The 69949-nt window shown below is 37.2% G+C and overlaps 8 protein-coding genes across 18 annotated transcripts in view; 4 read left to right on the forward strand and 4 right to left on the reverse strand.

Moving 5' to 3' along the window:
- Positions 1 to 4985: 4985 nt before the first annotated feature.
- On the forward strand, positions 4986 to 19448 carry LOC116203679 (mediator of RNA polymerase II transcription subunit 23-like). 4 transcript variants are annotated; one of them, XM_031535539.1, is made up of 21 exons: positions 4986 to 5326; positions 5419 to 5462; positions 6012 to 6111; positions 6207 to 7169; positions 8115 to 8349; positions 9892 to 10109; positions 10296 to 10503; positions 11364 to 11644; positions 11923 to 12006; positions 12646 to 12740; positions 12894 to 13056; positions 13149 to 13394; positions 13831 to 14001; positions 14159 to 14272; positions 15574 to 15699; positions 16036 to 16184; positions 16841 to 17090; positions 17173 to 17896; positions 18196 to 18377; positions 18747 to 18850; positions 18934 to 19448. In XM_031535539.1, the coding sequence occupies exons 1-21, from the start codon at positions 5228 to 5230 to the stop codon at positions 19136 to 19138; spliced, it is 4761 nt and encodes a 1586-aa protein (XP_031391399.1). In that variant the 5' UTR covers positions 4986 to 5227; the 3' UTR covers positions 19139 to 19448. The 4 variants fall into 4 exon arrangements, with proteins under 4 accessions (XP_031391399.1, XP_031391400.1, XP_031391402.1 ...); XM_031535540.1 differs by having other exon boundaries at positions 4987 to 5326; positions 16841 to 17081; XM_031535542.1 differs by lacking the exons at positions 4986 to 5326; positions 5419 to 5462 and adding exons at positions 5588 to 5686; positions 5795 to 5931.
- Positions 19449 to 20188: 740 nt separating this feature from the next.
- On the reverse strand, positions 20189 to 21439 carry LOC116203680. The gene has a single exon (XM_031535543.1). The coding sequence runs from the start codon at positions 21230 to 21232 to the stop codon at positions 20558 to 20560; it is 675 nt and encodes a 224-aa protein (XP_031391403.1). The 5' UTR covers positions 21233 to 21439; the 3' UTR covers positions 20189 to 20557.
- An 18979-nt stretch (positions 21440 to 40418) lies between these two features.
- On the forward strand, positions 40419 to 41888 carry LOC116205106 (probable xyloglucan endotransglucosylase/hydrolase protein 5). The gene is made up of 4 exons (XM_031537589.1): positions 40419 to 40703; positions 40805 to 40905; positions 41014 to 41207; positions 41314 to 41888. The coding sequence occupies exons 1-4, from the start codon at positions 40442 to 40444 to the stop codon at positions 41711 to 41713; spliced, it is 957 nt and encodes a 318-aa protein (XP_031393449.1). The 5' UTR covers positions 40419 to 40441; the 3' UTR covers positions 41714 to 41888.
- Positions 41889 to 44549: 2661 nt separating this feature from the next.
- Positions 44550 to 46665, reverse strand: LOC116205105 (WD repeat-containing protein LWD1). Its single transcript, XM_031537588.1, has 2 exons — positions 45735 to 46665; positions 44550 to 45403 (listed from the first exon to the last, which is right to left on the reverse strand). The coding sequence occupies exons 1-2, from the start codon at positions 46448 to 46450 to the stop codon at positions 45070 to 45072; spliced, it is 1050 nt and encodes a 349-aa protein (XP_031393448.1). The 5' UTR covers positions 46451 to 46665; the 3' UTR covers positions 44550 to 45069.
- A 5133-nt stretch (positions 46666 to 51798) lies between these two features.
- LOC116206149 (pentatricopeptide repeat-containing protein At3g26630, chloroplastic-like) lies at positions 51799 to 54995 on the forward strand. 4 transcript variants are annotated; one of them, XR_004156641.1, is made up of 4 exons: positions 51825 to 53772; positions 54337 to 54416; positions 54560 to 54742; positions 54820 to 54995. XR_004156641.1 is itself a non-coding variant. In XM_031538933.1 (3 exons), exons 2-3 carry the CDS (start codon positions 52257 to 52259, stop codon positions 53638 to 53640), a joined length of 1284 nt encoding a protein of 427 aa, XP_031394793.1. In that variant the 5' UTR covers positions 51799 to 51910; positions 52184 to 52256; the 3' UTR covers positions 53641 to 54074. The 4 variants fall into 4 exon arrangements, 2 of the variants coding, with proteins under 2 accessions (XP_031394793.1, XP_031394792.1); XM_031538933.1 differs by lacking the exons at positions 54337 to 54416; positions 54560 to 54742; positions 54820 to 54995 and having other exon boundaries at positions 51799 to 51910; positions 52184 to 52280; positions 52381 to 54074; XR_004156640.1 differs by having other exon boundaries at positions 54560 to 54995.
- A 1102-nt stretch (positions 54996 to 56097) lies between these two features.
- Positions 56098 to 62026, forward strand: LOC116205478 (acetyl-coenzyme A synthetase, chloroplastic/glyoxysomal-like). Its single transcript, XM_031538101.1, has 18 exons — positions 56098 to 56484; positions 56754 to 56897; positions 57029 to 57184; positions 57264 to 57386; positions 57502 to 57670; positions 58304 to 58386; positions 58555 to 58656; positions 58747 to 58835; positions 58956 to 59046; positions 59401 to 59514; positions 59775 to 59851; positions 59926 to 60004; positions 60175 to 60243; positions 60349 to 60524; positions 60619 to 60675; positions 61058 to 61148; positions 61249 to 61347; positions 61572 to 62026. The coding sequence occupies exons 1-18, from the start codon at positions 56236 to 56238 to the stop codon at positions 61755 to 61757; spliced, it is 2154 nt and encodes a 717-aa protein (XP_031393961.1). The 5' UTR covers positions 56098 to 56235; the 3' UTR covers positions 61758 to 62026.
- A 1931-nt stretch (positions 62027 to 63957) lies between these two features.
- LOC116203168 (heparan-alpha-glucosaminide N-acetyltransferase-like) lies at positions 63958 to 68451 on the reverse strand. Of its 2 annotated transcripts, none has more exons than XM_031534833.1 (13): positions 68225 to 68451; positions 67358 to 67495; positions 67141 to 67222; positions 66980 to 67056; positions 66634 to 66743; positions 66421 to 66541; positions 66195 to 66311; positions 65728 to 65819; positions 65475 to 65541; positions 65288 to 65366; positions 65103 to 65194; positions 64574 to 64717; positions 63958 to 64335 (listed from the first exon to the last, which is right to left on the reverse strand). In XM_031534833.1, exons 1-13 carry the CDS (start codon positions 68273 to 68275, stop codon positions 64309 to 64311), a joined length of 1197 nt encoding a protein of 398 aa, XP_031390693.1. In that variant the 5' UTR covers positions 68276 to 68451; the 3' UTR covers positions 63958 to 64308. The 2 variants fall into 2 exon arrangements, with proteins under 2 accessions (XP_031390693.1, XP_031390692.1); XM_031534832.1 differs by lacking the exon at positions 68225 to 68451 and adding an exon at positions 67683 to 68183.
- Positions 68452 to 69420: 969 nt separating this feature from the next.
- Positions 69421 to 69949, reverse strand: part of LOC116204035 (importin-13) — a 12592-nt gene continuing 12063 nt past the window's right edge. For all 4 annotated transcript variants that reach the window (XM_031536071.1, XM_031536070.1, XM_031536072.1 and 1 more), the window contains one exon: positions 69421 to 69949. This exon is cut by the window's right edge and continues 151 nt beyond it. In XM_031536071.1, the coding sequence (XP_031391931.1) occupies positions 69870 to 69949 (80 nt within the window). In that variant the 3' untranslated portion in view covers positions 69421 to 69869.

The raw sequence follows: 69949 nt of genomic DNA on the forward strand, positions 1-69949 counted from the left end.
ATAACTGTCTTTATAACCAGCCTGTTACGGTGGCGTTTGACAGTATCAAAGTATATGACATTACATGTAGGAATTCATGGTGACCTCAAGTCAAAGGACTATTACACTATAGTCACTTTGAGATATGCTAATGACAGTCACGTAACAACCCATGTAGCAATCTCATGGCGGATCAGTCCGGTACACATTACTCTTAATGTATACCTGTGGTGTGACTTGATATCTCCATATCCATGACCTGTGAGACTTGGTCATCAATCAACACCCATACTAGTCTAACCGTATTATCGTTGTCCTAATCAACGATAATACTTTGACTATGGACATTTAGGAATAATGTTCAGTAATTATAGGATCTCACAATCAAGTCACACTTGATGCCCTATTGAACATACTATTCCAAGGACATTATTGTGTAAAATCATATTTAGCGCAATCTACACAATAACATAAATGCCTCGTTTTATAATGAAATAGATATCATATTACAAAACTGATTATAGATTGCCTCTAGGGCATACATCAATTCCCAACAATTGGCACATATCAAAATGACATCATCCATTCATATAATATGGCTCAAATGTTCCAAAATGTGTCTAAATTGTTAAGCTTAACATCCCATTTACAAGTACCCATCGTCATTCATCTTCATCCTGCTACTATCAATAAAGCCAAAATACATTCCCTAGTTGTACCCATCACCATTTATCTTCATCATACTTCTATCGATAGAGCCAAAGTATCACAAAAGTACCCATCATCATTCATGTTCAGCCTACGGCTATCAATAAAGGCAAAATACAAAAAAGAGTCCATTGATTCACAAAAAAAAAAAAGAGTTCAAGTGAATGAAATTGGATTCATTTAGACTATTTTTTGTCATTCTTTTGGTCCACATCAGACAAAAACTATCACAAACAAAACATTCAATTAGCATGTGGAGGCCCTGGAACTCTTGGAGCTCTTGGAGTTTGAATCATGAAAGAAGAGAACCTCTAAGCTGTTGTAAAGCTAGTACCTTGGATTGTTTCTATGTTGTTAGGGGTTGTGGTATGGAGCCTCATTGCAGCTCTCACTAGAGGAGGCCTGAATGCAGCTCTCACTAGGGGCCTCATAACATGTCTTATTGGTTAAGATGCTTGTGAATGCTGTGATGGATTTGCTGGGACATTTATGTCTAAGATGTTCATTTCTTTTACATTTGGGGCATGAACTGGCACTTCTGATGGCTGAGGTGGGGCATGAATTGGCACTTGTGCTTGCTCGGGTAGGGCATGAACTGGCACATCTGGTCTCCCCTCACCTGCCTTAGCACTTATCTCATTAACTGGAGCAAGAGCAACCCCAGAAGAAGAAGCTAGTAAAGCCTTGCAAGTGCTCCTCTTGTGCCCAACTTGTTTACACTTCGAACATCTTGGGAGGCCCAACTGCCTCTTCGACTTGTGAGGATCAGGTGATTCCCGTGGTGCCTTTTTTCTCTTATTCTTTTGCCTGCTCGGTGCTCTTTTCACAATTGGAGGAAGGATGTGATAAAATTTAGTCCTCTCCCAAACGTCCTGACCAACTATAGGGTTGATGTAGAGATAAATTAACTGATTAACATCCTTCCTCAGCCAATGTTGGACAAGGTCTTATGGCTGTTGTTTGAGTACCTCATGTAAGCAATGGCATATTGGAAGCGTATGCCAGTTAGGTCCCATGCCCTATAAGAACAAATCCTCTTCACCAAATCAATAGCCCATTTGGAATGATGAGGGCATGTTATCTCAAACTTCGACATGAATGGATCTCTTGAAAAGTGAGGAATTTAATAGATTGCCTTCTGCTTCAAACCCTCAAGTTTAGTTTGAACCTTTGGGCATAGGGGGCCTCTATATTTTGCCAACTTCCTCTAGGTCTTAATCATCTTACTGGTAATGTACATCCTCACTCCTTCAAGCAGTGTGATGATTGGCTTCCCTCTATATTTCAGAATATCCCCATTAAATTACTTAGACATATTTTGAGGTGAGGGCTTGATTGTTGCAAGAAGTGTTGGTTTCATTAGTTGTTAATATAAGGACTAAGGAGACGTTGACACTAGTGATTCAACCTCGCTGCAGTGAACAAATCAATGTCTCTATCCTTCTTCACTAACACAAAACCACCCTCATACCTCAAAGTAGGGTCCTTAACAAACTTTCCACCGTGATGCACAATCACATCCACCCAAGAAACTCCTCCATTCTGCATCACCCATCAAAGATAGCAAGCATAGTAGAATCAGAAAAACAAAACCCTAAAATGTGAACTTCATCATCTCGTGCCACAAGATAAAGACTCGGACATAAATTAACATCACAAGGACATAAAACATTGTGATCACCGGGAAAAAGAACTTTGCTTGTTCATCACGGTAAACCCATAAAAACCAGAGCTTTGTAACTGATAAGGAGAAACGACAAATTAGTACCTTGGCTTCAGGATGACTGGATGATCTCGCACCATGATGAAAAAGAACACTCCCTTGTTGGTTCGCGATGCAACGATGGGCCTTCGCTCTTGCTCTCCACCCTCAAGCTCTGCACTTTTGAGAGAGTTTTCCCGCCTCCTTCTTTGAAGATGAGGCGGCTTTTATAAAGTGTAGCAGAGAAACAGATAAGGAAAAGAGAGAAAATAACAGGAAAAAAATAAGGAATTTGAGAACAAAGGGAGAAAAGGACTATTTTGATATTACCTTCATTTTCCATTATCTCCAATAACGCCCGACGGAAATAGGTCAATTTGAACTAAGTTATTGCATCTTGAACTAACGTTATTGCAAAAGACGTAATTTTGTGATAACATTAATTCAACAAGTGATAAATATGTCAATTTGAACTAAGTTATCATATCTTTTACTTTTGTTGTCGCAGAACATGTAGTTTTGTAATAACACTTGTTCAACAAGTGGTAAATAACCATATTTGAACTAAGTTACCACATCTTGAACTGGCGTTATTGCGGAAGATGCAGTTCTGTAGCAACACTAGTTCAACAAGTGATAAATGGACCAAATTAAACTAAGTTATCACATCTAGAACAAGTGTTATTGCAGAAGATGTAATTTTGTGATAATACTAATTCAACAATTGATAAATAGGCCAATTTTAACTAAATTATCACATTTTCGCGAAGTTTGTGATAATATTAGTTCAAGAAGTGAGAAATAGGCAAATTTGAACTAAGTTATCACATCTTCAACTTGCGTTATCACCAAATATGTAATTTTGTGATAACATTAGTTCAACAATTGATAATTAGATCAATTTGAGCTAAGTTACCGCATTTTGAACTAGCATTATCGCGAAAGATATAGTTTTGTAATAACACTAGTTCAACTAGTGATAAATATGCCAATTTGAACTAAGTTATAATATCTTTAACTTTCGTTATCACATAACATGTAGTTCTATAATAACACTTGTTTAACAAGTGAAAAATAGCTCTATTTGAATTAAGTTGTCATATCTTGAATTGATGTTATTGCGAAAGATACAGTTTTGTAATAACCTAGTTCAGCAAGTGATGAATAAGCCAATTTTAACTAAGTTATAACATCTTGAACATGTTTTATTGCGGAATATGTAGTTTTATGATCACTAATTCAACAATTGATAAATAAGTCAATTTGAACTAAGTTATCACATTTTACACTACAACTTTCCCAAAAAGTGAAGTTTGTGATAATATTAGTTCAACAAGTGATAAATAGATAAATTTTTGAACTAAGTTATCAAATTTTCAACTTGCATTATCGCGAAAACATGTGATTTTATAGTAACACCAGTTCAACAAGTGATAAATAGGTCAATTTGAGCTAAGTTATTTATAACATCTTAAACTAGTGTTATCGCGGAAAATGTAGTTTTGTGATAACTTTAGTTCAACAAGTGATAAATATGCCAATTTATACTAAGTTATCACATCTTTAACTTTCGTTATCAGAGAACATGTAGTTCTATATTAAAACTTGTTCAATAAGTGATATCACATCTTTAACTTTCGTTATTGCAGAACAAGTAGTTCTGTTATAACATTTGTTCAACAGGTGATAAATAGCTCTATTTGAACTAAGCTATCACAATTTAAACCGGCGTTATTGTGGAAGATGTAGTTTTGTAATATCACTAGTTCAACAAGTGATAAATAGGCCAATTTTAATTAAGTTATTACATCTTGAACTGTTATTATCGCTTAATTTTGTGATAACACTAGTTCAATAAGTGATAAATAGTCATATTTGAACTACAGTTGTCCTAAAAAGATAAATTTGTGATAACACTGCTTTAACCAGTGATAAATAGACAAATTTGAACTAAATTATCACTTTTTGGATTGCAGTTATCTGAAAAACCGAAGTTTGTGATAACACTAGTTCAATAAGTGATACATAGGCATTCACCGAAAAAAAAGTGATAGGCCAATTTAAGTTATCACATCTTCAACTTGCATTATCGCGGAACGCGTAGTTTTGTTATAATACTAGTTCAACAAGTAATAAATAGACAAATTTGAACTAAGTTATTATATTTTGAACTGACGTTATCGCGGAAGATATAAATTTTGATAATAATAGTTCAACAAGTGATAAATACACCAATTTGAACTTATTATCACATGTTCAACTTGTATTATTGCAGAAGATGTAGTTTTGTTATAACATTAGCTCGACAAGTGATCAATAGGCCAATATGTATTAAACTATCACTTTTCTTAAAGAGGTTATCGCAAAAATATCATTTTGTAATCTTTCTTTCAATTTTGTTGAACTTTATTTGTAATATTAAAAAAAAATAGATATAATTACTATTCATTGTCATTTTTTTATTCGCTTTTGTATTTTATTTTATCATTTTGTTTTTAAAATAAATCTACAATTATTAACTCTAATTAATTGGTTTTTAAACAAAAACTACAAATATATATATATATATATATACACACACACACACATTCTAGTTGACCGGTTCCAACCGGTAATAGCTAGATGTCAAAACGTCCCCAGCGAACTATTCAAGCTTGGAAAAACATCAGCAGCGGTAGCGCGAGCCTCCGGTTGCCGCCACCGTCCACTTGCCGCTGGCCGACGGTCGTCTCCGATCCCCAGTCGGCTCCCCCTCTCTCTATTAATCCCCGGGTGCCCCTGTGGTAATGCCCGTTAGGTGTAATTTACCCGCCAGTGCACCAAACAGGGCGTAGGAGAATGGATCAGCCGCAACAGCGACCAAATTCGGCCTCTCGAGCCTACCAGTTCCACCCCGGCCGTGCTGCCATTATGGACCTGTTCAATCTCTACTTAGGAGTACTTCACTCTCTTCTCAGTTTACACCTTGTTGCTCTCCCTATTATTTATATTCTGGCGATACTGATGCCCCAATTCCGTTCAATTTGCAGAGAAGTAGCCGACAAAAGACTGGTGATTCCGTCAGAGAGCCTCCGTAAGTGTATTTCGACCAATAGCCAATTCATGGGTTTTTGTTGAAGTTAGCTGATTACAAGGTTTTTTGTGAGTGTCTGACGTTCGAGCTTGCTCTTGTGTCATTTGAACTCGTTAATTCTGGTTGCCAAGTGGAGCAGAAGGTTTGAACTAGCATTCATCTGCCCCAGTTTCCGCAAATTTCAGTATGCGGACAGAATTTCTGGGAACTTCGAAGTTTGCGCGGTATCGAGGAATACTTGCTTGACATTCTGGCCGCTAATGGGGCTGATCATTCATTAGAAATAATGCCGATGTTATTAACTGCGTCTTGCTTTATCTTTGTTGTAAAAGGGTTTTTTGCTGGGCTGGTTCGCATTAGTTGAGGCGCTCCAAGTCCAATTGTAAATTATATTGTGGTTATTGAGAGGATGTCAGAGAGAAGAAAGATTAGATAAAAGATGCTCTATGAGACCTATATTTATTTTTCGGTAGGTGTTAGAGAGAGATGGTCATCTTGTTATGGCTGAAGAAGAAAACTATATGATTTTGGCATTGAAATGACCTGCAGGAACAAGACTCAGAAGCGTGTGGTTGCCTTAAACAGAGAACTTCCTCCTCGAAATGAGCAGTTCATCCTGGACTTCCAGCAACTTCTGGCCCAGTTTGGGGTATGTTTTAGAATTTCCATTTAGGGGCAGATTTTTTTCCGTTTATGCTAGTGGAACTGAACATTTCCTGTTGATCACATGCCATGAATTTTCAGGATCAAGAGTTGCGTGCTGTGACAGAATCAGTTTTCATATCTCTGGTTGTGCAGTGCAGTGGTCATGCACCACGGGCAGATTTTCTTCTCTTTGCACTGCAGAGCTTGTGTGGCATTGGTCACATTAACTGGGATACTCTTGTGCCTTCCCTTCTTTCATCGGTTTCGTCAGCTGAAATGCCAATGGGTCAAGCTAGTCAATCGATGCCCACTGTGTCATCCTCAGGTTTGCCACAGTCAGGGACAATCCCGTCTTCCAATGCTATTCCGAATGCGTCTAGTTTTCAACCTTCAAATCCTGCATCGCCTTTAACATCAGCTCATGGCATAGGGTCTCCTACACAATCAATGATTGAACCGTCATCTGGTGCTGCGATGTCACCTGTCAAATTACCTGATCAATTTATGACAAGAGTCAATTCATCTATCAGAGACAGTGCCATAAGCAGCCTGCGCCAGCTATGCTGCAAGATTATCTTGACCGGTCTTAACTTTAACTTGAAACCCACAACTCATGCTGAGATTTTCTCTCATATGCTGAATTGGCTGGTCAATTGGGATCAGAGGCAACAGGGTAGTGATGAGTCTGAGGGTACAAAGTTCTGGAGACCTGACAAAGCTCTAACTGAATGGCTGCACAATTGTTTAGATGTCATTTGGCTTTTGGTCGAGCAGGATAAATGCCGAATGCCTTTTTATGAGTTACTCCGTAGCGGGTTACAGTTCATAGAGAACATTCCGGATGATGAAGCCTTATTTACTCTCATCTTAGAGATACACAGGAGAAGGGACATGATGGCTATGCACATGCAGATGTTAGATCAGCACCTCCATTGCCCTACGTTTGGAACGCAGAGAATACTATCCCTTACGGCTCCTAATATTTCGGGTGAAGCGGTTGGTAACCTAAGGTATTCGCCAATTACATATCCAAGTGTACTTGGAGAGCCATTGCATGGAGAGGTGATTATTTTTCCTGGTACTCTATGTTAACAAAGTGAATTTTACCGTGACAATGTAAAAGTGCCTTTTGGTATGGTTTTTCCCACTTTAAGCAGTTATGCGGTTTTGATTATTAGAAGGCACTATATGAGTGGTTGGAGAAATACCTGCTGTCGTTTATTTGTTCTATTGGGTTAATAATTTAAGCAAATTGAATGGAGTGAATATCTTTTTTTCATTCATATTTAAATTGAATGGAGTACTAGGTAGAGGGAATGGGTCATGATCAACTCATGGAAAAATTCCTGGTAAAGTATGGTTTTCAGCACCAGCCATAAATTTGGTCTGTGTCAGGTGGAATGCAGTATAGTCGCTGATAAACTATGCAAAGGGAGATGAAGATTATGCAAAAAGCTTTGCATAATTTTTTTTAACTATTATTGTAGCACTCTTGGAGATTTGTCTCTTTTTTTTTTTTTTTTTTTTAAATTTTAATGGTCAATTCGAGATCTCAAGTTTGTACCTTGGTTTTGACCTCTTAACTATTTGCTTTTTATTCTTTTCACCCTAAATCTTGCCCTTCATTTCAATTCAATCTGTGTACTCGCTTTTGTCCCCATTTCACTTTTCTAAATATCAGTAGCATCTGGTCTCCTTTGTCACTAGCAATATCTGTAACATTCGTGTGTTGTAGTTGCTCGGTTTATTAACTTGTTTGGAAATTGTAGGCCTCTCAAATGCCACTCTAGGATCTTAGACTTTGTTCATCTTTTGTTTCTAAACATATTTGTTTAGTTTTTTACCTGCATAATTCCGAGTTGGGCCAATAATTGCCCTTTTGTTGTTGTAATCCTCTCATATATGTCAACTTTTCTTTACAATGAGAAAGATCAGATGGGTTTTAGTGGTTATACCTTTTATTCTTGCTGAGAATTGCTATTTATTTATCTATTTCTAATTTTATAGGAGCTTGCATGTTCGATTCAGAGGGGAAGTTTAGATTGGGAAAGAGCTTTGCGGTGTATAAGGCATGCTATTCGGACTACTCCATCACCTGACTGGTGGAAGCGTGTGCTTCTTGTTGCTCCTTGCTATAGACCTGCTGGGCAGCCACCAACTGCTGGTGCAGTCTTCACTTCTGAAATGATTAGTGAGGCAACTATTTGCCGGATTATTGAGCTATTGAAGTTAACAAATTCAGGTAACAACTTCTTGTGCTTTCGTATCATTTTTTTTCATCTAAAATTTTGTCTGTATTTGGCACATATTCTAGACTTTCTAGTTTTCATTTTGGCTACCTCTTTTAACCTCACAAATGTATTCTGCTATAGTTTTGATATCCAATATTCCTTGATCTGTCATAATAGTTGTTGTTCTTGGAATATGCATTCAGCTTTTCATTGAAAATGCTGCAATTTGAGTCGGTAGTTCATCCGTCTTATGCTGAGACAATATGCTGAACAGATGAAGAATTAAAATTGTTAATATGTTGAAACCAATTCTTCGCATTGTTCTCGGAATATGCGTTCGGCTCTTCATTGAATGTGCTGCAGTTTGAGTTGGTATTTTATCCGTCTTGTGCTGAGGCAAAATGCTAAAAAGATGAAGATTTAAAACTGTTAATATGTTGAAACCAATTCTCTGCACTGTCTGATGGGAAAATTGCAATGCTATTCAAATTTACTGCTTTCTCCTGTTAATATCGGTCTTGCTCTGATGTTCATTATGAGTAAAATTTTCCTAAGATTAATCTGGGTACCTAAAAATATGTTTATAGATTTTCTGAAAAGAAAACTGCATGAATAATAACACGTAAAAAAATTGAAGAGTTCCAAGCTAACAATGTAGTTCATGTGGTGGCATGAAATGGCTGGAATTCATGTGACTTTATGTGGCACTAGATAGAGGCTTGGATTGCCTTGGAGTAGGCTTAATATAGGTTGAGATAGTTCGGCCCTTTGTGGTACACGGAAATGGAATGGAATGAATATCTCATCCTTCCACTCCATTTCATCATATTGTACTTCTTGTATGAGTTCAAAAGAACATTCCATTTGGGGGACATTCTTCCTTCAACTTGATAGGATCATCTTTCCATCAGAAAATTTAAGGCTCATTCCACTATTCTACTAAGTTTTATATAAGCATCATCACCTACTTTTAATTTCTTATATCCAAAAATGTATATATAGGATGAAATTTTGGTAATTAAGTCCGTTTTCTTAAATAGATTCATTCATATTCTCAAATTCAACTTTGAAATTACTTTTTTTACTCAATATATGATGACATTTTACTGTATAAAATTCGTGAGGTTCCTTTCTTTCTGTTCCATTACCATGCATCAAATCTAACCTTATAGAATTTTGGTGGTTTATGGTTCTCAAAATCTGTTGTGTAAGTTTTTGTTATTATTATTATTTTTTACCTAATTCTGCATTGTTTCATTTGTGTGATTGACCAGTTTGTACATTGCATATGCTAAATAGCTAACATAGAAATGGAGATGATTTTATTCATGAATAAATAGTTATGAGAAATTTATGTGAAGATTGGGAAACAAAAAACACTCGTGAACCTTTTCATTAGACTCAACTTATTGCAGTTATGAACATGTTCATTATGTCCAGTAAAAAAAATGGTTAGTGGAGTATTGCTGATGCTTCTATAGCCATTTATAATGATGTTCAATGGAGATAGCATGATATATAACCTAACCATTTTATGAATTTTTCATTTGCAGAGCTGAACTGCTGGCAAGAGTGGCTTTCCTTTTCAGATATCTTCTTTTTCCTTGTGAAAAGTGGTTGCATTGATTTTGTTGACTTTGTGGACAAGTTGGTTATACGCATTTCAGAAAGCGATCCCCATATTCTTCGCACAAATCATGTTACTTGGCTCCTTGCAGGAATTATTAAGGTGGAGCTTGTGATGAATGCATTGAATACAGATGCAAGAAAGGTTAATTTTTCCCATTTTCCCAGATAGTACTGTCCATTTTATTTCCTTTTATTTGATGGAGTCATTTTCCATATCTTCTTAAACCACTATATTGTGGATGCATGTTGGACTTTCATGACTTATTGTTATCAGTAAGTTAAATATTCTGCTCAAACTGATGTATCTTATGTGCTGTATGCATAAAAGGTGGAGACGACAAGGAAGATATTGTCATTTCATAGGGAAGATAGAAATGCTGATCCCAATTCTGCTCAAAGCATCCTGCTTGATTTTGTAAGCAGTTGTCAGAATTTACGGATTTGGTCACTGAACACGTCAACTAGGGAGTACTTGAATGGTGAACAACTTCAGAAAGGAAAACAAATTGATGAATGGTGGAAACAAGTGACAAAAGGTGGTATTTATAAAGTCATGTAGCAAATTCGAAATTATTCTAATATTACATAGTTTTTTTTGAAAATATTTGTTGAAGTCCTCACCATAATTCATGTTGTCTATCATCCGTCAACATCACAAGCTCTTTCACTTCTGTTTTCATTCTTTGATTCCATATATTTGAGTTGAGGTCTGGTCACTTTTTCTTGGAACAGGAATTATTACCATGGTTTACTCTGTAATTTTAACTCTGATTGTGTTGGCTTATTATGAGTTCATGTAGTAATAGGTATCTTTAATCAATGACTGTTTTGATGGATTTAATTCTCTCTTTGTCATGCAGATGAATTTTCTTTCTTCTTGAGTAAATGTTGCTGGAGAGGGATTTGCACCCTCTGGGTGCTTTCTTTTTTAATACTAATGATCCCTTTACCAATTGAAAAAAAGAAAAGTATCTTTAGTCAAATCTCAGTTATACATAAGAAGAAGCGAGGACCGCTGTAGCTATATCATCTTTTTTTCTCCGGGCTCTTTTTTCAAAGAAATTTCCTATTTAGTATTTTATGTTGGTGCATACATTAACCAAAACAACTCATCCTTGTGCCCATCACTTTCACCAGTGGCATAGAGTAGATATACAGATATTGCTTGGAGATATTGCATGGCTTATTTGATTGGTTAAGCAGAAGATTGGATGCCCGATCTCTTCAATATATTATGTAGCTTTAAGTAATATTGAATGTCTTTTTAAACCTTCGTGGCAGCCTGGTGGTATAATTATTGATAATGATTTCAAATGTTCTCTTCTTTCTTTAGCAAGAATCTTGGTGGAGCTACATCCATTGTATTTACTTGAGCATATTTTATTTCTGCTTCCAGGTGATCTTATGATGGACTACATGAATATGGATGAACGTTCTGTTGGGATGTTTTGGGTTGTATCTTACACCATGGCTCAACCAGCTTGTGAAACAGTGATGAATTGGTTGTCCTCTGGTGGACATACAGATCTATTACCAGGATCTAATTTACAGCCAAATGATAGGTTAATGGTAATGAGAGAAGTAAGCTCCTTACCGATGTCCCTGTTATCTGGATTTTCAATGAACCTGTGCTTGAAGTTGGCTCAACAGATGGAAGAATGTCTGTTCTCCAGTCAGGTAGGACTAATTATGCACTTCTGGTGTACTTATTTTTCTACTGTTATTCTGTATTAAACCAATCTCCTGTGCAATCACTGCTGTTAAAGGCGTATCTTAGATTCATAAAGCCATGAAATATTTGGCATGGTGAGTACACTAATTGATCGGCACTGAGTGCTGATTATCTTGTCCTTTCTGCTGTGTTGACATTCTGTCTAGTTCTTGTTCTATAGTTTCTGATATGATAGTTCTCAGGTGAAACTTTTTTAAAGATTTTGTTCTTGCTGCTAAAACAGGTTGTGCCAAGCATTGCAATGGTTGAAACATATACTCGCTTGCTGCTCATTGCACCTCACTCGTTGTTTCGTTCACACATCAGTGTAAGTTTGTCCTTTCTTAATAGAAGGGCTCTTCTGTAATAGGGTGGTCATTTCATGCACATTTTAAAGCACAGACAACTCAACACATGAAAATTACATAGGAAAGATCCTTACTTTTAGAAAATACTATACCGAGAAGATAAATTTGAAAGGATAATGTTCAGTGGCAGTGGCAAGGATCTTGTGCAATCTCTGAAAAGTATGCCGATCTTTGAAATCTTTTTTCCAAGTTCTTCCGTTCTCTTTTCTCATGATTCATAGTAAAGAGGGAGTTGCATTTTCTTGTCATCTACTAACATGCTGGTCCATATTCATCATAATGTGTGGTGACTTTGAAGTTATAGCAACATGAAGAAAGCGTCACTAAGTTTGAAAATATTGGGTAGATTCCTTGTTTTCTAATAGCGCAGAATAGTTTATTGCATCATAAAAAATCCAATGCAGCACCTTCATCGTTTTTGTTTGTAAGCTAAAGTATACAAAAGAATGCATATGTCAGCTCCAATTTCCCATATCAAGTTTTCAGCTAAGGCCTATTTCCTTAAATTGCATGGACATTTCCAGAATCAAATTTTCTGTGTCTTTGGTAACACCTTTTCTTACCCATTACCTAGACCTTAAATCTTCAACATTTTACAGCACTTGGCCCAGAGGAATCCTGCTTTGCTGAGCAAGCCTGGGGTCACTCTTTTGTCATTTGAGATTATCAACTATCGCCTACTTCCTCTCTACAGGTAATTCTCTGCGATTTATGCCATGACCTTTAATATGCATTTTTGAAATATACAATCATTTAGTGTTTTCCGGCATTTTGTTGTTATACATTGTAGTGGTTGAATTGTGATGGTGGAAATTGAGGAGAATTATTGAGATGTTATTTCCTGTAGGTACCAAGGGAAAACCAAAGCTTTGATGTATGATGTGACAAAAATTATTGCTGCTTTGAAGGGGAAACGAGGAGATCATCGTGTATTTAGATTAGCTGAGAACTTGTGCATGAATGTCATTTTCTCACTTAGAGATTTTTTCTCAGTGAAGAGGGAGGGTAAGGTAAATGCTGTTGTCTAAGATAAAAATCTTGTTTTATTTTTTTGCTAATATAATTAAAATCTAAGATATTCTGGTTTTGTCTCGTTCTGTAGGGTCCAACTGAATTTACAGAGACACTGAATAGAGTAACAGTAATGACGCTTGCCATCCTGATCAAAACACGTGGAATTGCTGATGCTGATCACGTTATGTATTTACCAAACATGCTAGAGCAGATACTAGCAACAAGCCAACACATATGGTCGGAGAAAACATTACGCTACTTCCCACCAATTCTTCGCGATGCCTTGGCGGCGCGGATCGATAAAAGGGCCCTTGTCATTCAAGCATGGCAGCAGGTTTGTTCCTGATGTTTTGCAAAAAATTATGTGTCATTTCCTAATCTCTCACTTCTTTTTTCTCAAATTCAATGCTTCATGTCGTATTCCCTTCAGTCAATTTTTTTTTCCTCTGATTTTCACCATGCATGTTTACGATTTTTTTCCTGATGTGCTGCCATGGTAATTGATCTTAGCAATTTTTTCATTAATTTTATTTAGAGCTTATGGAGAAAAAAGGTCCGCATACTTTTTTGCTAATTGTTCATTCTGTTTTTCAAAACAAAAGAAATGTTTAATTTGTTTTGAGGGCATTCTAGTTGTTCTTCTAATCTTTCTACATGACTGGAAACTAAATCAGTAAAATGACATTTCACTTTGTCCAAAATATGTGATTCCAATTATCTTAGTAAATCTATGAACATCTTTCTAAGCTTTTCTATTAAACATTTCTCAGGCAGAAACAACTGTGATCAATCAATGCACTCAGCTTCTTTCCCCTTCAGCTGACCCTTCGTATGTAACAACTTATATCAGCCATAGTTTTCCTCAACATCGGCAGTATTTATGTGCTGGGGCATGGACTTTGATGCAAGGGCATCCTGAGAGCATTAACAGCACAAACCTGGTGAGACCTCTTGTAGATGAACTCTGGCATGGCAAATATTTAATTAATTCTGCATTAATAAATCCAAGCCCTTACGAAGTCTTCCAATTAATCTCATGTTCCTTCTTTGATTTTTGATATAATTAATTTCTTGTTCTTTCTTTGATTTTGATTTAAGGTACGCGTGTTGAGGGAAGTCTCACCTGAGGAAGTGACCGCCAATATTTATACAATGGTGGATGTACTACTTCATAGCATTCAAGTGGAACGTCAGCGTGGGCATTTAATACAGGTTCATGGTTTATTCTGAAATTTTTCATAAAGTGGCATTGGAAACGGAATAGGTCCATTTTGCCCATTTGGTGCTGTTATTGTAGGATCTAAACCTTTTTCCATTTAGAAAAGAGAACATTTTTGGGTCACTTCTAGGTTTTCTTATACTTTCAGAGAAAGAAAAAAGAAAAACATAGCAATCATAATTAGAATACTATTGCGATCTTAAACTGTTAATGGATATCCTCATATTTTTCTAGGCTGAAATGAAAACCTCTCTCAGTTTATACTATTGAGGTAGAGTTGCCCTTCAGCCCACTAAACTATTAGGGGTATGGAGCATCCCTAGACTATTTTCGGCAACTTGTACATTTACTTCCTCAATTATAATTTGAGTCCCTGTGCCTTTAAAATTTCTATCAAAATTCATGGAAAATGATGCATTCATTGTGCTTCAAAAAAAAAAAAAAAGGATTTCAGATTTTTTTTCAAAAAAGTACTTATTGCTGCTCAGCCACCCCCTTCCAGTTCCAGCCACCCCTCCATTACCGGAGGATGCAGCTGATGACGGTTGCATACGGCCAAGGCCAGACTGGTCAGTCACGAGTGGGAGACAGGATGACTGGATGAGTGAGACTGATCTGCGCCTAAAGCTTTCTCCCTCTCCCCCACTTTTTGTGTTTCTTTACTCAGTTTTCAGCTTTTCCCAGCTCAAGAGTACCTCATATAGGAAGCTCCATCAGATGTCTTTTCTAAGCTCACTGAAGCTTCACTCATTATCCCACTCTGAGCTGACCCCACTTTGAATTCAGCTCAGTAAGCTTTAGTTCTGCTAGTTTCTTGATGTTCTTTATGCATCTCACTCCTTTTGTGAGTGAGACCAACCCAGCCTCATTGATCACATCCTTTAAATGAAAGGTAGGTGGTCAGACATGGGGTGCCCGTACGGTGATGGACTCCTCCTTTTCTTTTTGTTCATTTTCAATATAAATTTCATTGTACTTTTCCAATCACATGCAATGGACGTGGGACATGTTTGCAAAATTAAAGTTGATCTTGAGGGATTAAATGTTCCAAAAATTAGTTTTAAGGGTAAATGTTCCTTGCATCGATACTTTAGGGGGCTGATGGGTATTTTTCCCGACAAACTTCTATCTCGGAGAATCGCCTGAAGCAATTTTCTAACTGAATGAAGAAACAGTTTGAAGATCAATTGCCATTTGTATTTTATGATTTTAAGGACCATGACAGCTCTCTATTTTAATTCTTGCAGCTCCTCTTTCAGGATCTCTGACCCCTGTTTTCTCGTGTTAAATTCAGGACATTTTACTGAAAACCTGTGCCAACCTTGCATTTTTTATTTGGACAAGCGAGTTGCTCCCTTTGGACATCTTGCTACTGGCCCTCTCTGACCGCGACGATGATCCACATGCCTTAAGTATCGTGGTATGGTTCATAAAACATCTCTCTAGGTTTTTTTAATTAGAGATTTTTCAAGTCTTCTATTTATAATCTGTGATACAGCCATGAAACCAGTCATTTCCTCATCGAATATTTAGATCAATAAGCTGGATTGTCTGGCTGCTACCAGTTAGTCTTACTTGAGATGCCTCAGAACTATTTAAGCGTGCTTCAAGTTCAAGTTAACATCATGCCTAAAGCTAGGAAGCTTTCCATTCTTCCGGCATCTGCTACTGCACGATATAGATGCAAGAATCAACAAATCTTTCCCCCCCTTGATAATACTGATAAATTTGTGCTTCTATGAAAATTGGGCTTCAGATTAGCCTCCTCGACAGACAAGAACTTCAACAGAGAGTGAAATTATATTGTTTGAATTGTGGACCTCCCGAGCATTGGCTTCGGACTACACCTTTCAAGCGTACGGAATTACAAAAGGCTCTAGGGAATCATCTCTCGTGGAAGGATAGGTAATAATATCCTATATAAAACAGCAATTTATTATGTAAATCACATGATTGACCTTTCTATATCATCATGAAGCACTTTTCAGGGGCTGTATCTTTAACACTCATTTTCTAGTTAAGGAGAGGAGAGGAGTAAAAGGAGAGGAATTGTCTTCCTTGTTTGTTAGTTATTGGAATCATGTTGTTAAATCAAGTAGGATGTAAACTTTGTTAGAATATAGCCCTCCAAATTCCCTGTTCTGAGGATGGAAAAGCGTCTTCATAATTCCTTCCTCTAGCTAAATTGACGAATAATCTTGTAATCTATTATCACTAAATCTGTACTGTTTCAATAATTTGAAACATCATTAAGACCATCATACCCTGCAAAAATCAGCGGATTTCCAATTAATTCAAATACTGAGACTTTCTTTGAATTCCATACGGAACAAATTAGTTGTGAATCCTTGTTTCCAGGAGTTTGCAACCTCTTGGTGTTTTTTTTTATTGCTATATAACAGTTTGTCAAACTCTGTGCTGACTTTTATCTGATGCATTATGTCTTGACTCTTGCTCATCAACTAGATGTAGGCTTTAGTTCTTATACACATATCATGCATATACACATAGCATGCGTGAGCTATCGTAATACTTCATCCATTGACAAATTCTTGATACAGGTATCCTCCCTTCTTTGATGACATAGCAGCACGGTTGCTTGCGGTGTTCCCCCTGATCATTTACAGACTTATCGAAAATGATGCCATAGATAATACTGAGCGACTCTTGACAATCTATTCTCAATTTCTAGCGTATCATCCTTTTAGATTTTCTTTTGTCCGGGATATACTTGCATACTTCTATGGTCACCTTCCAGGAAAGCTCGTAGTTCGCATACTCAGTATACTTGATGCTCAGAAGGTACCAAAGGTCTCTGTCTATATTGGCTCCACAGAAAACAATTCTCTCAATATAGAGGACTCATTATTGACGTGATCATCTGATATTTCAGATCCCATTCTCGGAACTGTTCCAGCAGCTGGTCAGCGCGACGAATCCCATTTGCCCACCTCTAGACTATTTTGCTAATCTTTTGCTGGAGCTGGTGAACAATGTAATACCTCCACTGAATAGTAACACGGTTCGTCCTCCTCCACGTACCCAAACTCCACCAACAAACCAAGTACACGCTTCAACAGAGAGTCTAAAGGCATTCTATCAGATTCAGGATCCCGGAACATACACCCAGTTAATTCTCGAAACTTCGGTGATAGAGATCCTCTCTCTCCCTGTTCCTGCTTCCCAGATCGTATCATCTCTTGTCCAAATCATTGTTAACATACAACCCACAGTAATTCAATCCAACAACCTTCGTGGTGCTCCAAATAGCATCGGAGGGCAAGGTTCAGTTCTACCAACTTCTCCCTCGGGAGGAAGCACAGATTCCTTAAGTGCAAGCAGATCATCTCCTTCAGCTAATACTTCAAACTTTGTTTGGCGGAGTGGTTACACAAGTGAACAACTGTCTTGCCTGTTGATCCAAGCTTGTGGGCTATTGTTGTCTCAGCTGCCTGCCGACTTTCATGTGCAGCTCTATATACAGGCATCTCAGATAATAAAAGACAGTTGGTGGCTTACTGACGGGAAGAGATCATGTGGGGAGCTGGAATCTGCTGTGAAGTACGCCTTGTTGGATCCTTCATGGGCTGCTCAGGACAACACCTCGACAGCGATAAGTATGCAGTCAATTTTCTTCATTGCTGTCAAATTTTCTCGTAAAATGCTATTATATTGAAGCTAGAGGCTATGGCACATCGAATTGGGGGACTTCTTAAGCTTAATCAAGTTTCGGGCAATATGCTAGTTGCATACTTGAGGAAGAACTGGGTTTCAGAACAGTTTGAGAAGTAGTTTTCTGGTTCAATAATTGAAAGCTTCAAAGATTAAGATTTAAAAATCATAGAAGAACCATCTTATGAGTTGGTGAATCTGTTTGCATCCCTAGTGCTCACAATCTACGTAATGTGATGGTCAGGTAACATTATTGCGCTACTTCACTCTTTCTTTAGCAATCTTCCACAAGAATGGCTGGAAGGGACCCATGTCATCATAAAGAATCTCAAACCGGTCACATCTGTTGCAATGCTGAGAATAGCATTCCGTATAATGGGCCCTCTGCTCCCTAGACTTGCCAATGCTCACTCACTCTTTACCAAGGTGAATAGATTTCTTATTTGTTGTTGGTCTTAGATTTTGATGCATGAACTCCATACTATGAGGACCAGGAAAATTTGAGTTTCTGTTATTTGTTTCTTGGTTTGGTTACTGATGAAAGGTTTCGGGAAAGATATAGAGGCAATAATCCATTTCAGAACTTGAATATCATTATTAATATAAGCGTGCCAAGGGACTGAAGTGCATTGAATTTTGATAACGTAAAAAAAATAAAAAAGAGAGAGAGATAGAGAGCCTGGCTGTTTAATTTTTGTCAAACTTAATGATGCGACATGATTATCTTAAGTTTTAGAATTTCTTGTTATATCTGCTAAATTTTTCGATCTAATAACTGCTGTAATTTGACTCCAGACACTCTCGGTCCTATTAAGTGTGCTGGTGGATGTTTTCGGCAAGAACACGCAGCTACCGACACCAATTGAAGCGTCAGAGATAACCGATCTCATTGATTTTCTGTAAGGACTATTTTTCGTTCTTGTTATGCTAAAGCCCATCCCACAACATTTTGTCGAGTATCATTGACTGTCTATTGCCACAGGCATCATGTCGTGCACTATGAAGGACAGGGCGGTCCCGTACAGCCGAGTAGCAAGCCCAAGCCTGACATTTTGGCTCTCTTTGCTGCCGTATCTGAGAGTTTACGGCCAGACGTGCAGCACCTTCTCTCCCATCTAAAACCTGACGTGAATTCCTCCATATACGCAGCGTCTTATCCCAAAATCCCCCATAATCGTCCGCAGTAGTGTCGAAGGCACATATTTATGTTTGCTGATATTAAGTTGACTTGTGGACCCTGTGGACGATAACTACTTTGCTGACATTAGGTTGACTTGTGGACCCTGTGGACGATAACTAATTGTGCTCAGTGCTCACCACTTAACTGGTTATTCACAAACACATATGATACTAGGATTGTCCATAGAACGTAGTTAATTAGGATGATGATTGTTGAATAGCTAATGTTGCGTTTGGTTTCATAGTAGGATTTTAAAATCAGATTTTGATTTTGAAAAAGAGTGGTATAAATGGGGCTCACCCTTTGACTTTGTATGAGTTATGTTGTTTTGTTGTGTAAAAAAGTGGTATAAATGGGGTCCACTTTGACTTTGTATGAGTTATTTTGTTTTGTAGTGAGTAGAGTTAAGTTAGAATTGCGATTCTAAAATAAAATCCACAAACCAAACAAGGCCTAAATTTACTTCCCCCGTTCACTCGGGGAACACCTCAGTACAATTCCTAGTTACCTAAACTTGCAATTATCTGTCTCTGTTTATTTGTCCTCCTGATTCCATTGATGACTTGATGTAAATTAGCAAAAATTCTTCGAGTGAGTTTCTTGAATCGGTTTTTCTTTTGGGATGACTCTCTAATCCTTATATGAGTTGGTGGTTCCGGGCATTTTATACCCAGAGACATCATGCCCTACGTTCTGAAGATCTGGTGCTTGTGCGCATAGAAGTTATATCATCCGAAAGTATTTTGCAGCAGCACTTGCAAAAGGCCTTGGGCTTAGGGAAACAAACAAAGGCAAACTTAGGACAAAGGCAGACTGGGGGGGGGGACCTTCTTCCAAGAATAGGAAAGTAGAGGGACCAGCAGTGCAATTTTGGTGATATTGGTTCACTTGTGCAAGTTCAGATAGACAGACCCTTTGGCCCTCACATATAATGGATATATGGCGAAGGAAGAAAATCCTGTATATAATGGACATATAACGTGATACTGGGACGGCATTCAAGTATCGGGGCGCATTTGGAGATGTTCTTCCCTCAAAGTGCAGTACTAGGGCATCAGGAAATAATTAAGATCAGCCCCCTTTAATTTTATTTCTTAGTAATGCAAATCACAAAAATATGTTTACATCACATCGCCCAAGATATCCTGCTTTATTGGAAGAAAACCCTAGAAGCAAGATACTCCCCCTTCTTAAGTTTAAAAAAAAAAAAAGGGCAGAACCTTACACACACTGATGTACTCATACACACTGTGATACGATGAATACGTGATCAAGTATTTTCAAAGCAAAGATGAACGACCATTTCGGTCGGGTTTCCAGACTGTAGTTAGTTCTCTGTTGGTTGTTTTATCGGTTCTGCTCCATGAGAGAGTCTATCAAGTAACGAACGATATTGAAAGGATATTATGCATATCTATCTATCAGTTTAGAGTCCCCTCTGGAGCATCTCCTGGAGCTCCTTGAAGGACTGCTGCTTCTGCAACCTCATTTGCCGATGGAATCGCTTTATGAACAAGTCTGCGGCATGATCGATCTCCTCTTCAAGGCTGAACGACTCCCCGGCCTCTTGTTTTGAGTTCTTCACCAGATCTATCACCGAACCTCCTGGATCTTCAAACTCCAGATCCTCCGAGTTGAACATCGAGTGTGTCCGGTCAGGGTACTTTTCATCGTCACCGCCATCACCATCGTCGTAAACATAATAACTTCCATCTGCATTGGTATTATCTACTACTGGCTCGTTGTGCGTAGGGTCGGGGACTCTGTGGTGGGCCATGGAGTCACGGTAGAGCATGACGGTCTGATCTTCTTCTTCCACGTTGTCAGTACTGCCATCGCCATCGCTGTCCCCATCACCATCTTCGTCATCGTGGGACCTGAGCTTGTTGCCACGGCAGTGGTGGTGGCCAGAGCTGATGACATTGTGGAGCTTGTGGGAAAGGGAGCTCACGAGGAACTTCTTGTTGCTCAGCAACGAAAAGATGATGAGTCGGGCCTTTAGGGCTCTGGTCTTGGACCTGAGAGCTAGTGTTTTGCCCCGCGCCATCGATGTTAGGGCCATGATTATCTTGTTCATGAGCTCACTTGCTTTGCTCTTCATCTCGATCGTTAATATATCGTCCACCTCACTTGCCCAACAAAGACACCGGAAGCTCGACAGAAACACGAACCGAGTGATAATTGTGTTGTTAGTAGGAGGATTTGGTATACTGAAGTACTTCGAGAAAAGCTGTGTTTTGGCATGAAAAAGAACAATAAGGGTGGTATCGGTTTATATAGAGGAGGGAGTCCATTCCCCCCCTTCTATTTGTTTGCATTGCAATTGCAATGGTGGTGTGAGCTAAGCAAAAGAAAAGCAAGTAGTCAAAAAAAGTATAATAGTGAGATTATTCCCCGCATATTTTTCTCGCGTATAGCGCATGTAATTATTTGTTACATACAGTTTCGTACATGTGGCAAAAATCTTAGAAATGTTTTATTAATAAAAGAGAGTGTAACATAGTGGCACACAACCTCACCTGATAACTAAAATATTGTATGTTCGATACTCGTTGTGCAATTACTCATACCCTTTTATTAACTATTAGGAATTCTACTCGGGTGTCTCTTATAACAAAAATAATGTTTTATTACAAAGCATTGGTTCTGAACCTAAGAACGTGATTTCTTCACATCACCTGATAACTAAAAGATTACATGTTTGATACTCGTTGTGCAATTACTCATACCCTTTTATTAACTATTAGGAATTCTAATCGGGTGTCTCATATAATAGAAAGAATGTTTTACTACGAAGCATTGGTTCTGACCCTAAGAACGTGATTTCTTGAATTAACAAATGAGCAGGCTTCCCATGGAGATATCAAAACTTCTTCACAGACATTCACCTCTTCTCCCTTCACGACTTTGCTCAACCTCGATTCCCTCCAGCGTTCTCCTAGGGAATCAATACCTTCGCAGACTATGGTCAGTTAGATTAGGGGTTAGTAGAATTTCAGATTCATTACTTGGATATGGCTCTACTCTTATCTTTTTCATTGCACTTGTTATCCCCTTAACTTTTCTTGTGGTGGGTAACCTCTTAAATTTCTTATGTGTTATACTCTACAGTATTTTCTTAATTGAGCGTTGTAGAGTTATTAAAAGAAAACGATTTATTACTGCTAGAAAAAAGGAAAATGCTAGAAATTGCGAGACATATCTCGTCTTACATGTGCACTATTAATTTGCATTGCGATATTATTGCATGACCTTGTGTAATCCAACATTTGAAAACTCTAGAAAGAAGATGAGTACTTCATCAAGTTTTTTATTAAGTCATCAAATTGTTATTATTGAAAATGAAATAATTAATCACATAATTATTGTGTATGATTTATAGGGTCCTCGAATGTGTGAAACTTTTCAAAAAGTAAAAGTGAAAAGGAATAAAGGTGAAGGGGAGCTTTTGTATTCAAGTGGAAGTGGGGCTAATTGTACTACATATACATGTATATTGGATGGCCTTTTGCCCTTTGGTTAGGTAGCTTCTTTAGGGTTTGCCTTTGCCCTCCTAATTTGAATTGGATTTATTAATCATTTCAAAGGGCATCCGAAGGCAGCGATAGAGACAAAACTGTCCAAAGCTTTCTTTGTGAGTAAGGTGAGACCTAAAATTGGGCAACGTCCTGTACGGACACAGTCAGTCAGCCTCATTTGTTTTGTCATGCTTTTATCATGCACACCTGCCATAAAAAAAAATATCATGCGCAATCTCAATCTAATTTTTAAAGATTTCTAATGTTCAAGTAAAAGATTTTCACCGCTTACATTCTGTGAGACACCAATAGAATACTATGGTCAAGAGGACACTACACGCGCGTGTGTATCAATCTACTCCAAAGATTGACACATGCATTATAAGTAAAAGTTCAACGAGTATTTTCCAACGAAGTACCCATATAGCATTTGTTGGCAAATCTTTCGCACCAGAGTGAATTAACAAAAAAGTATCGTCAAGAGATTAGTTTAAATAGTAAGAGATTTTGTTGATTCCCTAAAAGTTTGGAGTCCGAATCTTGTTGAAAAGTCGACTGTGAGAAGTGATTACCGTAAGTATTAGACCGATGATCCGCTTTTACTGGCCCGGGGAATCATGATAAATTTGTGCTAAATTTGCTTGCTTTTGAGGACTTTGCCTCGAAGGGGACAGTTGTGGGTGTGGGGTGGTGGGGGACTTCATATCATTTTGAGGTTGCTTAATGGGGCTGTATTGTATTCTCCCGGTCCCCAATTTCAATACAAGCGGCTAAAAAGGCAAAGACAATGAAAACTTCTCTATCCTCACGCACCCAAAACCAACACCCACAAAAATATAATAAATAAGTAAACAAAATCATTTCATTTTTGGGTTACTAAATTCAGCAAGTGGGGACAACTCAATCCAACTTTACTTATAACATTTGATAATTCCATCAAAATAAATTTTATGTTTGGTCAAAATGTTGAAAGCGGCCAAGTGTACGAACTAATTGCCATAACTTTTTAATGGGGTCGGCGAGCTTCGAAATGCAGCGTGACCGTTGGAAGAAATCCTTAATGTGTAAGGCTATTGTATGATGTATCCAATTGGCCGTTGTTTTCGAGACATGGTATAGATTTCTTAATCGCATGTAAAACCGCTCATCCGGTGGTCCAGTTGTCCTAATATGTGAATGAAAATGATACTTTCTATGACTAGGAAACATATGGGAGCTAAGGACATGAAAGTTAGATGCTCTATCAGTTTGCTTTGATAACCCTTGGGCCTGTATCTACCAAAAGGTGAACATCGATCAACCGATCATGTGAGGCGATGAACTAGGTAGCTGTATCAAATGAACGGGTGAACCGATTATTATTCATGTACATGGGTCAGTGGACAAGACTCTTGGACTAGAGGGCTATTACTACTTTCACTGTTACACATTACGGTTATCTCTGCATGAAGATCCAACCTGCAGCTCTCTTTTTTTTCTTTTTTTCTTTTTTTTTTACAGTAGAAACAAATCAACTTACACGAGGTCACTGAACTAAATTACTCCATTTCTATTCCAAACTGCAGTTATGATGCAAGTGTAAGACAAGTGTAGTAACTACTCTTGAAAGATGTAGCACTTCTATCCAAATGCATAATATTTTTACAGTCTGCCGTTTACTGACAGTCTATAGTGAAAGTATTGAGCACTTAATAAATAGAAGTGTTAAACCATTCAAGTGTAATACTGCGCTTGTCATCTACCTCTAGCATAGTACTTTTAGTCTCGTATCTTTATCATTTCACCACCAATACATCTTTGAATTGAATTAAATTTATTTTATATTCAATATTTTTATCAAGTCTCAATAAATATGAATTTTTTTATTTATATAATTATTAAGAAAATAATTAATATGCATATAATATTAAATCAAATATTGTGCATATATATATATATATATATATAGTTAACTTCTTGGGTGGTAAATTGAAGATTGTTAAATTATTCAAAAATTTATATAATAAATCATATATAAATACAATAGATGATGTAAAATATACAAAAAGAATACTAGTTTACTATTTATTTAATTCAAAATCTGCATAATGTAATTTACTTCTATAAATAAATAAAATATATTTTTAACTTATTCTAAGAGTAATTTAAATATTCTTTAATTCATGTTGAATAAATTTATGTTTAGGCAAAAATAATCCTTAAACTTTCAACATTTTGTCTACTTACTATGTAGATAAAATTTCATAAGTTGGAGGCAAATGAGAATAATTTAGAGGCAATTGTATTTTACCTCTAAAAGAATATGTTAGGGGCAAATAAGATTGGATTTAGAAGTAATTTTTGCTTTCTAAAAGAATATCAGTGATAAATTTTCTATATGTGTCTAAAAGTTATTCTTTTCAGGCAAAAGACTTATTTATTGCTAATAATTGTGATATAGATTTGTCATTAAGTAAAGTATTAATTTTAGGTGCTTTTAGAGACAAATAAAATCCACATGAGAGATTTACAGAAAAAAATTCACCAAAAAAATTCACATAAGAGACATATATTGTATTTGTTTCAAAATGAGAATTTTAGAGACTAGTATTATAATTGCCTCTCATTATTTGTCACTAATAAGGGTGTTTCTTGTAGTGTTTGCTCCCTGGAGTGTTTCAATATAACAATTTACACCCTTTAGAACTATTTTGCACCTTGAAGTTTTCATTGTTCGAATACGCCATTGTATACACACTACCGATCCTTCTTAGACAAATGTACATAATAAATATAGAAGACATAAGTATTATAATCGCCCAACTCATTTATTTTTTCGATTACCAGGAAGGTTCATAAATAGGATTAATTGCACCGGTGATCCAAAAAGTTTCATGAATATATCAGGTTGGTCCAAAATGTTTTTTTGGTAACTTGTTGATACAAAAAGTTTCAAAACCGTTTCAATGTAGTGCATTCCGTCAATTGCCCCTGATGCCGTTAACATTTTGCTAACGTGGCGCGTCATATGTGCCACTTTTGTTACGTGGAACCAATCCTAACATGTCATGTCATATAAGAGGATATAAAATCAGAAAAAGTCCAATAAAATACATAAAATAAAAAAACATAAAAAAACTAAAAATATGGAAAAAAAAATTATTTTAAAAGTTTTAAAAATTTTACAATTATTTTTTAATTTAAAATAATAAAAATTATTTTAAATTTTAAAATTTGTTAAAATTTAAAATTATTTTTAAAAGTTTTTAAAATTTAAAAGTTTTTTAAAAAATTAATTTTATTATTATTTTAAAATTATTTTAAAAACTTTCAAAACTTTAAAAACTTTTAAAAATAATTTTTTATTATTTTTCTAAATTTGTACTTTTTTCGTATTTTTTTTTTTCTATATTTTTATTGGATTTTTTCAAATTTTATATCCTCTTCAATGACGTGACGAACTATGGTTGGTTCAACGTAACAAAAGCGACACATAAGATGCGCCACGTCAGCAAAATATTAACGGCGCAGGGGCAATTGACGGAGTGCACTACATTGAAATGGTTTTAAAACTTTTTTTACCAACAAGTTACCAAAAAAACATTTTGGATCAACTCGAAACATTCATGAAACTTTTTGAACCATCGATGCAATTAACTCTCATAAATATGAATAAACTTAATAAAGGGACATGAATATACTCTCTATAAAAATTGAACCTGAAACTAATTTCTATATTACCAAATAAGGGCGCCTCTACAAATGTTTCTCTCTTTCTTTTTTTTAATCCTCGTGAAAAATGGATTTTCCGAAGATACAATCATAAATTCCTTGACTTGCATATACTATTCTGCCACCTTAGAAATCATATTCAATCAACTAATCATGGTTGAACATTTTTTTTCCTTAAATAAGTTTTCAAGTTTAAATCTTATGAATGAATAAAATTTATTACTATAAAAGAGTTTTACATTTTAATGGATTGATTCTATTCGAAATTGAAGTAATTGGAACTCATTGAATTTTCAAATATGATGTGATCCCAAAAAAATAAAAAACTAAATGAGAAGTTGAACGAATAGCGAGTCCACATATGCATCATGACTTCATATCATGGCTTTTTAGATTGCACCGTTCAAAGCCAGACGAGAACACAAACTTTCAGGATTATTACAAAATATATGAAAAATTATACTTCTCTCTCGAGGTATTGTTTAATAACACTCAATTACATTCTTAATCGAAAAAGTACACTTCGCTCCGTTTTTAATAAAAAATTGACACTGCACTCCGTTCACCATATTTAATAAAAAACTTATTTTAATCCTTAATTCATCCTTTTATTTTATTTTATCCTCAAAGTGACATGATTAGCCCACCTTTTTTTTTTGATGGGTTAGTCTTGCCGTTTGAATTTCCGTCCAAACTATTGACATGTAAATATTTTATAGATGAAAAATAATTTTGAAAAATAAGAAAAAATAGAAATAATCATCCGAGGTGGGTAGAAATAAGGCTTTTGGTTATCTAGGATGGGGGTATTCGCATGCAATCGATGAGACCCCATTCTTAACATCATATCTTAAACTTGAATCTCCAATATCTCAGCTGCGGGACGGAAGTCAATAAATCATACTACCACCTGAAATTATTAATCGCCAAAGTGGTCGCTCGTAGTTTCACCGGAGTGTTGTTGGCCGTTAGTACGGAAGCGCAAGGTTTCTTATATTAATTTGCTACTATAATTAAAATTTTCGTGAATAATTAAAGTAATTTTTAAAAAATTAATAACTGAAAAAAAAGGAAGCGATCGACAATGAGGGATCATATATATGGCACCACTTTGCGAAGCCCACTAGCTAGTGTCAGTTGAAGACAACCATAGAACATTGAAGACCTCAGTGGACAGTTGTAGCCATCAATCTAAGGCAGGATCCCCCTAATATTGTTGTCTTATTTTTTTTATTTTGTTTTAAAAAATTTTAATTCATAAAAACATTATTAATTACATGGTAAGGGTTTTTTATTTTATTTTTTTCACTTTTTATTCTCAAAGACGTTACCCAGCAGTAGGCATGGATGTTAGACGTAACAGTTAGACATATTGATCTTGAGATAGTGGATGTTCTCTTGACAGCCACATCTCGCTCTAGACTGTCGAGAACCTCAGCGGTTGACGAATAGTTCTCTTCTTTTTTTCTTTTTTCTTTTGGAAAAAATATACTTTATTTTTATAAATATTTTCCATCAATAAGTTTATCAAAAAAATTCAAACGGGTGAAATTAAAGTTGACAAACCACGTACTGTTGTGAATAAGAAAAAAATTAAAGAAATAAAAATGAAAATACGGTTAAATATTGGAAATTGAAAGAGATTTTTCTCATTTAATCGACAAGGTCAACGGGTGAAATATCATATTATGTCAAGAAAGGGGTAGAATATCATTCATAACCATGATCTCTAGGATTGAAAGTATATATTTAACCCCAAATTTATTTTCCTAAAGCCAATTGCATGTGCCGCACAAGGCAATCCCCTGAAACACATATATACATGAACCGACATATATATGCATGCATTTCGTGTACGCAATAAGACATATCCTGCCTTGAGGACTAATTAATTGTTTGGCAATAAGATTAATTTCTTTCTTGATGGGTATACATGAAGACAATTTCTCAAAGTTAATTTTTTCTAATTACAAGAAAATAAAATGTTACATATAATTTCACGAACAAAATTGAACATCAAACCTTTCACTTTCTTGGCGAGAGAGCTCACGCGTTGCATGCGCAAAGGGAGACCGATGTCAACAGGTCGTTAAGTATATATATTAAATTCAAGCCTGAATTTCAAAGAAGTTCAAGGGAAAGTACCTTAGAGGAGTATCTCTGCTAGCTATATATAAATAAATATATATACATTTTTATATGAAATCTGTGGGGAGAAAGAGTTAATTAGATGTCTGTCTTTTTCCCAAGAAGAATCGGGGAACTTGCCAACTCACGTGGCGACAGTAAACAACAGCCGAAAAGTTACGCAGATTATTTCATTCTTCTAACTGATATTGTAATTAATAGAGCTAGCCGGCTAGTACTCCATCTAATTAACTTAATATTATCTTCTCTTAATTAGGAATCGAGCTAGTATAAATATTTAATAATTAACTAGTTCGTACCCACGTATTATGTGGTAATTTTTTTTTATTATCAATTTTTGTATAATGGATATAGATAATGAACACGTATGGCACAAATGAATATAATACAGTGAGTAAATATATTGACCCCTATAATTTGTGAGTGAGAAGTCAAAAAAGTGAATCACGCGGTGACCAAATACTTACAATAGTCTTATGTAAATGCATAACATACGTATAGAGTAAATCAACCTGTACAAAGAGATAGATATCACGCGCAGCAGTTAAGTTCTAGGGAAAAGCTAAAGCTAATATAAAGATGGTGTATAAAATAAATTTTCATGTTTTCTGTTTATAGGATATTTAGTACAAACTTGTATACCATATCTCTAGGAATCCTTGTAAATTAGCAAAAGACTTTTAATGTTTCAAGAAGAGATTCATAATTATATACCAGTACATATAAATTATATGGACAAACAACCCAGATTCTTTAAATATAACACAAAGAAAATGTAGTAAAAATTCATTTTATTGGATTTGGAAAGTCAATCAACGTAAAAATGAGGGTTTCCTTATATGGCTTATGTGACGCGATCATGTTCATTTCCCGCTTTTATATATTATAATTAATTATACGCAGGCCCGCATGCTATGTAGAATTTTAGGTTTTTTTTTTTTAATATAAGGAAAGCTTATGGTCTAGTACAATGATAGAAATAGCAAACTTAAATATAAAGTGACACGGAAGTCCCACTTATGAGGATCGAACTCAAGACTTCACGGTTCCGAGTAACGACTTGTGCCACTGTACCAAATCCTCTTCCTTGAGAAACCTTTTAGTTTTCTTTTTCGGTTATAAAGGAAACTCATGAATCTAGTATAATGAAATAGAACTTAATTGCTAATAAATGAGCATGAATAGTCCCACTGAGTATTGAACCTAGAACCTCTTGGATACCAGGTGAGAGTGTGCGCCACTGTGTTACACCCTCTTTTGATCGAGAAACCTTTTAGTTAATAGGGAGAATATTTTTCCAAGATTTGCTTTTACTATTTATTCCTATGATCAAAAATTTTCTTAAAGAAATATTTAATATTTAATCGCAAGAAGATTTTTTTTCCATTTTCAATATTATAATTCAATACAATCATAAATTTCATTAATGATATGGAATTGACCAAGCAGTCGAAGAGTCATTCAATGAGCTAAATATCAACAAAAGGTTTGTGCGACGCTGCTTCGATTCGCTTGATAACTTTTATTAAGAAAAACAATCAAGAAGTCTTCAAGATATAAGGCGTTATATATATATTTGAAAGTTCGATAAAATATGACAGGAAGTGTGCCCATAGTGAGAATTTTTATTTAATCTTTATTTAAATAGAGATTATAAAATTAATGTATTACTTCTGTTTTAATAAGATAATATTTAACCTACCGAAAAAATAAGATAATATTTATGTAAATGAGCTTAATATGAAATATGTTTTTTCATTTTTGGTGAACAATATGAAATATGTCTTATATGTTTACTTGTTTACTTGTTTGCAATAATCTACGTCTTTTATCCTATACTTTATATTAGATTAATTTAATTTAAGCAGTATAATATAATGTTACTTGAGATAAAGAAAGTACGTACATGTCCCAAAGAGTATTAAAAATGTGGACCATGAGGGATGAACATATTTATGAAAAAGATTTTAAGAGTCTATCAATAGGGAGCTGAGAATTTATCTAAAAGCCTATTGATTCATGACACTTTCTTGTTGCACTTGTCAGCTTCAATATATTCATACTTATCAATTGATTTGGTTTATTCTACATTTATGTAGAAAATTTATAATTTATCAAAAGAGCTTTTTTTTAAAGATTGCTTTTAATATTTATTCACGAATTGTCAATATTTTTCATTTTTTAAGATAATATTTCATATTTTTTGCAAATCACAAAACTTCTGCGATACAATGATTAAGGATGATCATAATTTCATTAATGATATTATAATTGATCAAGTAATCTCGAAGAGACGTACAGCCCCGAATTGAGAACATCAAGAAAAGTTTAACTCATTGCGCCTGCTGCAGTTAATATATCATAATTATAATTAATATCCTTCTCGCATGATTACAACATCAGCTAATTAATAAGCTTAAGGTATGTTCAGAATTCAGGTGAAAGCTATTTTCCCCTCCTTATTCATGGGGCATTCGACATGAGTTTTTATATATTTCGAGCAATTTGGTTGCTTATCATTTGGTTGCATAGCAGCTGCTCCAAAAAATCTTGATTAAGCACACCATGCTGCCTTCGCCCATGTACCTAACTTATATATTTAAAAAAAGAAAAAATAATAAAAAATAAAAACATCTTGGAGCAAGTTGCTGTATCAGCCAATAGGATTTCCAGCCAGCTAGCTTGGGATTAACCTATACGAGTAAAAGAATAATTATTCATTGCCCCTTTAGATGTAAATTCTATTTTATTGGATTTTATATAATTTTTTGCTCGAATTATTGCAGTTGAATGCGTTTACTATTAGGTCATTATACTTCAGTTGTTTCATGTTTTTAAATGCAGATTAAATTGAATCATTAAAAAAATTAAGTAGCTCGCGAGTTAGAATATTGTTGAAGTGGAATTTCCAAAATTATATGGGACCACTTTTGCCGTTTATTAATTGTTTACTTACCAACCAATAAAACATAAACTAACATAAGCTAATTGGGGAAATTCATCCTAATTCATTGTTACTATAATATAATGATAAATCGACTGACATAATTAATCCTAGTTAGTTGCCATAAACAAACTTCAGCACACACTTTTGTTTAATAACTTTGAGATTTCAAGTTTAATTTTCATAGTAAGACCCCATGCCCCATTATTATTATTTTTTTCTTATTGTATTTGATTCATGAACCTCATATGTATATATAAATAATACAGTATAGCTTGTCAACGGCATGTTACACCTCCGAAGTTATGAATACCCATAAAGATATTTATGTTATATTATAGAATAAATTGCACTGCTGGTTCAAAATGTTTTATAAATGTTTCATTATGGTCCAAAAAGTTTTTTTCGCTACATGATGGTATAAAATGTTTCAAAGTTGTTTCATGATAGTACAAACCATCAATTGGCCCTAACGCTGTTAATATTTTGTTGACGTGGCGCGTCCTATGTGTCACTTTTGTTACGTGGAACCAATCATAGTGCGCCACATCATTTAAGAGAAAATAAAAATTTAAAAAGTCCAAAAAAAATACAAAAATACAAAAAAGAGTAAAAATTTAGAAAAAAAATAAAAAAAATATTTTAAAATTTTGAAAATTTTTAAAGTATTTTTAAAAAATTTAAAATTTTTCAATTTTTTTTAAAATTTTTAAATAATTTTTTATTATTTTAAAAAATAATTTTAAAAAAATTATAAATTTTTTTTATTTTAATTTTAATTTTTTTTATTTAATATTAAAATTATTTTAATTTAAAATAATAAAAATTATTTTAAATTTTAAATTTAAATTTAAATTTAAAAGTTTAAAATTATTTTTAAAAGTTTTTAAAATTTAAAATTATTTTTAACGTCAACTTGGACATTACACTTTAAGTTTAATTGAATTTAATTAATCATATGACATAATTTCTCCCTGCTTTCCCTACAATTTCCGGGTCCCATTATAATACAGTTGATGAAGCTTTCAGTCGGACGGCAATTGAATTGTGGGGACGGAGTGCTCTTTCCTGCACAATTCCTAGCCGATGCTTCTTCGGATTTGTAAAATTTTACTGGCCTATAAATCATTGGGTCCATCTTCAATTCAAAAGCTCGAGCTAGTAGGTTGTGGCACACAATCTCTTATAAACCCATGGATTTCTTATAAACCCGTGGATTTCTCTTTAATTTTTCCGCGTGGGACAATCACTCTCAACACCGCCCTCACGTGGCACCGTGTGCTCTATCTCACCCATTACCTACATGTGCCACATAAACACTTAAATGCCCGCCTTCAACAACTTACCTTGAGCCGGGATCTCCTCTCTTCCTTACTCAGGCCTTAACTACCTCGAGGTGGGCTTCCTCTTTCACACTCAAGCGAGGGGGGTCAAACCAACTACAAGTCAGACTTCTACTTCCGGACTTAGACTTCACTAGCCACGAGTTCCATACTCAGGCCTGGTGCGATGTGAGCACCCACACGGGCGCGCGCGCAGAAGCCTAATCAACATACGCGCATACGCACTCCCAGGATCATTACTATGGTTTCTGATACCATGTAAAATTCTACTGGGCCTATAAACCGTTGGATTCATCTTCAATCCAAAAGCTCGAACTAGTAAGTTGTGGCACCCAATCTCTTATAAACCCGTGGATTTCTCTTTAATTTTTCCTTGTGGGACAATCACTCTCAACGATTCACCGGACGTTGCGATCAGGTCTAAGTAATTAACCACATAAGTAACAAGCTGCGCGGTATGATTTCTTAGCTGGAAGTTAGAAAGCTATGGAAAGAATTGCCGGTCGATTACACAACAACTCCCTTAACCTATTACAAAGTGCTTGATTACAATAATGTTTAATGTTACGAGACGAGATTAAACAATATGTAAATACGCGCTGCACTGCGCTTTGGATTAGGATGCTTCCTAGTTCCTACTAAGAGGAGTCATCGGGTGAATACTTGTGAGTGAAATAAGTCGTGCCATTAGCTATTAAAGTTTACGTTCATGATGTTCATATAACCTCTTATAAATAGCCAACGGACACTCCGAAGTATCTCATACCAATTCCATCCTCATGCATAGTACGACATATACTTAAATTAATTTCCATGGAGTTGCAATATTCTCCTCTGCCGAGCTCAGCGAGAGCAAAGAGGCCATGGAAGGTACTGAAGATCATATTCTCGGTGATCCGGAGGGGACTAATCTCTAAGACGAAGGTGCTCATGGACTTGAACCTCAACCTTATGGTGAAGAGGGGCCACGCCAAGCTCAAGAGGAAATACCTCATGAGCAACTTCATGTCCCGTAGCTCCAGAGTCGGCTCCTTTTGGGTATCGGAGTACGAATTCTCCTGCACCAACAGCCCGAGTCAGATCTTCTTCCAGGCCAATAAAAAGAAGCCAATCTTCTTTTTCCCGCCATGCCTCTGTTTGCCGGGAGCAGCCTCAGAGGAAGATTTCGGAATTTACAAACCTGACAAAGTTGTCCTTGTGCCGAAGATCCCGGATTACCTCAGCAATTTCCACATCGATGCAAGCTTCGATCAGGCGCAATATGAAAAATGCCATAGCCCGACTTTCTCTCCTAATAGAGTCAGGGTGTCGGACTATCTTTCCGTGGATGAGGATGATGGGAGTGACAGACGGGTCGATCACGAAGCCGAGGAGTTCATCAAGAGTTTCTACGAGCAGCTCAGGGTGCAGAGCCCCATCAATTTGCAGTACTGAACCCCGAGAAATTCCAGACTGTGATTAATAATGTACTTTGTGAAGACAGTTGAATGCGTTAGGGCCAGCGGGTTGTGATGATATCAGTCGATTTGATTTGCGTGTCTAGTATGTGTGTGTATATAATATATATAAGTAGTCACTGAAGTTGTTCAAACAGAATTGCTGCAATTTACAAGGGAACACCGTCTAGGAAATGTTCCGACACCACATCCTTATGGAGTAGTAAAAGCAAACATAAGGATTCCTAATCCATGTAGTAAGTAGATGTATATGTACATCAACTTATGCCAGTGTTTCTTTTCATATCCTCTGCACCTGTGCGATCACAACCTAGTTACATTGTGATACGACCCCGAATCTCATAACACGCTCGATTCTGATGCCAGCCATTTCTATTGAAAACTGGCTTCTAGGATTTTGACGCGAGATTGCAAACCTTGCCACTTAACCTAGTACAGATGTTGGATCATTAAAATTTACCGGACTTACAAGCCAATCCATCAATCTTTTCAGACCAAGCACGGCAGAAATTACAGATTACGTGTTTGGAGCTCTTCTCAGTTGTCCTTTCAATGAGTCTCTTGCCAGTGGAGCTGCGGTGATTGATATGTTTGTGACAGCACGTTGGTTGTTGCACACCGAGATGCCATATTTGCATTTACTTCCAAGGTCCCAAACTCGAATTTTTGTAGAAATCTAAAGAACACTCCTCGGCAAATCATGAATTTGTTATGGCCTTAGCTTCCATTATGTTCCAGCAAGATTTTTCCACCCCTTCTCTCCCTCCACCTTCTTTTACCAAATTTCCATGGGCTATTTTTGGGCTTTTGGTCCCATTTCCATTAAAATTTGGTCCATCCTTACCATGTCAGAAGCCTCGAGTTTCAGAGGCCCGGATAGACCTCAATTCATTTCCTACCTTCTTTTTTTTTTTTTTTTAATTTGATGAAAACACTATGTCCTTAGTTTATTGACTAAGATACGCGCTCGCTCCTACTGTCAGGTTGGTCCTGGACGGAGATAATTCCAGTAGGTTACTTTCCTATATTTAAGCGCAACTAGTTACAAGCAAACCTCGAAATATGGATTCGAGTGCAGGAGCTCGAACGTGTGAAGTTTGGCATGATCTGTATTTCCTCCTAGCAAAGTATGTCTTCTACAAATGTCTCCAACACGTAAGAGGTTCCGAGCACTGTCAATCTCAAAGTTCAAGGTTCTAGCGTTTTAGGTTCCCAGCCATAAAACCCTAGAACCGATCCAACTATTCTCTCCTTATTAAGATTTGATTTGGAGATATTGTCCGAATTTTTCGATAAATGACCGACTTATTTTCTGTAATGTATGTGACGACGCAACTACATCTTATGGTGTTCCGAGATGGATGAGTACATACAGTTATACATTCATGTGGATGGAGCTGCGTACTGTTAATAGAATATTGGAGTCCACGATGGAGATGATAGATTGATTGGGAATCTCCATGCGACGTTTAGCTAATTATTATGTGAATATTTTTCAACATGATTAATTACAAAAGAGAATAATTAGAAGGGATTGATTTGCTAGCTAGCTGGAACCGAGAGCCAAGGAGGAGTATTATGTGATCAAAGGACAGGATATCATCATCACTTAATATTTTTTTCCGCGTATATTTTGGTACTCGGAAGCCCAATAGATCCAGACTAATTCAGTTCGAGTCGGCTCACCCCATTAAGGTGTAAAACTCTTCTAACATGAATTTTTTCAATTCATAATACCTGAACCCAAGACTTTCCTTAAGGGGAACAAGCGTCGAACAGCTCAAATCAATCATATTGGTCATCACTTAATATTTAATTAATGAAGATTTATGTGCATTATATCAGTTTGTTTATAGTTGGCCATGTTGCCATGATTAGTTAATAGAATTATAGATTTTGCTGTTGATGGAGTTACCAGAGACAGTTCTAAATGATCCGTGCTTACTGACATTAAATGGATCAGATCATCAGCTCTGACCTTGATTATTGAGACAAACAAAACTATCTTTTGTTGATCAATAATGAATAGATATAATAAGCCCCGCAGTACATGTATAAATAATAAAGGGCAAAAACCACTTTTCGACACGGTTATATATCGATTGACTGTCCGATTACAGCAAATGGCTGCTAGTCTTTCGATGTCTTAATTTAAGACGATAGTATAATTGCATTACATTATGCATGGTCAGTCTAAGCCGCAAATTAACTAATACAGGCCACCAGAAACTAGCAACTTCAAGTCGCCTGCTGAACGAGCAGTGGTCAGTCGTTATTCACTATGGACTATAATAAGAGTTTGTGTATGATCACCAGATCGACTTCCTAACAGTAAAGATTTGCAACATTGGACGGCAGTTTTTACATCATCATCAATCTGAAGGTCAGATTCTGAACTAGGAATATAGAATTATAATTTCCTGCATTAATCCATAATAAATAAACAAATAAATGCTTAGCGCACAGAGTAAATAAATTATAATCATATTGAAATTGCAGCTATGGGACAACTAAAAATCGATCTTCGCAATGGCATCAGATCACAGGAAGGTGGGGGGGAAGAGCATGTGGTCAGTTTGCAGAAGCAGCAGCGCACATGCTCAATGGGTCCTTTCAGGATTTTTTATTTTCCTTTTTCGGAATGTACCTTCATCATCGAAAATCTAACAGGTCCCGACTGATTCAGTTCGAATCGAATCGGAATTAAAACTCTCCCAATCATAAATTTTCTCTATTCATAAAACTTGAAAATGAGATTTTAATTAAGAGAAATAATAGTTAACTTCTTGAACTAACCCGTGATGGTGGTCCTTTGAGGATTTAAATATATTTTCTTTGCCTATCCTTAATTAATTCCTCTTGATTGCCCCTTAACCCATTTTTGAATTTCGTACCAAATGGGTGTACAATGTATAGTTTCTTTCCCCTAGAAGATTATATATATAATATCGGGTAAAATACACTCCCTCCCTTGAATTTTTGCAAAATGATGCTCAACCCCATTGTTGACACAAAATGGTACTCCAACCCATTAATCATGTTGAATTAATAAGAAAAATCTCTTTTGATCCCCAACTTTTATTGGCTTTTTGCTTTCATTCTTTTTTTTTGTTTATTCTTATTGTCAATATAACACGATTTGTCCACTGTGCTCTCGTTGGTGGAAATTTCAATAGACCTATTAATGTGTAGTATTTTTAAGAATAAAATATTTTCCAATATAAGAAAAAGACCGACACATCGACAATAACTGAGGCTTTCAAAAGTGTGGAGACCTAATGATGGTCATTGACGAGACCTCACTCCTCAAGATCGATATCCCAAATTATTATGCTTGACATCTCGATCTCGAGAGACGAAGCTTACTACAATACAATATTTTTGTAAAGAAAAACTTTTTGAAATAAAATTAACGAATAAGATAATAATTTTAAGGAACATACCCAAAGTAGATGACTATAATATTCTCTAGAACCATCAATGATTTAGGATAGGGTGTGGCTGCCCTTGCCCTGACCTCTTCGCGCTGGTACCTTTCATAAATCACTACCAACTAGTGGTCTATACAACATTGCCAAGAAGGTAATCGTAAAGTCCCTATATCTACTCTTTATTATTGTTCTTTTTTTAATTTATTAAATTTAAAGATTATTTTATTATTCATAATGCTTGCTCTAATACTTATATAAGCAGAGACTTGCGATTCAACATCAGCGCTCACGAACATGACGACAAAGTTGTGGGTGGCCATTCTAATGGCTAATAAGTTCATACTACAAAAGAGAAAAGACAAAAGAAATACACTAACTACTTTCGAGGAAAATTTTCAATAAAATTTTCTGTTGAAAATTTCCAATGGATTTCTTATGGGTTTCTATCGAAAAACTTAAAAAAAATAAAAAGTATTTCTTTTAAGGAAATTCCCTCAAAAACTTTAAAAATGAAAACTATTAATTGGGAAAATTCCCTAAAAAAATTTAAAAATTTATTAATAATTTTTCGAGGGAAATTTAACTAAAAATTTCTCTAAAAATTTAAAAAATAATATTATTTTAGAGGTTCTAGTTTGAGATATTAATGTTAAGTGTGGAGCCACGACGATCACGAATAAACCACCTCCCTCCACCCTCCACCCGCCACCCCCCCTCCCCAAAAAAAAAATGCAAGATAAATGAAAGACTTAATCGTTGTCGCCAATCTCCCTAGGAAAACTTACGAGGGATTCCTTTTTTTTTTTTTCCTTGAATTTATAAAATAATATTTTTATTTTCAAAAAATTTACCCATCAATAATTTTGGTAGAAATTCAAATAACAAGGCTAACATAGACCTGACACCTTGAGGACAATATTAAACATATATAAATAAATTAGGACGAAATTGATAAAGCAAATAAAGATTGAGGACAAGAAAATAATTTTTATCATATCAACTTGGTCAATGGAGTGGAGTGTCGATTTTTTTATTGAGATCGAGATAGATTGTCATTTTCTCTTAAGAATGGGGTAAATTGTCATTCAAGAACACCTCAAGGGAGGGGAGTGGGTGTAATTCACCCTATAATATAATAGTCTTCTTCCCAGGAAAGCAAACTTCTAATTAACAAAATATATATGTATGTCAAGCAATATAACTCTGCGTGGTCCTTTTAGGGCCTGACAGTTTATGTTGGGGCCAGCGCTTCTTTTTAAACGTTGCGTTTAAAGAAAAACACGAAAAGAAAATTTAGAATAGATCCGGTACAGTGAATCTCGAATCCTGCACTGCAGGTTGTGTCTAATCTCAATTGAGCAGTTATTATCTGCACCTAGTCGGTCATCCTATTCTTCAACTATATATATATATATGCATGGAAGATAGTCGAGAGTTCGACGAGAACCTTTAAGCATCGCCAAGAACAAAAGGTTTGCAAACTGCTTTCGACTATTATACGTCTTTTGACATTGTGAGAGTGAAACCAATATTAGATCATCTCATCTCAGCATAAATTAAATTTCAATGTTCGGCCATGGTTCCATTGGCGCATGTACTAAAAAAGAAGACTGAATGCATGTAATGACAGATATTTCATTCTAACTGGGCATAAATTATGGAGTATAGCCATATCTGTATACTTGGAATTGGAGCTACCAACCCATAATTTATGCAAATCTTGGAGAAAGATAAGCCATAAGAGTCAAATGTCTTGACTCATAGCCCCATGTGCTGCTAACTAGCTTACAATTACCTCAATTATTTAACCATAATTTCAACACCTACATAGCCTTTGATCCATCCATTAGGTCAAGCACAGAGAGACTAGCCTAATGCAATGTCAGGTCGAGTTCGCGAAGCTCCCAGCTGAACCGGAATGTCCCGATTCTACATAGACAGATGAGATGGTCAATTTATCTCGCTTCCGTCGTATGATGTCAGTTAAAACCAGTTCACATCAATTATATATGCTCCCTATCATAGATTCCGGTTTCGCATTAATTATAAAGACGTGGAGCGACTGATCCCTGTTGGGCCAGTCGTAGTAGTTCGACGCCGAACGTACTCGTGGAGTGGATCCGTCATGCATAATTCCAGATATTCGGCTGAATATATTATAAGTTACCTAATAGGGAAACAAGGAAAGAATAGAACGCAGATGAATTAGCAGCCCCAGCTGCCGAGTACAGAGAACCGGGGAGTGAGGCCAAAACATTGGGCTGAAAATTGGTCGTTTCGACATAGGAATGCACAAAGCTATAATAATAATACGATGATAATTGGCGAATGACAAATCTGCACCGACTTTAACTACCACTTATGGTTCCCCTTTTGCACTTCCAACGGGAAGTAAACATCTGTCCTTGCCAATTCTTAACCAATTTTTTCCTCTTGAAATTAGATTTTTCATTTTTTGTACAATTGAAATTGTTGAATTGATTGATGAATTTTTTTTTTTGGTATGAACGATTGATAAACATTTGCTTAATAAGTAGTAGAAAAAGAAAGGAAATTCAATCGACTTAAATTTCCTTGTGAATGAAGAAAATTTATACTGTGAGTGAGGTTTTTCTGTTGTTGCCGATAGTCCGTAATGGAACCATCACCGTCTTAGTTGCAACGACTCTAGAGAGAAAGCCCCGATTGGGCTATGACCCTTCGGTCCTATTGCATTTGCAGCTGTAATATCTTGTCACCAACAACATTAAAATATTCAATGCCCGCTTTTATAAATTGGAGACAAACAGCATTAATCGCTTCACTTGTTCTGCAAAGAGAAATGGCTTCCTTTCTGTGGACTAGTACTGCTCTTTGCCTGAGCTTCTTCCTGCTCCTGCCCTCTGTCGCCAGGAGTGCTGCCCCGAAGCGGCCCGTCCACGTCCCATTTGGTCGGAACTACATGCCGACTTGGGCGTTCGACCACATCAAGTACTTCAATGGAGGCAACGAGATTCAGCTTACGCTTGACAAGTACACTGGTAAGGATACAGATGAAACCCGTCTCAAGACATAGCATAGATATGGTTGATTAATCCTCGAAATCTGACTCCTCATGCGTTCCTGTCCTTGGTTTTTCTAGGGACCGGGTTTCAGTCGAAAGGGTCCTACTTGTTCGGGCACTTCAGTATGCAGATTAAGATGGTTCCCGATGATTCTGCCGGCACTGTGACTGCCTTCTACGTGAGTCATTATGGATTGAATCCGCAACCTTAATGCAACATGTTTTACGAATGTATATCGTTCCATGAAATATTCGGGTGGACTGAGACAATTTAAATGCCTTTACAGCTAGCTTCTCAAAACTTGGAACACGATGAGATCGACTTCGAGTTCCTTGGGAACAGATCGGGGCAACCTTACATTCTCCAAACGAATGTGTTCACCGGTGGCAAGGGAAATCGCGAGCAGAGGATCTACTTGTGGTTTGATCCCACAAAAGATTACCACTCCTACTCAGTACTCTGGAACATGCACCAGATTGTGTAAGTTTTATGTGTTCTTCTTTCTGAATTATTTTCCGAAAGTTCCGAGATTTTTTCGCTTCCGTAAGAAAACTGAAAACCAAAACACTCTTTTTTTGGAGAACAGATTCTTCGTGGATGATGTGCCGATAAGAGTGTTCAAGAACAGCAAGGACTTGGGGGTGAAGTTCCCGTTCGACCAGCCCATGAAGATATACTCGAGCCTGTGGAACGCGGACGACTGGGCCACACGGGGCGGGCTTGAGAAGACGAACTGGAGCAAGGCGCCTTTCATTGCGTCCTACAAGAGCTTCCACATTGACGGGTGCGAGGCCTCAGTGCACGCCAAGTTCTGCGCCAGCCAGGGCAAGAGGTGGTGGGACCAGAAGGTGTACCAGGACCTGGACGCTGCCCAGTACCGGAGGCTGCAATGGGTCCGCAAGAAGTACACAATCTACAACTACTGTTCAGACCGAAGCAGGTTCCCGACCCCGCCAGTAGAGTGCAAGCGCGATCGTGACATCTAATCATCGTATTCAACTATATCATTTATTTATATCAATCATGTTAGGTTATCATTGATTTGATTTGCCTGATTTTCAGCGAGCATTGTGCTATTTAAACACCTTTTTTTATCCTGTTTCTTTGCTCTGTAATAACCGACCCGATGATATATCTAGTTATGATTGAATTTCTTGGCAATATTCGTACGAAAACATTACTTTTGAAACAGAGGGCCGAACAAAATGATGGATCAGTGGTAATTTAAATGCATCCGCTATACAAACGGTCCAAATTCGAAGGCCAATCACCTCCAAGATGTCCTCATTCCTTCATTCTTGAACTGAAATCTCATGGCTCTAGTCAAGGCGGCCAGACGAGTGAGTATTAGGGATGTGCAAGTGATGATACGTCTGATGTCTAACCTCATTGTGAAGCGTATGCACTATAATCCTGTTTGATTGGGAAATTCAAAACAGTCAATTCAAATTCAAAGAAATCAAAGATTCTTCTTCCCACTTAGAATTTTATGTTTATTCAATTGACAAAGGACGGCCACAGAATGCCTAGGGAAAATCACATGCTGTTCCCTTCCATACGCTCTTTCCTAGATCAAGTTGGGAATAGAATATGGAAGAAACATAACCAACGTGGATTGGTTGAAGCGGGTCCGAATCATTGTGAATGCAGAAAATTCATAATGAGATATAACTTTACCCTTAGTGAATTGATCCAGCTCAACTGGATTAGTCGGGATTCAATTGGGTTTCTAAATACCAATATTCACACTAAAAAAAATACAGAAGAAACATAAGAGTTAATGTGATCTCAAACCAGAAAAGAAATTCCAGGAATGCGATTATAGGAATCGCTAATCCGGGTTTTTTTGTATCGAGGTAGTTTTCATAGTTGAAACTCTTTGTCGAGAGCTCATACGACTGCACAGTTCCAAGCATGGTCTCGGACTGCCTCTGTGACCGGTAGCGTCAGTTTCAAGGTGCTCTTCCATTGTCGGAATGGAGTTACAACACCAAGGACTGTGGAATCGAGTAACAAGAAGAGCCATTGCCACTGCTCGTCCTCGCTTGGTATTTCGAATCATAGTGACTTCAGGAAGAAAACAACGTGGCACCGACTTTCTTGTTTTTTTTTTTAGTCCCAGAAATTGGAGATGTACATTACGCTACCATAATGGTTGGTGACAACGTGTTTGTTTGACGAACCGAGTTAACTTCGGATTCCTGATTCATGATACAATGCCGAGATAAATTAGGATTCCTGATCCAATAGTTTTATTCATCAGAACACCATTTGCAATGGGGGGCAGTGGCGAGCTTGACCTCAACCGGAGGCCCAGAGGCTCAAGCCTAAGTCATGCCTCCCTTAGCCACGACAGAAGTAGGTTGTTACATGGAATTCAAGCCAATAGAAAACCAGAGGAACGTGATAATTCAGAAAGTATCGAAGCATTTGAAGCAACAATATGATCAAATGTTTGCCATGATCTTTGGGAAACCGATTAGCACCAGCCAACGTCAGTTTGTTTACTTTCTAAGTATGTTCTCAAGAAAAATAAAGAGCAACGAAAGATTGAATCTAACCTGCAAACGAAGACCTGAAGTTAACATACCTCAAAGTGGTAAGAAACGATTGCAGCTGCCCGATATTTGTAGAACCGAAGGCTTCCAGAATCATATTGAAGTTTTAAGGAATAAAAAGACATCTCCAGACTAACCATAAGAAGACCGAGGGAGTCATTACAGAGCATCTCCAACAAGTAGATTTACAATGACAATTACTAGGACCATCTCATTCGGAAAATTTAAGAAGGCGAAATAATCTAATCCTACCCCAAATTAAACTTTTCAAGCAAAAGACGGAAATTATGGGTTGCAAATAACGAATTAAATGCAATATTTCACATACTATACTGAGATGCAAGACCTCAAGGACTTACTACTAAGAACCGCAGCACATCAATGTTCAACCTCCCCACAGAGTGAAATACAATTTGCTTCTCCACCGCCGTACTTCTCATGCGATACATTCACACAAAATGAATGCAGTAGCAAACTAAAAACTTGGCTGAGACAAGATTCTTATCTTCAACATTTAGTTTCGAATAATCATTTTTTTACTGCATGAATATCAGAATCCACAATTCACATGTAAATTAAAATATACGGATCTATGAGCGTCCAACAGTCATTTCCAGCAAAGCAGCGTTTCTCCTAACAAAAGACTTGCCCCTTTTGGTGAGACATAGATGAAAAGGTACATAAGAGCAAGAGATAGAAGAATTCTTTTAGAATACAACAGGTCGCTCTATAGAGATGAACTAATTAATACATATATCCATGACAGTATCATTCACCGAATCCCGAATGTTGCATCCTACTTTAAGGAACCCCAACATAAAATGACAACAGCATTCCTCAGAATAATGCCACCGTAAAATTGGCAGTAGTACAAATAATTTAGGATGACCTAATGCCATGAAGATGAACTGAGTTCAATGAGTAGATGTCACAGAATATTCCAAACATAATAATATGCATACATCTAAAACATCACAAGGGGATAGGATCGTCATACTGTGGTCCAAAGGTGAAAATTCTTGGTTCAAATCTCTAAGGTGCCACCCCCTTATCTGAATCAATTGTCACACTTCTAACCAAAGTGTCCTCTGGACCACCCAAAGAGTAGAAGGTTTGAGACTGTGATCTCATCCAATATCTTAAGCTTGGAAATGGCTCAGTAGTATAAAATGTGAATATCAACTTCTCAAGCTCAGGGCTCATGAAAAATGCTTTGTTTGAGCTATAAACCAGCTTTGTAAATCCAGTATACAACACAAATGGTGAAATTTAACACTTACTCTCATTTATCATGACGATATATTAGCTTTTAAAGAGCAATAAATCACAGGACATGACATCTAAGAATAGCCGGAGATAAGCACTGTACCACCAAGAATAGCCACTAACAGCATAATCACAGTTTAACTACATTTTGCAGGCAAAGGGAATCAGGCATTCCAGCGACCGTGAATTTGACAAAAGAAAGAATCCCGATACCAGAAAAGCCAAGATATCCTCACAGGTGCTGCTATGAGTGTTTAACTACAATTTGCAGGCCCAAGGAATCAGGCATTCCAGCTAATGTGAATTTTGCCAAAGAAAGAATCCTGATACCAGAAAAGCCAAGATATCCTAAAAGATGCTGCTACGAGTGTTTAACTACATTTTGCAGGCAAAGGGAATCAGGCATTCCAGCTAACGTGAATTTGACAAAAGAAAGGATCCTGATACCAGACAAGGCCAGATGTCCAAACAGATGCTGCTACGAGAAAAGTGATTCCCGGATACTCCTCAACCATCAATCATACCCTAAGAATCTGGAGCTTTGAAGAGAAGGCAATGGCCACCCAGTCAGGCTGTGAGGATGACCATTGAAGCTGCTCGATCTCAGCCCCAGCGGTGTAGGCAAGGATTGGGTCCAACCCACCCTCAACCGGCTGGCCCATTGAAGAGAGGTCCCAGATCAAGGCCTGCGAGTCATCCCCAGCAGTGCAGATGTGGCAAGAACTGTGCGGGGCCCAAGCGATTGCATTGACGCTTGCCTGGTGCCTCTGCAGCTCCACAACCGGCAGTGTGGGGAAACGAATGTCGAGAACGACCACCTTCGCACTGTCCATGATGATCGTGGCCATGTACCTGACAACAAATTTAAAACTTAGTCATCATTGTCGAATCCGACAATTTCTAAACCCAACCTCCCAGGCCGCTTCATTTTCCTATCGGATTTATGAGTAATCAACACCATCTACAACTAATACAATGTGACATTGCAATCACCTTGCCATAATTGTAGAATTTGACTTAAGACATCAGAGCAACAGAATTGGGGATAAGCCGTGCCGAGAGAGCAATCTCCATAGCAATATCAAACTACCAGTTTAAGCATTCGAAATAAATCGTAACGAAACCAGCAAATAATTGCTTGATCCCAAAAACAACCAGAAACCTTCTAACATATTTGCAGTACCTAGGGTCCTGCTTGTTCCAGCCCAGTCGAACGAGAGGAGTGTCCGGCTCGGAGCTCTCGTAGATGATAGTGGAGTGCTCCTTGTCCCTGAGATCAAAAACCCTAACGGAACCATCAGCGGAGACGGAGGCAAAGACCCCAACACCTCCCCAGGCGATGTCGTAGACCTCCTTGTCATGGGCAATAAGCTGAGTATCCACGGCCTCCCTCTCAATGTCCCATATGGTGCAGGTGGTGTCGATGCTGGAGGTCCCGATACGCCGGGGCTCGGCCTCATTCCAGTCGAAGGAGGTGATTGGCCCGCAGAACTCGGAGTTCTTGTTGCCGTTGAGGAGGCTGCGGAGCTCGACGCGGGAGGAGGCGGAGGAGTCGTCGGAGAGGCGCCAGACGCGGAGGTAGTCGCTGGAGGTGGCAAGGAGGTCGGGGCGGGAGGAGTCCTTGTCGGGGACGAAGGCGGCCTTGGTTGGGGGGTAGGGGTGGTCGAAGGAGAGGGCGGGGTCGGGGCGGATCTCGCCGGTGGAGTCGTCGAGCTGGACGATCTCGACGCGGTTGGGGAGCTGCTCGAGGAGGCTGGCGATGGCGAGGCGGTACTCCTTGTCCCGGCGGACACTCCAGTTCATGGCGTAGATGTGCCAGGGCGCCTCGTAGGTGTAGATCTCCGAGCGCTTCTGCTGCTCGTCGGAGCCGTCATGGTTGGCGTCGCTGCTCGCCGCCATTGAAGAAGCGTCCCCAGAGCCAAAGGTCGAGTTGTAAGAGCTCCGGCCAGCTCAGCTGCTCCTTTCTCAGTGACGAAGATGAAGTTGAGACCAGACCGACCGCCCGGGAAGGGAAGGAATAGTCCAATAAGTCAGTCCGTCGAAAATTAAATTAAAAATAAATTATTACTTGCGTCCAATCCAATTGGATGCATTTATACGGACAAATGCCAATGGCGGAAAAAAAAAATAGAAATCCGACCGGGGGAGCCGACCTTCCCTCTCTTTACTTCTTTTCAGCTTCTTGCTCTTTCTTCCTCTTTTTTTCAAATAATTTTAGGATGCCTAAAAAGCCTATGTGGAGGCTTCTCATCGTGTAAGCCTGATGAGCTTAACTTAAATACTTATAATAGATAAATAGATAGTTTGAGTCCAAATAGATGAAAGATGAATGAGTTATCTATTTTATCTCTTTTTTACTTGGCGAATTTTTTGCTTAGATTTTTGTATTTTTCTTTCAATTTGAATCATGGTATTCGAAAACTCAATTCTAATCTAATCAAGTTGAATCGGCTCACTAAGGGGTAAAACTCTTTTAGAGTGGATTTTCTCCATTTACTATATTCAAACTCGATATTTTATTTAAGAGGAACAAGCGTCGAACTACTTAAATCAATTCACGTTGATATGATTTTTTAAATTTTATTTTGCAGTATCTAAATACTAAAATTCTTACTAATTATATATATAATCAGTTATTTAATTAAAATTTCTCAATTTGTAGCATTGCATGAAATAAAGAAGAACCGTTATCTATCTATCTATTTATCTATCTATACATCTTTACATTAAGCTAAAGGAGAGTTCCCCTTGTGTCAACCATAAAAATTTTACATTAAAACATTCTAAATCTCCTTTCTCTTTGCTTTCTTCACAATTAAAAAAAATAAAAATTCTTTTTCAAAGGGTTAAGTAGTATGGTACAAAAGTGTATATATATATATATATATATATATTAAAGTACATTGATTATGTAATAGAGTCTTTAACAAAATTAAAGAGAGTGTAGCGCACTGGTGCACACTCTCACATGGTAATGAGACTATCGTATCCTTTTTTAGATATTAGGGTTTCTAACTTATTATAGTAGGCTAGTGAACCTCCCTTATAACTGAAAAATAAAGTACTTAAGAGGAACATGTTATATTTATAATGGTAGCACATATCTACACTTTAAATAATAGTTAATGCAAACGTTTCAAATATACTTCATGATTTAGTATTTTTTTCACTAAAAATAAAATTTTCAATTGAAAAAATATTATTTTTACTTATGTTTATACTGGGATCAAATATATTTTTTTTATAAAAATAGATATTAAATTTTTTAATTTTATTTTCATTTGCAATTTTATAAATTTCACCATCTTCTATAAAAATTTCTTTTATAAGGAATTATATTTTACTTTGATATATTAACTACTTGGCACCACGCGTTGTGCAGTAAATTTCTATCAATTTTCATGTGACAAAAATTAAATAATTAACATATATGATGTATAAATGGATACATAGATATAAGGAAATTATTTGTTAAAAATCATATATTTATTAAATAGACACAAACAAGACAACAAATACGGAAAGAACTAAATATTATCAAACTAATATGTAATCTAGCCATATCATTATATGCGATATCATATGTTTAGAGAGTCAATGATTCTATAATACGAACCCAATAATTGGCATGTGTGACTAGAGAACTTATCCCATGGGTTTGCAGGAATTTCATTGTTGGTTGCAATGATTAGTCAGGAGGAATTCAAATAGCCCTAATTATAGAAGAATATATATTGCAATATGCATTGGTGCAGTGAAAACGAAGAGATTTAGAGTGTCGAAAAATTATCATGAACACAAAATGATGCAAAATGATGAATTTTTGCTTCGTATTTATAGAGCAGTTGGTATATCGAACTTGAAAAATATCACTCAAATTGAGGAGTTTTTTCAAAATATCGAGTAACCATTTAAGTTTCCAAATCAATAATTATATATACAAATAATATGGACTGATAATCAAAATAAATCGGATACGGACACAAATAAAATATAGTAAAATTCATTGAATTGAAATAGAAAGGTTAACTAACCGTGAAGTTGAGGTTTATTGAATGAATTGATTTGAGCAAGCAATGACGTTTTACCAAGAGCTGAGGGTTTTCAACTAAAGTTTTCACATCCCACTCGTCGACATTTATATATATACGCCTTCAAATCCTTGTTGATAATTTTGCTAGAAATAACTATATCATTAAATTTATAGACATTATGGTTATGATTATGATTCTAAGTATGTGTCTGTGTAAATTTTGATAATATATTGTAATAAAAATAGATGAAATCTAAAAGTTATTGTTTAAAGACTTTGGATCCGTGCATCGCATGGGTGAATTGATCTAGTAATATATAAAAGTCGAGGCACAATATGAGAATGCTCCACAACTCTCCTTTTTCGATTGCTCAGTCAATTTAACTCAGTGATCAGATATTCGTGCAATTATATATCCATTGAGATAGTAGTAGTTTTTTTTTCCCCCATTTACATAGTTTGATACGTGATAAATACAGCGTATTTATCTCTTGCCACTTCTTATTCAAGACAATTAACATCATCAATCAATGTTTTCTCTCCTAATTGTCTTCGATGTCTCACTGTTTTCTTCTCCTCTCTTGCTCTCTTCAGTCAAGATAGTGAAGACAGGGGTCAAGAGCTCTTCCGCGTCACCGAGAAAATTCCTTAGCTGAGGATTGCGATGAAGCTTTTGTTGCTCTATGCTTCGATATTTCGAGTTTGTAATTAAGCTTCTTTGCTATGTATTTCGAGTTGGTAAGATTCTAAATTCTATTTTAGTGTGTGTGTGTATATATATATATATATATATATATAATCTTGCAAATGATAATTAAGACACAGCAATAGTTCTCTGGTGGAAATTGTAGAGTCGGGCGTTTAATCGAATTATTGCGGCAGGCTTACGCAGGTCATCGGCATTTACCCTGTAGATATAAAAGAATACCAGAATCAGCAACTGTGGAAAACGACTGATCGATAGCGTTATTATTATTATTTCTCGCAGGTGGCATCACTCTTCTTCACAATTTCTCCTCCCAATCCCTTTCTCAGAAACGTAGTCATTAGGTTACTTAGTTTCATACAATCTCTCCTGCATTGCCTACGCGCTCGATGATATCTTCTTCTTTTTTTTTTTTCTTTTGCAGTGGGCTATGGAGTTGATGCCCTTACAAATAAAATAAAACTAAGAAGCACAAAAACGAGGTATGAAGACCCAGAAATACCGCCAAACAAAATATGGCCTCGAGGCCCTTAGGTACAGAAAGTAGAGGATGGAGACCTAATTGAAGCGAAATAGCTTTGCTTGGTCTTGCAATGAATTTTTCTTTTCATTTTATATAGGAAAATTACAGCAAATTTTTCACAGCATGTGTTAATACTGCAGACATGGAGAGCCCTCACTTTCGACACTAATAAGAGAAGTAGCAGCTTCCCCAACTTTCGGCATTTGCATTCCGGGTTCCTGAATTCCGAAACTTGGAATCGAGATGATGATGTTGAAAAAGGTAGTACCCACCAGTCTTCTGCTATGGGTGCAAGCAACAATTTTAGCTCATTCCCAGTAAGAATATTTATGCCATATTTATTTGTTCCATATAATTTGTACGTTCATAAGCTTATATAAGTTGTCTAAAAACCCTTTCTTTTTACGGGGTAATGGGATTTTCTCCCACTTTTCTTCTTACTCATCACTGAAATTTTATCTCTGCTAGGTTGACTGGAAAATGATGAAAATGGAAGAAACTTGCTGATCAATAATTTCCCAAAATCAGAGAATTCGTATATATTTGTTGGACGAGAACACTCCAAAAACCTATTTCTGTCTAGATCTAGAAGTGGGATTTATATGTTTTCGTATGAAAACCAAGCATTGATTAAGGTTTTCTCTCCCTAACGCTTAATTATTATATTGAAAATTATGAATAAACTTTTAAAAGTTTCTCGATTTATGAATAGATTATTAAATATTTTCTTAATTTTGGTACTTACCTACGCAACACCCAAACCTGTACCTAATTAATATAAAATATAAAGTTTATTTCCATAGATTCATCAAATTTATAATAAATTTTTTTTATTGAATTTCAATATCTGATCCCGTAAATCGCACTGGTTTTTTCATTAGTATGATGATGGTGATTGATGATAGAAGAGTAATATTACTTAATTGCCAAAATCTTACCTCTTTTTATTTTTGTAACCAAATATCTTACCATTTTTTCTTGCCATCACATCTATTATTTTTGCTTTTATTTTCTTTCACAAAGAAGACCTCTCTATATATATAGTTTCCACCTTATTAAATAGGGTAGAATAGTAAAAATCTCTATTAAATAGGAGTATAACAGTAAATGTATTAATGAATTAGTATGTTATAAGGAAATTGAATAATATTATTTATTATTGTAATTAAAGAAAATATATCCAAAAAACATTAAAGGAGAATTATAATTAATTTATTATTATTTTATAAGCAACTACTATTTTATTATTAAATAAAAATATATACATAATTTTAAAGCAATTAAGAACTATTATACTTTACTTAATTAATTTTAATTAATATTATTATCCCTATAAAAGTTAAATTAAGTAAATCTCTCATCGAAGTGATTAGTCATTTTATCTAAAGTTATTCAAATTTACAAAACTTAATACATGAAATATGAGTGAGAAAAGGACAATTGCAAATACTTAATGTTAAAATTTTATAGACGTTATGATTATTAATATTTCTTTCATTAACTAAAGCTAGATATTTTGTATTTTTGGATTTTATAACTATTTTCTTATGAATTGAATTGATAATTGAGATCATGTCCATTAAATATTTTACATTAATTATTTGTTTATGAGCTCTTGAATTAATATTATCTAGTTTGGTCATAAAATTTATCGTATTAAAATTTATATAGTATAAAATGTATCATCAATATTATTAATTGTTTTAAATATCTAATATTTCATAATAAATTTTATTTACAAAATCCGTACAATTCATGGGTTGAATAGGTTAGTATGTCTATAAAAGAGATGGAAGAAATAGGATCAGTGAGTACATAAATCCTACCGGTTAGAAATCTATTAAATGGAGTTCGAATAATGGACTAGACTGAAGCATATTGTACGAAACAAGTGGTAAAACGTAAGAAAATTAATATCAGGGCCAAGTCAAATAGAATACTCAAACTACGAGGGTCAATCTGAATTTTCTCCTAAATATTTTCTGGAGGCAATCCTTTTTCCTTGGTAACGAACGGAGGGAAACGCCGGAGCTCTCTCGCCCCTCTGTTTCCTCTCTCTCTCTCTGTCTGCATAGGCTGAGAACATCACATGCGAAGGTGAAAGCTTCTTCCTTGCTGAGGCTAACAGCTTGTTCACCGATACAGCCTGATGGGTTTTCATCTTCTTTGCCGTCCGCCATGCACTTGAGGCTACGAAGTAGCAACTCATTTCAATTCCATTGAATCCGGATTCAAGTTCCTCTGAAGTTCACTTTCCTGCTAGAAGAAGCGCTTTGATTTTTCTGGGCATTTCAGTTCTGATTTCTGGTATGGCTAGTGACAGTGGTCTGAGAGACTTGACTTGAATTGTGACTTTTCTTGTTGCCGAAGGTTGGTTGCAGCTACACTAGACGATGATTGCTTCTCCTTGGAGCACCCCAGACGCCATTAACTGGAGAAGCCCATGTCTTTTCTCCGTTGCGCCGAGGTTCGGCTCCCAAGACGCAATTGCTCTGCTCCGTAAGTGTACCAGTTTTAATCAGCTTAAGCAAACTCACGCGAAGATTATTCGAAACGGCTTGTCTCAGGACCAGTTGCTCGTCAGGAAGTTGATCGGGCTTTGCTCGACTTATGGTAGAATGGACTATGCAGCTCTGGTGTTTCATCAGGTGGAGACACCCCACGCTTTTACTTGGAACCTCATGATTAGAGAGTACACCATCAGTGGTAGTTCTAGGCAAGCCATTTTACTGTACAACCTTATGATTTGTGAAGGATATGCTCCTGATAAGTTTACGTTTCCATTTGTTATCAAAGCCTGCTCAGCCTTATCGGTGATTGATAAGGGAAGAGAGTTGCACGGGTTAGCCATCAAAACTGGGTTATTCAGGGACTTGTTTGTGCACAATACTTTGATGGATTTGTATTTTAAGTGTGGGGATAGGGAATACGGGTGCAAGGTGTTTGAAAATATGCCTGTTCGGAGTGTAGTCTCATGGACAACGATGATGAATGGGCTCATTGCCAATGGGGACTTGGATTCTGCCCTAGAGATCTTTGAGGGTATGCCGGAGAAGAATGTTGTTTCATGGACTGCAATGATTAATGGGTTTGTGAAGAATCAGAGGCTTCAGGAGGCCTTTGACCTTTTCAGAAGGATGCAGCTCGAAAACGTCAAGCCAAATGAGTATACACTCGTAGGCTTGCTGAGAGCATGTATAGAACTGGGAAGCCTGAAACTTGGGAGATGGATACATGAATATGCGGTCGAGAATGGTTTCAGGCTGGGAGTCTTCCTGGGAACTGCTCTCATCGACATGTACAGCAAGTGCGACAGTTTAGCTGATGCGAGGCAAGTGTTTGTTGAGATGGAGGCCCGGAGCTTAGCCACGTGGAACTCAATGATCACCAGCTTGGGTGTGCATGGGTTTGGAACTGAAGCTTTATCTCTTTATGAGCAGATGGAGAAGGCAAATGTGGCGCCAGATGCAATCACATTTGTTGGAGTTCTGAGCGCCTGCGTGCACACAAATAATCTGGAGAAGGGAGTTGAGTTCTTCAAGCAAATGACTGAACGTTATGGTATCCCACCCATTTCAGAACATTACAACTGCCTAATTGAACTGTACAACCGTGCTAGAGAGCTAGTTGAGGAGGACGAATCAATGATGGACATGCCCGTGAAGTCTGACCAAGATTTTTTTCCCGAATCATTGGAGAAAACTATTTCACATGGTGATTCGGTTATGGAGAACTCACCTTTCACCCAGGCAGAGCAAATTTTGGGTGCCCGTCGAGACTTCCATCTGCATGATCAGCATGCAGGCTCCAAATGGGATGTGGGCTGATAATGAATGGTTCCTGTTGCTTCATGCCCGTGGACATGGTATTTGTTTATATGTTTTTAAGTGATTTACACCGGAAAAGTTTTGGCCTTTGAGTCATAGCATCACTCCTGGTCAGAAGGCCTCATTGTGCAGGTTTATTTCTTCTCCCATTTTTGCCTTCTACAGAAGGCTGACAAAAGTAGGGATATAGATGATGTATTTGTAGCTTTTTTTAATTTCTCATAAGTAAAGTGAAGCAATTAAGGCTCTAAACTCATCGCTCATCAGCATTCAGCTATCATCAATTATTTGGGAAGATCTGCCACCATGCAGTCACAGTATGTGTAAATTGGCCTCGATTGTGCATAAATTTCACAAGATAAGTGTGATTCTGCAGTTGGCTTAACATTGATCCGTTTTTTAAAATAAATTTTGGGAACTCTTGTTTTGTTTAAGTTTTCAAATTTCTGTTCCTTTCCTTATTACTGAAGTTCGAGCACTATGTTTTCTCTTACTCTAGCAGTTTGCTGGTAGTTTGGAGCGTATTATATTAATCAAATCATCCCATAAAATGGGTTTCTCAAAAGCATGGGGAAGACATAACCATCTGCTGTTAGTGCTAATAACGTCGAACATATATGTATAGTTTGAAGATAATATCTTGCTCCAATTGGGAATTAGATATCTTTTTTTTATATCTTTTGTATGTCTTCTCAGATGTCTCGTGGTGTTGTTGTTTATGGAGCCGAGCTGAAGTTTCTGTGAATTGATTGCTGCTCCTGCTGAGGGTAATAAAGGTAGTCAATGGCCTGATATGTCTAGAAATTTGACCTTTCCCGATTTGAGCTAAGAAGATTTTCAGCCAAGTCGCTAGTATTACGTTCAAAAAAATCAACTATCGTAATAATATGAACATGCAACCTGCATCTACTGGTTTCAGCTTTTAAAAGGGTTAGCAGAGGATCTTGAGTCTGAACAATGTGTGAAGGATTATTGTTTGAGTTGGTTCTTGAGACCTGGATCTCTGTTGATGCTTTGCACAAGATTGAGAGGCATATTGTAGCTGATTTGGATCAAAATGCAGACTTCTCGGACCTGAACGAGATGGTAGCAACCAAGTGAGGTTAGTCGGACTCATTCTTGTTTTGATAAGGACAGTATTGCACTCGCACAATGAGATCTTGCTCTTTTGCTTTGTAGGAGAAAAGCGTGATGCATGAAAAGTGATTGTTACGGGGGTTGTGATCAGGAAATGGTCGCCGCACGCGATTCTTGTATTGGCTAATTCTCATCAGTAAGGAATTGGTTCCTCCTGTGATACTGTAAATATGTGAACAACGCGAGATATTATGGACACCGATAGTATTTTTCGATCTCCCCGTGAAATTTTATCCGATAAATATCACTTAATAAATATGTGTATAACGCGATCTCAAAACGGACAAAGTTCGAAAAACGAATTATACTTTTTTTGGGTGGTGGACGAACCAAATGGTCCCACCAAATCATCTCCACCCCTGGCAGGGGGGTAGCTGAAAATGGTGAAGCGGAGGGTGGGTTGGTGGCGTTTTGAATTATCCTGACAGCTCAGTCCGTTAAGAAATCTCAGTCCTCTCTATCCATCAGTAGAGGAGCTGTTCCTCGTCAAATCCCATTTTTAATTTTTCCGATGGAGCAGGTCGCGTGTTCAACGAGCTTTACCTTATTAACATCTTCCATCGTCCCTCCAGCGCCCCCATCCGTTTCCATGTTTGAGCGTTGATTGCCCAATTCTCCACTTCCAGTTGCCTTTCATCAGCAACGTTTGTTTTTTTGCTTGGAAAGATCGGATTTTGGGGCAGACCCATTTCAGATCGTAGCCCCCACCGTGCCCCAAAAGCTGAAAAAGATTGGATTTTTGAAGTTCGGGCAGTCACTTTCCGAGATTTACACGAAGGATTCTCTTTGTCCCATGTTTGAAATTTCAAAAAATAAAAATAAAAATAAATAAATATTCAATTTCACACTTCATTCCCTCATCAAGCCGCCGCCGCCCCCCCCCCCCCCCCCCATTCTCACTGTTCTCTCTGCTATTTTTTAATGCCAATTATTGGGTAGATAGGATCATAAGGATACTACACGATACGATGTATGAGTCCGTTTGATTTCAGAATTGAAGTAATTTTGATTTTGATGGTGGAAAATGACAAATGAGATAGTATTATAAATTTGACTTGGAAAACGTGTGTTTTTATTGTGTAGTGGGTAGAGTTAAAATCAAAATCATAATTCTAAAATTAAACTTCGAAATCAAACGGGCCAAATATATTTCTTTTTAGATATATTACGCCGTATAATTTAACATTGACATATATTTTTTGATTTATTTCAATATTAAATCTAAAAATATCTTATATGGTACAATAAATTCTTTTCTTTTATCCGAATTTGGATTTTTTTTTTGAATTAATATATTGTCGTGTAATAATGAATGGCCTGCTCCCTTGGAAGTCATAACAGTGGCAGACGGTGAAGGCAGGAGCTCTGTCTGCTGACTCTTCCATCATCTCCCCCAAAGATCGGATCATCAAATTTGGTCAACACCCCACGAACAAGCGGTAGGAGAAGGTCTCGGGCATGGCTTCTTCGTATGATTCTGACGGGTCGTTGAGGGGATCCTCACCCTCGTACTCTCCGAGCAAGAAGCTGACAACCACGAACCACTTGCGCCATGTTGAGTCGATGGCCAAGATGCCCTCCGGCGCCGGAGCAATCTCCCATTTGAATGCCGTGATCCTGGGTGAGGACCTCGCGTCCGAGGAGAATGATCTCATCTTTCACAGTGCTGAGTTCTCTCAGCAGGCCCTTGTCCCCTCTCCCCAAAAGGTCTGTTCTTTGACGTCTTGTCTCCTCTTGCTGCTTTTTTCGCCATTGTCTCTGTCAGTTTTGATTTGCTTTCGTTGAGATAGAGGCATTGTTTGGTGTTTTTTAGCAGGAATGCTTTGTTCTGTATCGGAACTGAACGGTTTAGATTATGCATCTGTACATTGCCTGAACGCCCTGCCATCTTGATTTTTTGTCCTTTGCTTGCTGGTGCTGCTAAATTCTTTAAGTGGATGGGTTGTGTTTGATTGGATGTGATGGTGATTGATCAGTACTTGGAGATGTACAAGAGGTCCATCGCGGATCCAGCTGGGTTTTGGTCTGATATTGCATCTGAGTTCTATTGGAAGGAGAAGTGGGGCAAGGAAGTCTGCAGCGAGAACCTCGATGTTCGGGAAGGAACCATCAAGATCGAGGTGTGTGTTCTTGCTATTGCTCTTTGAGTGTTTGCTCGACTTTGAGTTAATTTTTTGTTATGTCCTGAAGATTCGGTTTCTTTGTGGCCTTTCTGGGACATTGCTGATTTTCAAATGTAATTTTGCAACAGTGGTTCAAAGGTGGAGTCACCAACATTTGCTACAATTGCCTTGACAGAAATGTCAAAGCTGGTCTTGGGGACAAAATAGCCTTTTACTGGGAAGGCAATGACCCCGACCATGATGGAAAGTTAACCTACAACGAGTCGCTTCACAGAGTTTGCCAGGTGTTCTCTTAGTCGAACCCTTAAGGAAGAAAGTTTTGATCTTTACCGTGCGTTGCTTATATGGTTTCTCTTCTTTCAGCTTGCAAATTACTTGAAAGCTGTAGGTGTTACGAAGGGTGATGCTGTTGTGGTTTACTTACCCATGCTAATGGAACTTCCAATAACGATGCTTGCTTGTGCTCGCATCGGCGCCGTCCACTCGGTATTCTCGCGATTCTATTATTAAAAAACCCTGTAGAACCCATTTTCCTTGTTTTACCTGCATTTGTTGATCAAGGTCTTATCTTCTCAACTCGATTAATTTGCCATTGTTGTAGGTTGTGTTTGCCGGATTTTCTGCAGAATCTTTGACCCAGCGAATTGTGGATTGCAAACCAAAGGTTGTTATTACTTGCAATGCGGTTAAAAGGGGTCCGAAGGTCATAAATTTGAAAGACATAGTCGACGCTGCCCTCGTCGAATCAGCAAAAAGTGGTGTCTCAGTTGGTATGAGAATTAGACAGCTGCTCATTATTTGAATATATTCCTCCCCATGTTTTATCTTCGATATTTAAGCAAAATCCCTTTTCAATTTGATATATGCATAATTTCAGTGATATTTAGTAGGGTTAGGATAAATGTGCACCCACCTTTGGAATATAATAAATGTTGTGGAAATTTATTTCTTTCAATGTCGTAGTCTCACACTCTTCCAATTATTAGTTTGGGAGCAAAATTCTGTTAAAGTATGTATTTTGCATCATAAGCATTCAAGCAGTAATTTGTCTTAGCTCACCAAATAGAGGTCCCTTCATTGCTTTAGGAATCAGACTTTCCCATTATTTTGAGAGTTGGATGATAAGTTGTTCTCCATTGACCTTGTTCTCTCACACAACTTGTTGCGTTACAATATGTGCTCCACTCCATGGGCCCATGTGCCATCATGACAAGGAGCACTCAACCATCGAATTGCTCTAATTTTAGAAATTTGTCTGGTTTGGTGGTTCTATGTCTGGTGACAAATTTTATATCTCATTTCTCTGATACAACAGTTGGTACCTTAGGGATTCGTGTTTTTATTTTTGTGTACCACTCTACCAATCTCTTTTCTCTTTTCCTCTGTCTTTGTCTTTCTTGTAGATGTATGTTTAACTTATGAAAATCCGTCGGCCATGAAGAGGGAAACGACCAAGTGGAAGGAAGGAAGAGACATATGGTGGCAGGTATTTTTGCAGGACTTCGAAATTGATATTATGATACAATTCCTTCTTGAAGAGGATTAATGGAGGCATCTTTGCTATCTTCATAAGCTTAACAAGCCATTTGCGATATTTGGTTGATTGATTAGATCTTTAGGGTGGAGAAAGTGATGATAAATAATTTCATTCCAGGACATTGTCCCAAAATATCCGACCACTTGTGCTGTTGAGTGGGTTGATGCAGAGGATCCTCTTTTCCTACTCTATACGAGTGGTAGTACTGGAAAGCCAAAGGTAATTAGATTTACTGCTAGTTTGATCAGTCTTTTCCGCTTTCTTTTTTCAATATTATTTTCCTAATTCTGATGATAACTTTATGTAAAGGGTGTTCTTCATACCACGGGAGGATATATGGTATACACTGCAACAACATTCAAGTACGCATTCGACTACAAGCCATCAGACGTGTACTGGTAACTCGACTATCCTTTATTGTTGTGATGTGCTGAAGCAGATTAAGTTTGTTACGTTTATAAAGTTTCTAGTTCTATTTCAGCGTCTTAAGAAATTGTTTTGTGTTTGATTTTCTTCAGGTGTACAGCTGACTGTGGTTGGATTACTGGGCACAGCTATGTATCTTACGGACCTTTGCTTAATGGAGCGACTGTCATAATCTTTGAAGGGGTAATAGGATGGGATTAAATTAGTAAACTCATTCTACTTTTTAAGTTTTGATGATAACTCTGATTAAGGGGCATGCCTTCTTTCAAAAGGCGTAAAAGGAAGCTTTGGTCTGCAGATTGAATTGCTGTTAAGAGTGCATCCATGTGTTTGACAAAAATATTTTTGGGAAATGCAGAAACTGGGAGAGAAAAAGCTGTTGCTTGAATTTAACACAACATTCCCGCATTGTGTTTCAAGTAATATTTTTAGGGAATAGACTGGAAAATGAAAATAGTTAATCTGCAGCAACAGCATCATAATTACTCTCACTTCTCCATTTTGTGAAAGCACCAAAATAACAGCAGCCCCATGCAGGCACCAAATTATCCTGATTCTGGGCGATGCTGGGAGATTGTTGACAAATACAAGGTGTCAATATTCTACACGGCCCCAACATTGGTTCGATCTCTCATGCGTGATGGTGATGAGGCAAGATATCTCTCTCTGTCTTCACTGTTAAATTGTCCTTGAACTCTTTTGGGAATTCTGCTTTAGTTGATTACTTGATTCGAATATGGTTGTAACTCAATAAAAGTCTAAAGACTTGGGTAAACTTTTGAAAGCTGTAGTATATGATAGAGGTTGTGTTCCTTCTCTGATATAGATGTAGATCTTAAAAAAAAAAATGAATTTAGTGTTTGAAATTATGTTCGATGCATAACTGATGTGATTACTTTGTGGTGATGCAGTATGTCACTCGATATTCCCGAAAGTCCTTACGAGTTCTTGGGAGTGTAGGCGAGCCTATAAATCCTAGCGCTTGGAGGTTTTAACCTCTACTCTCATTTTTCTTTCTTTTACCGATAGAAGAAACAGATCTGATGGATTTATTATGTGCAGGTGGTTCTTCAATGTTGTTGGTGACAAAAAGTGCCCTATATCTGACACTTGGTGGCAAACAGAAACTGGAGGCTTCATGGTAAGTGGCCATTTTGCTGAAGAACTTCATTGGTGCAAAGGCTCCTCTTATTAAATTTCAGCACTAAATTTTTTTTTTTTTTCCAAATTTCTGGATCAAGTTTTCACTTTCACCTAAGTTGTTACCTTTCGTAATTTCTGTCAATAATTTTTTTCTGTAATACTCGACAGATTACTCCCTTACCTGGTGCCTGGCCTCAGAAACCTGGGTCTGCTACATTTCCTTTCTTCGGAGTTCAGGTCTGTGTCAAGGAATCTTCACAGGATTTCTCTTCTCAATCACCATCAGTCTTTTCTCTTTAAAAAGAAAATTCCACTTTCTTTTAACGATGTTCTTTTCTGCAGCCCATTATTGTGGATGAGAAGGGAAAAGAGATTGAAGGCGAGTGCAGCGGATACCTCTGTTTGAAGAACTCATGGCCGGGAGCATTCCGTACTCTTTATGGTGACCATGAGAGATATGAAACGACTTACTTCAAGCCGTTCCCTGGTTACTACTTCACCGGTGATGGCTGCAGCCGGTAAACCATCAAATATTTATGTATTATTGATATATATACCGAGTGCTAGTCAATCACAATGATCATTAATTTTACTCCCATTTGTGTTCATCAGGGATAACGATGGATACCACTGGCTGACTGGTAGAGTTGATGATGTCATCAATGTCAGGTAAATTCTAGTCCTTGAATTTTCTCTTCCTTTTCTTTTTTCCCTTCCTTTCGAGAGGGGAAAAATCATTCTCGACATATACCACTGGCCCACTTTCTTACCAGCGTATGTTTCTCGATGGTTCTTATATTTGAGTCTCTGTGATCCACTTTGTTTAGTCTGTCTCTTTTGTTTGGCTCCCGTGTAATCTGCATCTATAAGACTCTCAGCTTTAGGTCTTTTGTGATATGTGTAGTTCATTTTACCTTCCATATATCTTGTCTTTTCAGAGTGAATGGTTTTCTTGGTGACAAATTTGGAGTATCTGTTCCAGTAGATCCTTGGAATTAGGGTTTTTGTCTTTGGGATTGACTGGTCTGGATTTTTTTTTTTTTTTGTGCAGCGGTCATCGTATTGGAACAGCAGAAGTCGAATCAGCCCTCGTTTCACATCCTCAATGCACAGAAGCTGCAGTTGTCGGGGTGGAGCATGAGGTAATATAGGGATGCTTCTTGTCAAGACTTGTTAGAGAGAGACGGACCTAGTAATTTGTCGTGATTATAATTATCATTAATTGCCGTTTCTGTTTTGTAGGTTAAGGGGCAGGGCATCTACGCATTTGTTACGCTCGTGGATGGTGTAGCTTACAGCGAAGAACTTCGAAAGAGCCTCATACTTACAGTTCGTAAGCAGGTCTGTTTCTCTTGTCACCTGAGTTTTCATGTGATGATTACGATCGGTGCAAGTTACAAAAGTTCCTTGTTGAATTGTTTTCTGATTTGGAATGCGTCTGCATAGTGTTGCTTAAATTCAGCCTGTTTTTGGAAAGGGATAGAATATGAACACACTTAAATGAAAGCAACCAATGGAACTACATGATCTTTTAATCTACTACCAGTGTGCAAATTTTTCTTCAGATTGGAGCATTTGCTGCGCCCGACAAAATCCACTGGGCCCCAGGCCTCCCAAAAACCCGGAGTGGGAAGATAATGAGGAGGATACTGAGGAAGATCGCATCAAGGCAACTGGACGAGCTTGGAGATACGAGCACACTGGCAGACCCCTCTGTCGTCGATGAACTTATCGCCCTCGCCGATGCTTGAAGGACAAAATTTTCTGACGAAGGGGGCTCTCGTCTGAATCATGAAATATTTGGTTTGAGTTGTTCGAATCGTAGGATTTTCATTTCTTGTGCCATAATTCTTTGATCCATCTAGGAATGGTCGATTGATCGGGTTTATTCTATGGAATAATCCCGGTTTTGTTATTGTGAAATCGCTTCGATGTTATAGAGGTACATTGTTTCTGTGTGTTGTTATTTCTTACATTCTGAGAATAATGGGAAATAATTCTTATATTTCTATTTATTCCACGTCTCATATGTCTACTTGTTTTCATTTATTTCTGCACTTAATTTCAAAAGGTTAATAGCCCAAAAAACACGTCTTTTACACTTTTTTTCTGATTCCAGTACGATCTTTTATTTTAGTCTCAAATCTAGCATAACATTAAATTTTTCGTCAATTTTACCGTAGTGACACGTGTTGTCTTTTTATTGGATGAGTGGTCCCACTTACTTTTATTTAATAAAAAAATTTTGAAATTAAAAATAAAAGGGGTTGGGGTCGACTAAGGCCTAAAGGAGGAGGGGGCTGGCGGTGGTGGCCTCGATTGCGGCCACCACCTCCCTAATTCTGGTTGGCTGTGATCATTGCCAACCCCAACTAGGGCAGTGGTGACCGCAAAGCTGACCCCTCCCCCTTTTTTCTAATTTTCAGGAATTTTTTTATTAAATAAAAATAAGTGAAATCCACTCATCTAATAACGCGATAAAATGTGGCACTGCCGTTAAAATTGACAGAAAATTTAATGTCGTGCTAAAATCAGAAAAAAAAAAAGTATGGAAGTTATACTTTTTTGGACTATTAACCCATTTCAAAAAGAATTATTCAGTTTTAATTTTCAATTGCAGTAACTACAGACGAACTACATAATGATCCCTTATATACACCGAGACATGATACGACACTAATATGTATTTATATATATCATAACAAAATATTTTGCTGGTTTCTCACATCACTAAACTAAAATCTCGCGAGGCCACGTCATCATTTATGAGTCCTCTCGCGAAACCATATTGTTTGTTTAATAATGTAAATAGTATATTCAGTAAAACAAATCAATTTATTATTTGGACTTAATTATAGGAAATTTTTATATTTGATGTATATCTTTTAATTATTAAATTGTATATAAATGGTAAAAATTACAAAAAAAAATATAATGTTGTATGCATATATTTCTATTCCAGTTATATATATTATTACAGAATTTTAAATATTATCTTTTCTTTTATTGAATTTAAAAATTTCTCCTTAGTTGACTATAAATATGTATTTTATGTTGCTCAAATTTTTCGACAAGCAACTAGTAGGTTCTCAAATGAATTTTTTTTTTATGAATTGTCACAAAGTGGATTTTTTCTATTATGTTTGAAATCCCCAAATCCCACTCTAGATTCAAGTGGCAGGGGATCTGATCGACCCCATAGATGGTACCTTACAACCAGATGACTTCTTACCAGCATAGGAACAACTTATACGAGAAAGCATCCGATCTTTCTTCTTATATTGCATTAGGAGTTTTGGATTTGCATTTTGTTACAGTATCGATTACTATATCACATTTGGATATAGTAAGAAAAATTAGATATTAATTACTTTTAAATATTTTGTTCTTTTTTTTTTGTAAAATTGTTACATTTTTATTTACTTTGATATTAAGGATTCAAAAATACTTATTTTTTTAATATTTCATTATTTCACAAATAATTTTCTCATAATCATATATGAATATATTAAAATATAGATGTTTGATATTTTTAATTCGATGATTATTTTATTTTATTGGATATTGTATAGTTTTGAAAATTTTTATTTTGCACTAGACATCCATATGCGGAAAAATCGACATTTGGTACTTACAAAGTTAACAAAATACAGATTCTGAATTTATTTTGGTGTTAATTTTTATAATCTATAATTATATTTATATATATTCGACTGCATATTATAAATTTTTTTAAATAGATCTTATTTTCCCTAGATATTTTCTTAGATTATATATTCGCTTTTTCCAATTCAAATATATACTTTACCATTGTGTTACTTTTCTAAAATTTTATTTTAGATTACAAGGTCCCAGAGGGGCAACCGGCCTTTATTATCAAACTTACTTCTTGTTGGTTTTGCGGAATGGAATCACTGACAACACAAACTAAATTATGGAAATATAACATGATTACTATGAACACAATATTATAACATAATTATTTTAATTAAAAAAATTAGAAAAATTTCTCTTGCAACACGTGGGTTTTCATCTATTTCATAATAGATGAAACTGCTATCGTCTCAGAAATCGAACTAAATTTACAATAATCCATGGAAGCCTAACACATTATTGCCATAAGGGGAAAAAAAAAAATTGTTCCTTGGTACTGTCTGCTCCAAGATTCAAGACTGTACAAAAAATTGCGGAAAAGGCTATTAGTATTAACGGAGATGCTGTAGAATATAAGATCCAATGACGACTCCCTATCTTCAATTCATCCTAAGTGGCTGCAAACCGGTTCTCCCTTTTCATCGTCGACTATTTTGTGGCCCCTATCAGCCGCATCTGTCAAGAACAAATGAGATGGTGTCACAGTTGTATCATGGTATTGGAAAACAGAGAACTTGCTTGGAGAAAAATCCGTCTTCTGGAAGTGATTCTAGGAACAATGTTCACATTAACAGTGTTTTTTGTTGCTGCATGCTTGCTTTCAATCAGAAGGCGGCATACATACTGAGGACAAAAGTACTCGAGAAACTTTAGCCAACGGAAACTCAGAGTGTCTTCAAGAACATGAACTTACAATGTTGTTGCCGGGTTCCTCAGAGTAAAAGCCTTGGAGGATAAGTAACCAGATGTTGCAAGCCACAATGACGTATATCTTCAGAGCATGCGCTCCCACCCATTCCAGCACGATTGTTGGACGTCTGTACTCATACACATCAACCTATTTGGAAGGTTGAAGCACCGATAACCCAATTAGTTTTAGTCGAAATGTATAGCCTTGGGAATGTTATGAAAGAGCCCGAAGAAAACTTAGAAATCCAAATCAAAGTAATGGATAAATGTGTATCTCATAAACCCGGAATTGGACTGGGTAATTTGACCAATTATAGAATAGGAGCTAGAGCTAAAGCCGGACGTTTACACCCGTAATGGATGGAAAATCGAGTTTGCAAATGGATCCCATTGGATGGTTCCTTGGTTCTAAGTTTGAACTTAATCCTTTAGATCACATTTAAAAACGTTTTCCATTGGACCTGTTGACACCCCGAGAGTTCGACATACAGCACGGTTCTGAGAAATTATGATTAGAAGGTTTCGTCTCTAACCAGTAGATATACTGCAGCAAAGAGAATGCCACCCACTCCAGCAGTGACGCAGGTATAGCTGAGAGAATAGAGAGCTTTATTTAAAGCTATTCCTGCACCACAAAATATTTCGAATTATGAGACCGATGAACTCAAAATCATAATAGAAAGAAAAAGACCGATGAAGGATGTCTTAGATTGCGTACCGCTAAAATTCAAGATCAAGCCTTTGATCAAAAGGCCAGATGCTGTGATGGACCAGCGCGCGACCCTCACGTTGTGATCCTGCACCAAGCCCCACAGTATGAGACTGCGAGTTTCATTTCCAATCCTCTTCGATATGTAGCTTATTCGTAAATATTTTAGGATGGAAAGGAATCGTTGCTGTCTGACCTTATAGTGCACGATGATGTGCCCGAAGTGCAACCCGATTAAGGTTGTTACAATAGCCATCATCGAACTGTAACAAAAGCTTGCAGGGGTCAGAGAAACCGTTGCAACAAAAGAGCAGATTTATTGATCTAAATTTCCAATGGATAAGGAACTGTTATCAGAAACTATTTTACTTCTAGACATAGCAAACTAATTTGAGATGACTCCGGATGATAACCAATTGTCATGTAATTTGAACCGATGGTGGGCTGACCTCAAGAGTCCTTCCGGGTCGAATGGTGCCTGACACCACGAGGGAGCATCTAGAGGAAGCGGGCCATAATCAGGGGACTTCGTGCTGCATTGCTTAAGAAAGAAGAGAAAACAAAGATGAATAAACAGATAAAACCAGTTAAAGTAGGATGGAAATCAATCATGAAATCAGATCACCGAAGTGTAACCCGGATCAGACAAGTTTTCATCACTGACACGATTCAACCTGTTTTCTACGATATTTTGAGGACAATACTTTACGGAACTTGTCACTGTCGGAGCAAAAAGTACTGCAATTTATGGCTTCCAGGTGACAGCATACAAAAACATGGAAGGACAGCCTTCGCCTGGTTTTGGAATCACGGCCGGACACACAAAATTAAATTACTTTCTCTAAAATTCTTCCCAGCTTCACCCAGGGAAAATCTGTTACTCGAGACAAATGGAGTCTGAAGCTTAATAACTGACCTCTGTCCGTATATATATTGGCCTTCTGTACATATGGTTGATGCCCAACACTTTGCGGTCAATCATTCCAACAGCATTACAAGCAGGGCTGGTGTCACCCCTGATGCTGCATTTTACCTATAAGCAGAGTCCGCATCTCAGACGGAGAAAACACTATATTCCTAATGGAAATTACCTACTAACATACATAATTAAGAATCAATCGGTAAATTCAGTTTGAACCCACCGAGAATGTTATTGGTGCAGAAGAGTTTGCGACCGTGCTTGGAACTTGGAACTCCCAGTCCGGAATGTACAGGCCATAAAGGAGTGCCAGGTAAATCGTTGTGATTATAAATGTCAACACCCTGTGCAGTTTTGACGCATTACAACAAAACTACTCAGTCATGATCTCACAGAAATTTTACAGCAAAAAGGCATTTGAGAAACGCTTAATTACCACTGTATCTTGTACTTTGAGAACAATGACACTAATTCTGTAGTAGGATCCTCTTCGCCCTTGAGCCAAATCTCGCATAATGCTGTCACCAGATAGGTTATTGCGATTCTCTGAAAACAGAAGAAAAGGGACCAAAAGGATGCAGTTAATCTAGTTTATCGCCTAAGAAATCTGCTTGGAGACCTAATAAGGGCCAGTTTTCCCAGAACAACCGATGTAAGATAGGCTACGGAAGTTCGATTCTTCCAAACTGTTTTGCAATTATTAACTTTTGGTCTTCTTGTGAGAAATGGAGTCAGATTAAATATTAAACTGAAAGTCAAACGAGCTCCAAAGTTTTACGAACCTGCAAGACGCCCATCCACCGAATCTTATTTATATCAACTCCATAACTCAAATCATTGACTCCATGAAGAAAACCTCCTGCACTCGTAATCAAAGTTCGATATGAGACAATAAAACCAGACAAATAATCATTAGGAACTGCGTAATCCATTCATGACATACCTTGCACGAAAAGACCAATCGCGACCAATTTGAGGGCCCGAAATATGGCTTTCCTAGTTGCAGAAAGCTTGCTTGGCAGTTTCTGCGTATAAACTGGACTGTGAACTAAGCCCTTAAACCTCAAATCATTGGAATTAATAATGATGACTCAGACCGACCACATACAGAATTTTGAAGTAAGAAAACAAGAAGCCGAATAACCACGGAGCATCAATACCTTATATGCAAGCCCGATGGAAACTCCAACCATGAAAAGGAAAAAGGGGAAGACAAAGTCCGCGAGAGTGACACCGTCCCACGGGGAATGATTGATCGCCGGGAGGACTCCGCCAGCATCATCCACGATAATCATCAACTGCAACATATGAGTATTACAGTGATTTCATGAGAAAGAAAGGGCTGAAAAGTACGATGCTAATCGAGATATATGGGTCACGTATCAATAACCATAAGGCAGTGTAAACTGGTCAACCAGAGTCAAATCCTAGACGTATTATAGGAGACTAATGAACATGAAAGAGAGAGGTCCTAATGAGCCATACAACGACAGTGAGCCCCCGGAAGACGTCGAGAGAAGCGAGGCGCCGGCTCATGTCAAAACTTGGCCTCCGACCCTGGTCGACTCGGAACGACTTCGCATCATTCTCGAGGAAAGCAGGAGTGCGGGTGCACCCCTCCTTCATTGTCAAGAGATGGTTACCGTGATCAGGCCGGATCACGCGTTGATCATCCTCCTCGAGTTTTACCGGCACGTACACGCACGTCCCCATTGCCATTATTAATTTACCGATGAACGTTATTGAATTCGATCAACATCCACCTCAAGAAGACACCACGAAGAAGGAGAAGAGAGGAAGAGGAGGAAGAGTGGCTGTCTGTGCCTCCTTCCTCTGTAACTGCTAAATCCGGGAGGGAGAGATATTATATTCTGATCTGATTAATAATGATATATTTTCTTATCTTTTAATTACTAATTTTGAGGAGATTTAGGAGAGGCATTAGCGAACTTTAAGGAGATTGACATCTCAGGAAGATATTTATCATGCTATTTATGGATAGATGCGAATGAATTAAATACGCTCACCAATGAATCAAATGAATGGCTCATAATATCTGGACCATGGATTGTTTCCATAGGAACGAGACTCGCAATCAGACTAGGAACTGAGTTTCAAAGGCTCCGAGTCCTCTCTGCCCCTCAGTTTGTTAACTCGAGCCATGAAGATTTTGTCGATCGTCAGCCCATGGGTTTTACAAATGTTTATAATTTGGATTTTTGAAATTTGTATTTGTAACGATCTGAAAAGGAGAGGATATGCTATGACAATCAAGATTCAAGGATATTTTAATGATTCTGTCTCGATAATCCGTGCTAGCATATAAAATGCAAAGAGTAGGCATGGGGTCAATTACGGATAACAATTCCATTTTGTCTTTAAAACATGTAAGAAAACGAGTTCCCACGCTTCCGGGGTATGCGCGGTTTCAACTTTCCATATGTAGTTCTGCTATAATTGCAGTATGCAGCTTTTCATCGGAGCGGAAAACAACAAAGCCGTATGCTGTGATACCAAAAGGAATGTCTTCCAAGCTTTTTCGAAGAGAATTATGAGACCTGAATTGTTTGTTCTTAAGCAAAGAGCAGGAATGTGGTTAATTGCGGATAACAATTACATTTTGTCCTTAAAACGTGTACGAAAACAAGTTCCCGTGCTTTCGTGTGTGCACGGTTTCAACTTTTCCTATGTAGCTCTGCTATAATTGCGAATGAATTAAATACTAGATCACCTATGAATCAAATGAATGACTCATAATATCAAGACCGTGGATAGTCTGATTGTTTCCATAGGAACAAGATTCGCAGTCAGACTTGGAACTGAGTTTCAAAGGCTCCTAGTCCTCGCTGCCCCTCGGTTTGTTAACTTGGGCCATGAAGATTTATCGATTGTCAGCCCATGGGTTTTGGAAATGTTTGTGATCTGGACGTGGATATTTGTATTTGTAACAACCTGGAAAAGCGAGGATATCCGGTGACAATCAAGATTCAAGAATATTTATTAATGATTTTGTCCCGATAATCCGCGCTAGCATATAGAGTAGGGATGGGGTAATTATAGAGAACAATTCCCATCTCCGTTTAAAACGTGTACGAAAACGAGCTCCTACACTTCCGTATATGCACGGTTACAACTTTCCCTATGTGGCTCCGCTATAATTGTAGTATGCAACTATTCATCGGAGCGGAAAACAACAAAACCGTACAGTTTGATCCCAAAAATATCATCTTTCAAGCTTTTTCGAAGAGAATTATGATTGTCTCTTCCATAAGAAGAGAGCCTCTTCTCCAAATTGCCAGCACATGTTAATATGGAAGTTTTCCATAATCTCTAGTAAGTATTACATCATTTACACGGAAAAATAGTGAAACTCTTTCCACATCTACCATCTGAAGATTTATCGACTATAGTGGAGCTGCCGCAAATTGACTATAGAACAATATCCGAACCCGACCTTCCGGTCTGACAATACTCTGGGGCATTACACTGTACACAAAAATAATGGCCTTCTTGGTCAAAGATTTTGTCGAAGAAGAATTATATATTCAGGGTTGACCTCAGCTCGACACTTGAACCCGAGCTTGAATGTGAGCCGTTCCCATTTTTATGTTACAGATTCCATCAAAAAAAAGGAGGTTGGTGGACTTGAATGATTCTCAGGGACTTGTCTCGTCATGTGAGGTTTGGGATGTTACGGTGACTGTCAGCGAATTCTCGAACCAAGCGCTTGAGCATTCTGCCTCCTTTTCCTT

This window comes from Punica granatum, chromosome 4, assembly GCF_007655135.1.
Source record: "Punica granatum isolate Tunisia-2019 chromosome 4, ASM765513v2, whole genome shotgun sequence".
In the NCBI taxonomy this organism is placed as follows: Eukaryota; Viridiplantae; Streptophyta; class Magnoliopsida; order Myrtales; family Lythraceae; genus Punica; species Punica granatum.

What these genes read in the sequence shown, in the direction of transcription:
- LOC116203679 (XM_031535539.1), top strand. Translation starts at nt 5,228, where the DNA reads ATGGATCAGCCGCAACAGCGACCAAATTCGGCCTCTCGAGCCTACCAG. An exon ending in AATGTCTGTTCTCCAGTCAG is followed by an intron (nt 11,645 to 11,922) that starts GTAGGACTAATT and finishes CTGCTAAAACAG; the next exon opens with GTTGTGCCAAGCATTGCAAT. An exon ending in AGCGTGGGCATTTAATACAG is followed by an intron (nt 14,273 to 15,573) that starts GTTCATGGTTTA and finishes TGTTAAATTCAG; the next exon opens with GACATTTTACTGAAAACCTG.
- LOC116203168 (XM_031534832.1), bottom strand. Translation starts at nt 67,916, where the DNA reads ATGGCAATGGGGACGTGCGTGTACGTGCCGGTAAAACTCGAGGAGGAT. An exon ending in TCAAAGTACAAGATACAGTG is followed by an intron (nt 66,542 to 66,633) that starts GTAATTAAGCGT and finishes AAAACTGCACAG; the next exon opens with GGTGTTGACATTTATAATCA. An exon ending in AGGAACCCGGCAACAACATT is followed by an intron (nt 64,336 to 64,573) that starts GTAAGTTCATGT and finishes TGTTCTTGACAG; the next exon opens with ATGCGGCTGATAGGGGCCAC.
- LOC116203680 (XM_031535543.1), bottom strand. Translation starts at nt 21,232, where the DNA reads ATGAAGAGCAAAGCAAGTGAGCTCATGAACAAGATAATCATGGCCCTA.
- LOC116205478 (XM_031538101.1), top strand. Translation starts at nt 56,236, where the DNA reads ATGGCTTCTTCGTATGATTCTGACGGGTCGTTGAGGGGATCCTCACCC. An exon ending in AAGCCATCAGACGTGTACTG is followed by an intron (nt 58,836 to 58,955) that starts GTAACTCGACTA and finishes GATTTTCTTCAG; the next exon opens with GTGTACAGCTGACTGTGGTT. An exon ending in GATGATGTCATCAATGTCAG is followed by an intron (nt 60,676 to 61,057) that starts GTAAATTCTAGT and finishes TTTTTTGTGCAG; the next exon opens with CGGTCATCGTATTGGAACAG.
- LOC116206149 (XM_031538932.1), top strand. Translation starts at nt 52,207, where the DNA reads ATGATTGCTTCTCCTTGGAGCACCCCAGACGCCATTAACTGGAGAAGC.
- LOC116205106 (XM_031537589.1), top strand. Translation starts at nt 40,442, where the DNA reads ATGCCCGCTTTTATAAATTGGAGACAAACAGCATTAATCGCTTCACTT. An exon ending in TACGCTTGACAAGTACACTG is followed by an intron (nt 40,704 to 40,804) that starts GTAAGGATACAG and finishes TGGTTTTTCTAG; the next exon opens with GGACCGGGTTTCAGTCGAAA. An exon ending in TGGAACATGCACCAGATTGT is followed by an intron (nt 41,208 to 41,313) that starts GTAAGTTTTATG and finishes TTTGGAGAACAG; the next exon opens with ATTCTTCGTGGATGATGTGC.
- LOC116205105 (XM_031537588.1), bottom strand. Translation starts at nt 46,450, where the DNA reads ATGGCGGCGAGCAGCGACGCCAACCATGACGGCTCCGACGAGCAGCAG. An exon ending in TGGAACAAGCAGGACCCTAG is followed by an intron (nt 45,404 to 45,734) that starts GTACTGCAAATA and finishes ATTTGTTGTCAG; the next exon opens with GTACATGGCCACGATCATCA.